At 49.8% G+C, this 60948-nt stretch overlaps 1 long non-coding RNA gene and 1 pseudogene across 1 annotated transcript; both read right to left on the bottom strand.

Annotated features, from left to right (window-relative positions):
• Positions 1–355: 355 nt before the first annotated feature.
• LOC123364033 lies at positions 356–4493 on the bottom strand. Its single transcript, XR_006576975.1, has 3 exons — positions 3266–4493; positions 1694–2241; positions 356–895 (listed from the first exon to the last, which is right to left on the bottom strand). It is a non-coding gene; the product is annotated as an uncharacterized LOC123364033 (long non-coding RNA).
• Positions 4494–17704: 13211 nt separating this feature from the next.
• Positions 17705–19129, bottom strand: LOC123363295 (annotated as a pseudogene).
• Positions 19130–60948: the final 41819 nt, after the last annotated feature.

Below are 60948 nucleotides of genomic sequence, written 5' to 3'. Positions count from 1 at the left end.
AGTTCTTTTGCTCTGTCTCCTGATGTTGCTCCAAGCTCTGCTCCTTTCTTCTGCGATTTCAGCTCTTCGGAGCTGAATAGAACAGGCATCTTCTGCGGAGATCTCCAGGAAGCTGTCCTGGAGGTAGTCGAAAAGCCTATGGAGGAGGTTCCTGGGGAAAGCTGGCTTATTGGGTGCTCCGAGGTAGCACACTTTTCCGCGCCACGCTCTCAGCTGGTACTCCGGGACCAGTGCCTTGACGAGCATCGCAGCATAGGGCCCTGGCTTGTGCTGGCTTTCATTCAGCATGCGCTCTCTCTCTCTCTCTGTGACACCCTCCTCAGGGTGATCTCGCGCGCAGACTCCTGCATGTAAGTAGAGTAATTTGTGTACTATTAGTATTGGTAGTGCTTCACCGTTCCTTAGAACAACAAGAAGCGTCACTTTAGAGCCACGTGCTGGAGGCTACAGAGTGGCAGCATACAGGGATCTTTTCCAAGGCATCGCAGATTCCTCAAAACTATTCCATTGTGCTGCCACAGACTCAGAGCGACTTCAGCAGCGTCACAGCTGTGCCTAAGTCCATTGTTTCAGACCGCAGAAGTTGACTTGTTTTGTTTACTCTTGTAAGAATACTACTCCAGACTGCGGACACAAATGCAGTCACCAACTGATCCATGGTTTCAACTAATGAGTTTGCTTCTGCTCGTTTTTTGCTGTTCTGCACAGTGTGTGCATCAAAAGCCTGAAGCACGGATTTACAGGGTTGGTAATTGCATGATAAACTGTGAAGTGCCTCCCCTCGAGCTGACCACCTTGTGTCACTGAGGCACTTCGGGAGAAGTTCTCTCTTACTGGCCTCAAGATGTCTCCTCTTTCAGAGAATCTCGCAACAGGCCCCAGCAATAAGTTGAACCTGAGGAAAAAACATAGTTTTTGGACAAATTGAAAAAATGTTATTGCATCAGTGCATGACTCTGCAGCAGCAACACCACATAGATGTAGTGAGTGGGTCATGCGTGGGATGTACACTGCTTTCTCGCCGACTGCAATTACCTGAGCTTGCCTACCAGAATAAATGCCAGACATGTTACTAGCATTGTCGTATGTTTGGCCTCTGCAGTCCTTTAGATTGATAATTACTTCTGTCCAGTAATTTCTTTCTTTAATATAGCCATCTGCTACATGTTTATCAAGGGATTGAGTTTTTGATCAACACATTACATAAGTGGTGAGAGCCTGTTGGTGCTCAGTAGAACTTTAATGTTCACTAAATCTGCCAATGTGAGCCCATGAATCAAATCCTCTCATAGCCAGTGCAGATGTGTTGTGTGTGCAAATTGTTTTTCCCCAAACAACAGAAAAGACAGCTAGTTGACCGTGAGTATATGAACCATGGGCTTTCAATAATTTCACCATTCAGGGACACTTGGTTGAAGGCTGGATCACAGAGTTTCCTAAAATAATAAACATGTTACTATTAATGCATCCTTTCCAACATTTGTGGGGCATTAAGAGAGTAAGGGGATCATAGTATGGGAGCAAGCAACTTAGAATGAACATTTGTACATTTAAATAGATACAACAAAAACCCATTTTTTTTCAGTTGTCTCACAAAATTAATAGTTAAGTCAACCCCTGCTGGAAAGAGTTGATCTCATAAAATGACTCAAGTAATGTATTTTTTTAAAAAGCATAAGAAATTTATAATTACCTTGTTCTGCCCTTGTGTTGTCTTGATGACATTGCGTATTTTCTATTACCAACACCGGTTTTGGCAGAAACCAGGGCCCAGGTCTATGCAGTACTGTTGGGTGAAAGCATCAACAGTCCAGAGGGCAGCATCAGAGGAGGGTAATTCTACTGATATGTTTTGTAGCAGCTGTTCTTTATTCGGTGAAATGATTTCATCAGAAGAAAGAGCCTGTTCTTGAGAGCCATGATCAATGTCGTCTCGACTCACCACTATACTAGTTTATTACACACTCACCATCATTACTAGTAGTATTAGCATCAGCGGGAGTCTCTATGCTGTACGATTATTAGTGAAGTATCTGCTTATATGACGCATTTTTGCATTCTTCAGCTTCTGCTTTATGCCTCCGTTTTTGAGCACCACTTAAATGTTTTTTCATTATTTTGTTTATCACTTGGATTTGTTCGTTCTATATTTATAAAATCCTGCTCTGCACGTCACCCGCACCTGCAGTAGCTTACAGTGCGTAGGTATGCCACTGACACCATGTGCCTTTCCATAAATGACTGCAGGGGCGAAAAATAAAACAAAAGGGTTGAGTGGGTGGAGGGCTCAGGACTGCAGATCAGGAGTGAGGGGCACTGGTAGAGTATGGGGAGGAGTCCAGGGCTTGGCCTATAGGAGACTGCCCAGGTTGGTCCTGTTACCGAAATATCGGGTCTGCCTAGCTGAGAGCCAATAACAGCCTGACAGGGATAAGGAAAAATGCTTTATTCTGCAGAAGAAAGGAGAGTTCTGTAATAGATACAGAAGACTCTGCCTGACACAAGGTTCAGAGATTTTTATACACATTTAGACAAAGACCATGCCGTGTTAACACTTCATTGGTGGTTACCGGACCCCGTGAAACCGTTATCTGGTCAGGGAAAACTGGCTTGGAGCAAGATTTTTCTGCTTTGTGGCAGCAGAAAAAAGCTAGTTGAAAAGTTCAGGGTACTGTGTACGTGAGGTTTTTGGAGGCTTCTGCCTCCACCTACTGGCCGTTTGCAAAACTATTAAAAGGGCGGGGGGGGGGCACCAAATAGCTTTCACAGTCCCCCCTTCGGGCCTGATAAGCTCAGATTGTCAGGCCCGTTACTTAACTTACGATCAAGCTGAAGAGACAGGTATTGGGTTGTCTTACGGACAGCAGAGCTTTTGGTTACAGTATTACACAGACATTTTGCACATTGAATCATTATCCAAATAACACATAGGAAGAAGAGACAGAAAACAATCCATTTAACAATTGTACGGAAAAGGCCAGTGAACCAAGACCCAAGGTCTGGGAGGAGGTCCTCAAAACTAAAGGTGTGATCAAGAGATACAGCATGAAATACAACAGCCGCATTCTTGATAGCTTGTAAATCCTTTTCAATTAAGCCAGAGTGATTAACATAAAAGCAACATTTTTCTCCAATCCGAGCACAAGCCCCCCCCCTTAGCTGCCCAGTAATAATGCCAAACTTCAGATACCGTCCTGTATTTATTATACTGATATTCCCCTACCCATGCCCATTCGGTTTTTCGTGCTACCTGCAAGGAGCGTACCTCGGAAAGATTCGCAGGAACAGCCCACAATCCTATTCCTTCTTCAGAACGAGTTTGGTGGCACAGCCAGCAATCAGATAGGTGTCCCAATGTGGCCAGTGAGGTTTCAACCGCTGGGTGGGGGTTGGCATGTACAAAGGGCAAACTAAAAGCAAGGAACCATTATCCCACCACCCAGAAATTCATAGTCAGTAAAAGTCTTAGGGCTTATTCCGTCGGAACAGGAGCTTTAGTCCCTCGAGAGGCTCAGCCTTCCAGGTATCTTCTGCTTCAGGCTCTTCCGGGTCGCGGTGGGAAGAGCTGGCGGGGCTCCCTCGAGGTCCGGAGTCGTCTGCTTCTGGCCCCGGCCTAGGGGCTAGCTTGACTCGGGTGTAATGAATCCAAGTGTTACGCTCTCGCACTCGAACATATCCCTGTGGTAGCCGAGTCCAGGTCAGTTGTTTTGCTCTCCCGGTCTCTGGGTCCGTCTATGTAAATGCGAAGATATCCCAGCTGTCTTGATCTAGAGGAATACTAAAAAGGCATTACACAGATCTATTACTGAATAACAAGCAGTACCTGCTGGAATGTCAGTCAGAATTGCGTGAGGATTAGGTACCACATTGTGTCTAGCCTGAACAACTTTATTCACTGCACGCAAGTCCTGCACAAATCGGTATGCCGGTTTTCCTTCTGGATCCAGGTCAGGTTTTCTAACAGGCAGAATGGGGGTGTTGAAAGGGGATGAAGTACGAATAAGCACCCCCAACCGTAGGAATGTGTTGATAAGATTCCAGAGGCCCAGCAGAGCTTCTTGGGGAATGTCAATGTCTGGCTTCAGGGTTATTCGCACAGGCTCTGTCCGGAGAGTGCCAAGGTTTGTTTTGGAAGTGCCCCAGAGGGAGGCGTGTACCTCTCGTCTGAGTCGTTCAGGCAGGTTCATCGGGCTCGCAGGCAGGATCGGGTCCTCGGTAGCCTGGGTTAAGGCGGCACATAGCTGGGGGAGTTGATTCTGAGGCAACCAAAGAATGATTATATCAGCTGAAAAGAAAATCTGAGCGCGTAATTTACACAGCAAGTCTCTGCCTAGAAGATTAACTGGGCTGTCAGGAGCTAACAAAAATGCATGGGAGGCTGAGACACCAGAGATTTCTACAGCAGCCTCCTGCAATACAGAACACTCAGATGGCTTTCCGCCTATACCCATTACCAGAATGCTTTTATCTGTGAGGTTTCCTTCCTTTGGCTTGGCAACAGTGGAAAGGGCAGCCCCCGAGTCCAAAAGACACGGTTCCTCCCAGAGTTAAACGGACCTGGGGGTCTGTGGAGGAACAAACATAAGTGGTAAAGTCATTTGAGTAGTGTAACGGGTCGGACTCACCCCTGCGGCGCCTCCTGCTGGTGCTTCTGGGAATTAGCTCAGTCCAGTGTTCGGAGCACCCTCTGCAGGCTGGTGATCCACCTGTCTTCAGGCCCCCGTGTCCCTCCCTGGACCCGGTGCCCTTTTACATGGGGTGCTGCCCCCTAGCAGTAACCCCTTTCTCTCTGGGTCTCCCCTTCTGTCTCAGGGAACCCCCACCCTCTATCCCCACCTTGCCTCAGTATTTGGCTACTGCCAGTCATGGTCTAGCCCCACACTCTGGGGCAGACTGCAGTATCAGCCAACTCATCACTGGCAAGGAGGGTTTGGACCTGCTGCCTTGGCCTACCCCTGGGCTGCCCTCTGCAACCCCCAGTACCTGTTGGCCCTCTGCAAGGCCGCAGCCTGGGGCTTTCTAGGCTGGAGCTTCCTCAGCCTTCCCCAGCCCTGCTTCACCCTAGGTACCTTGTCTCAGCTCCTAAGCAGCCAGGCCCTTCTTCCTCTTCAGGCAGAGGAAGACTGTCTTGCTTCTGGCTTCCCTGGCCTTCTTATAAGGCCCTATTCAGTTTGGGGCGTGGCCCCAGCTGCAGCCACTTCCCCAATCAGCCCAGCTTTGAGAGCAGCCGCTCTCAAGCCCTGCCAGGCCACTTTTAAACCCCTCAGGGCAGGAGCAGGGTCCACCCTGCTACAAGTAGGTAACAAGTGGACCCCCGGGTCGCCGTCATTCCTCACTATTGACAGCGTCTGTTCTTTCCACTTCCATCTGATATCGAGGTCGGGGCTGTCGTCCGGTACGTCGGTTTGGGCACTCACTTTTCCAGTGACCAAGTTGCTTACAGTAATGGCAAACATCATTTGCACGGCTTGGGGGGCCCCCCCATTATCTGCCTTCGGTTGCCACTTGGTGGGGTCCCCACCTCCCTCCTTGTCTTTCGCTCCCCGCGTTCACAAGGGCTGCTAGCATTCTCATCTGTTTGGTCTCTTGAATTTTATCTCTTGTGTGATACACACGGGTGGCTACGCTTACCAGTTCCTCCAGGGATTTTCCCTCAGCGCCTTCGAGCTGCTGCAACCGCTGCTTAATGTCCGGAGCTGACTGAGAGATAAAAATAAGCCTGACCATGGATTGTGTGTCCGCAGCCTCAGGGTCTATATTAGTAAAAGTACAAAATGCTTTACAAAGTCTCTCATAAAAGTTGGAAGGGTGTTCTTCTTTCCCTTGCACAGTATTATGGACTTTTGACCAATCTAGAGTTCTTTCTCCTGCTTGTTTTATACCTGTCAAAACATGGGTTAGGAATTTCTTTAAATTTGCCTGGTGGGTTGAATCATTCGGATTCCATTGGGTAGGGTTAGTGAGAGCTATCAAATCATGCCTGTCACCGGCAGCCTCCGCTGCCTCCCGGGCTCCCCTTAGGACCCGCTCTTTCTCCTCCGTGCACAGTAGGCAATCTAAAAGTTGACCCACGTCTTGCCAATCAGGATTATGAGACTGAAAAATAGCACGGAATCGCCTGTGAACGACGTCCGGGTCGTCTCTGAGGCGAGGCGTAGTGATTTGCCAGTTCATAAGATCTGCTGTAGTAAAAGGGACATGTACATAACGGTCTACAACCTCTCCATCCGTAGTGGGTACTGGGATGGTCCGAAGGGGTGCCTGGGTTTTAACTGCATCCTCCCCATAGACTACTCCCTTTCTTGTACGAGATGGACTAATGGCGGTAGACAGAACAGAAATGTACCCACTACCCGTCGCTCCACTAGTTGATTCATTAACTTGAATTGTGGTTTGCCTCAGTCTTCGGTGGGGGGGCCACTGTCTTGGGCCCCGTAGACAAGGAAACCTGGTCCGCCACAACCTGTGATATTGCTGCCGAGGGTGGCCGCGGTCTAGGACAATACATGGGGGGGAGGGGTATCTTCCCAACAATCGGCTTCACTTGGGGCAGAAGCTTTCGGGAATAGAGGGGTCTGGATTTTTATCTTCTTTAAACGACGATGAGCCTCATCGTCCCACAAAAACCAATAGTCCATTTGACCAGGCGCTTGATTCTCTAATATCAGGCGCAAAGGAATATCAAAGGAGCCAAATTCGGGCCATGCAGTCCCCAGGGTTGGCCAGTCCTGGGTGCAAAGTTGTACAAAGCGCTTCCTTGATATACCTTTCTGAACACCGGGTAAAGGCCATTTACTTAACATATAATCTAAAGGGCTATCCTTAGAGGGTTTTTCCAGAGACCCACCCATCTGTCTACTGACACTCAACCTGAAAAGAGAATTACTCAGAGATCAGTGGGAATTACGGTCTAATCCAGGTTTTCCTACTTCTATTACACTGTCCGTTACAGGGGACGGGAAAGAAGGATCTCAATACAACCTCAGAGCTTCATCGCACACATGGCTTCCACTCTGAGGAATTATGAACGAGAAGTTCAGTTCCGCCCACACACCTAACGCCCAAATGAACAGAGCAGAAAAACAACAGTAACCGGTTAAACAGAACAGAACCAGAACCAGATAGTGTTTCCTTATCCTAGTAGGGCTCACCTTATCGGAACACGAACCCCAGGGGCCGCGGTGAAGCAGAGAAAGAGGGCCAAACACCCCGTCCCAGTTCGCCGCAACCATCCGGAGTCCAATGTCTAAGCTAGGAGAGTCCCGTCTGGAGTCGCCAGAAACTGTTACCTAAATATCGGGTCTGCCTAGCTGAGAGCCAGTAACAGCCTGACAGGGATAAGGAAAAATGCTTTATTCTGCAGAAGAAAGGAGAGCTCTGTAATAGATACAGAAGACTCTGCCTGACACAAGGTTTACAGATCTCTTATACACATTTAGACAAAGACCATGCTGTGTTAACACTTAATTACCGGACCCCATGAAACCGTTATCTGGTCAGGGAAAACTGGCTTGGAGCAAGATTTTTCTGCTTTGTGGCAGCAGAAAAAAGCTAGTTGAAAAGTTCAGGGTACTGTGTACGTGAGGTTTTTGGAGGCTTCTGCCTCCACCTACTGGCCGTTTGCAAAACTATTAAAAGGGCCGGGGGGGGGGGACGGGGACCAAATAGCTTTCACAATCCCCAGCCCAGAGCGAGGAAGGGGCCAGGGACAAGAGCACAACAGGGCATGCGTGGGAAGGATCGGTCCTCAGACAGCCACAGGAGCGAGGCAGGGGCCAGAGGGAAGAACACAGCGGGGCCTGCAGGTGGGGGAGGATTGGTCCCCAGCTGGAGCGAGCCCGGGGCAAGATGAGCACAGTAGGGCATGAGGGGGAGGATTAGTCCCTGCTGACTGGAGCAAGGCAGGGGCCGGGAGCTAAAAGCACAGCAGGGTGGGAACTAGGGTTGTCCCTGGAGGAAGGGAGGAGCCGGGGCTAAACTGCAAGTGCAGCGGGGCTGGGGGAGGGGTAAATGGGATCCCCCCTGCCCACATAGAACGAGTACCTACCTTCTCCCTGGTTCTAGCCCATTCTCGTCATCTCTTTCTGTGCTGAGCTGACCCTGCAGCAGCAGCAGGACAGGTGGGTGTTGGGCGTGGGAGGAGCAGAGGCTAATGTGGTTACTCCTATAACCGGATGTGGTGGGGCGCCTGCCCCACCCTATGAAGGATTGGGCTAGGGCAGGCCAGAGCGGCTGCACGAAGAGGCAGCCAATCAGGGAAGGCCTGTGGGAGAGCCAAGGAGGGCTGAACAAGTGACGGCCAATCAGGGCCAGGCTCAGCCCTATATAAAGACTGCCTAGGAGAGGAGCAGGCAGTCTCTCCCAGACCTCCAACGGGGAAGGTCTGTCTCCTGAGCTAGGAGACCAGCCCCTGGGACAGTGCAGTGCTGGGCAGGCTCGGGGGAGCCGAAGGGAACTCCAGCCTGCTACTTGCCAGGCTGCAGGCCCTGAGGGAAGTGTGTAAAGGGTCAGAGTGGAAGTGATCCAGGGAGTGCGGACAGCAAGCGAGGGGAGAGAAGGGGGGCAGGAAGGCTCCTGCTTAGAGGGTCCCTGGGTTGGGACCCAGAGTAGCGGGCGGGACTGGGTCCCCCCCTTCCCCCTTATATTGCAACTGGCTGTGGGAAGTGGCCATATTGGACTGCACCACACCCCTGAAGGAAGGGGTTAGACTTTGGGAGCGGCTGGCCAGTGCGGCAAGTGAAAGACCTGCTGTTAGCGCCCCCAGCCCCGCAAGGGGGTGAGAATGGGCTAGGGGGCACTGCTGGAGGACAATGTCCTGAAGGGGACGCCACGAGCGGAAGGGAGCGACGTGGGTCCAGGCGCCAATGGAGGGCTGGATGGGACACCACCAGGAGAGGGCGGTCCCCATGGACTGAGCTAATTCCCGGAGCGACCAGCGGGTGGTGCCAGTGGTGTTGAGTCCCAATACCATGACACCAGACTTTTAGTTTCCAGTCAGCACAGCTAACCGGACACTCAGGTCCCATTTTCTACTGGAGTTTCCAGTCTAAAACTGGATACCTGGCAACAGGACTGCCAGAAAAGCCTTTGGGGGGCAGGACGGGACAAGCACTCATTTTTAAAAGTGGGAGAACTAAGCCTTAAGTGAGCGGGGGTGAAGCAAGTAATGGGTGGGTTTTTGCGTAGTCTTTTAATAATTCAGTGAAATCTAAACTTTTTGAAATGGTACTTTCAATTGAAATTAATGCGAGTCCTGACAAACAATTTTGAGACATGGTGGACCTAAAATAATTTTTCAATAATTGCTGCCGGAATGACCTCCTCTGGGTAGCCGGTGTGTGCATACCCAAGGTGCGAATGGCAATTCGACCATCTTTGAGGGTCTGAATTCTGGAGTCCGTTTTCTCCGAGAAGAGACCCTGAGTGTCGAACGGGAGGTCTTGAAGGGTGTACTGCACCTCAGGCGGCAAGGTGGAGGACTGCAGCCAGGAGATACGCCGCATGGTCACACCAGAGGCCAGGGTGCGGGGGTCGGCCCGGAGATCTCTCCCGCTGCCCGCCTGAGAGGTGACTGAGGGCTGACGCAAAGGCCAAGGCGGGGCAGAGGCGCTGAAAGATTGCGCCGTGGATGCCGGCAGTAGGTCCCTGGACGGTGCTGAGGATTGGTGCCGGTCATCGCGGTGCCGGGATGGAGAGTGGGACCAGCAACTGTTGCGGTGCCGGGAGCTTGACCGGTGCCGGGAGCGGCTTCGGGAGTCGCGGTGCCGGGAACGGTACCGGGATGCGGACCTCCCTCGGTACCGACGGTCGGGCGACCGGGACCGGGAGCGTCTCCGGGAGTGCGACCGGTACCGCGATGTTGAGCGGTACCGGGACTGCGACCGGTGCCGAGACGGGGAGCGGTACCGCGATGGTGAACGGTGCTGAGATCTGGAACGGCGTGGCGGTGACCGTCTGCGGGAGCGGGACCGACGTCTCTCTCGTCCGTCAGGGGGAGGCGGCCGCATCATCGCCGGCTTGCCCGCTGACTGGACGGCCTGCACCGGCAGTGCCGGGGGTCGGAGGCTCAGTGCCTCTGTGAGCTCGATGAGTTCTCTCGCCGTCGAGAATGTCTCGGGCGTGGACGGGAGCTGCAGCTCAACCGCGGTTGGCACCGGGGAGCAGGGTGGTACCGGACTGAACGGCTCTTGCGGCGCCGGAGTCGACGGTACCGTGCACGGTTTGTGCACCGCTGCAGCCGGTACCGGAGGGGCCGGTGGTGGCTGGGCAAGCGGTCCCGTAGTATGCGGCTTAGAGGCCGTCTGCGCCGTCTTCCATTTCCTCGCTGGAGAGAGGGGCCGGTGCCGGCTGCGGAGCTCGAGCAGTCTCGGTACCGGAGCGGCTCTGGGCTGCTGGTGCGCTGCGCGCCGATGACGATTTCGGTGCTGCTGGGGTCGGCGCGGGAGGTTGAAGTGTCGCCTCCATAAGGAGCTGCTTTAGGCGAGTGTGCCGCTCCTTTCTAGTTCTCGGCTTAAACGCCGTGCAGATGGGACACTTATCTGGACGATGGGTCTCCCCGAGGCAGCGCAGGCAGGAGTCGTGCGGGTCCCCGACAGGCATGTGCCGCTGGCAAGCCGCACAGGGCTTAAACCCCGGTGCCTTGGGCATGAGCCCGCACCGGTTGTGGAAGAAGAGGGGCTAAACCCTAATTCCCTAACTGTACTATATCTAACTAAACTTATTCAACTAATCTAACTACTAAACTAACTTAACCAACTATGTACACGCAGTAAATGGAGAAAACGCTAGGGCTGTGGAGGTAAAGGAGCACTCCACTGTTCCAACTGGCCGTCACAGGTGGTAAGAAGGAACTGAGGAGCGGACGAGCCGGCTGGGGTAGCGGCGCCACTCCAGGGGGCGCCCAGCCGGCCCGCCGGAGTTGCTAGGGTAAAAATGTTCCGAAGAGCCGTGCACGCGCGGCGCGCACACCTACATGGAATGCATAGGAGCAATCACTCGAAGAAGAACAACAGTTACTACGGTGAGTAACCGTCTTTTTAAGAAACTGCTCACCAGGAGCCACTGATATTGGTAATGTTAAAAGAATGCGTAAGGCTATAGCAGTGTTTGGAGTGAAAGAATCATTTCTTGCTATAAATGCTAATACTTTTAGAGGAGAAGTTTTAGGACTTATTAGCTCAGATAAAGCTATTAATTCATCATACAATTCTACTCCATGAATGTCAGCAGCGTTATCAGTACTGAGCGCTAAGTGTAGGTCTTGGCAGTGCTTCATGAGATTGTCTTTGGAAAACTGATTTTTAATATTTCCAATATTGTATAAAAATTCAGAAGTTTCACAATGACCATGCAACGGATATAATCCGTTCTTCAGTGGAAGTTATAGCAACATCCAAAATATTATAGAAACATTCAACTTTAAACCTTTCTTATGGATCGAGAATAGGATCATCATGAGCCTCATAACAAAACTGTCTTTTTTATTTTTGAGGACGAACGAATTGTTCAGGTCCAAACGTTGGTTCAAAATCAAGATCTTCTGCTATTGTTGCTTCTTTGACAGTTTATTCAAATCCTTCATCTGAACGGTATTTTTTAAAATATTCCAGCGTTTTATTCAAAATCATCTTTGCCTTGGATATGTCTATGGTTATGTTCTGCATAACTTTCCTGGTCAAATTAATTTGATTTAGAATATGCCGAATAACTGTGCAACATGAAAATTGAAACTGCCTCATTTTCTGAGCCAATGTTTCAGCTTCATGTCAAAATGAAGGATCATACGACAAGTCCTGGCTTATTTCAAATAGTGCATCGTAAATATCTCCTGATGAATATCGGAATGGTCTAATAGCGTCTATCCTGCTTTTCCATTTAATTTGACTTAGAGGTTTAAATGTGAATTTTTGTTCAAGATGCTTCAAGACTGCCCAACGATGTGTGGAAGCACTAAAAAAAGTTACATTGCTTGTGCTGTGGTAAAATATGAAATGGCATCTTTAGATGATTCGGCGGCATCACTGACAACCAGATTGAGCGAATGTGCATGGCAAGGAACGAAAAAAGCTCGATTATGTAAATTCAGTATTCTTTCCTGTACACCTATATGTCATCTTCACATGTTTGAGATGTTATCGTACCCTTGGCCGCACATATTTTCTAAAGGTATTCCACAGTGTTCCAATCTCTGTAGAATTATATCTGTGAGGGCTTTCGCAGTAGTTTCGTTCACTGGTAAATTCTAGAAAGTATTCACAAATTTTCACTTCTGCATTTTCATCAGTTTTCACAAATTGTAAAACTATTGACATTTGCTCGCTTTTGCTCAGGTCTTGAGTACAATCAACTATAATTGAGTAATATTTGGCATGTTTCAAATCCGATAAAATTTCATTACGCACTCCATTAGAAATTAATTGTATTATCTCATTTTGTGTATTTTTACCCAAATAATGGGTGTGAATCTTTCACTCTTTGTACATGCTCAGCCATAACGCTAGCAAATTTTGCCAATAACTTAACCAATTTCAAGAAATGTCATTGTTCTCATATAAAATACCTGAGGATCCACGGAATGCGAGGCACTGTTTAGCTAGGAAATTAATGGCTGCCAGTAAACGTTCCAACACAGCTTGCCAATGTAGAATTTCTCAATTTAGTAGACGTTGTTGTACCGGAATGTAATCTGTTTGACAGCTCAATCCAATTTGTCAACCAGCATAAATTATTTTTTGATGTTTCATGTTCTTTCAAATGCTGATGCAAATTTCGCAAGTCATTAAAACCTGCAGTTACCAGAAGAATGTCCAAGTTACAGAACAGTTTGCAGCAAGACCAAAAAACTACATCTTCGCTCTGTGAATACACTAACCATGATCTATTAATTTGTTCCCCTGTGACAATGTGGTTTTGGCGGGACCCAACTGAGAGTGCCAATTCAGGACCAATTGCTTAAACAGGGCAGTTACAGCCCAAGGCTGGGGTTTTTCCACCTCTAAGGGAAACCAAACCAGCCAGACTAAGAGGACTTTGGTTTCACCCCACTGGCTAACCACAAGTCACACAAGCAATTTCCTTAGACACTGTAGTCTCCCAGTATCACCACCAGTGCCACTCATCCTGGGGATAAATGATTATGAAAACCAATACCCCAATAAAAGGAAACGGTTCTCTTGATCCCAAAGAATCAAGCCCCAGACCCAGGTCAATATACACATCAGATCTTACCCACAAATCACGCTGTTGCCAATCCTTTAGAATCTAAAATCTAAAGGTTTATTCATAAAAGGAAAAAAGATAGAGATGAGAGCTAGAATTAGTTAAATGGAATCAATTACATACAGTAATGGCAAAGTTCTTAGTTCAGGCTTGTAGCAGTGATGGAGCAAACTGCAGGTTTAAATCAAGTCTCTGGAGTACATCCCCTGCTGGGATGGGTCATCAGTCCTTTCTTCAGAGCTTCAGTTTGTAGCAAAGTCCCTCCAGAGGTAAGAAGCAGGTTTGAAGACAAGATGGAGATGAGGCATCAGCCTTTTATAGTTTTTTTTCCAGGTGTAAGAACCTCTTTGTCCTTACTGTGGAAAATTACTGCAAAATGGAGTCTGGAGTCACATGGGCAAGTCCCTGCATACTTTGAGTTACAATGCATATCTGCCTTCTCTCAATGGGTCAGTTGTGTATCTGATGGTCCTTAATGGGCCATCAAGCAGGCTAGGCAGAGCTAACACCAACTTGTCTGGGATGTCTCCCAGAAGCACAGCACAAATTTGAAATACAGACAGTATAGAGCCAATACTCATAACTTCAACTACAAAATGATATATACATATAGACTGCATAATCATAACCAGCAACCCATAACCTGGTCTTAGACACCTTATATGATCCCCTTTTCCATAAGATTTGATGCCACTATAGGACCTTGGTTGCAACCATGTTCTATATGGTCCAACTTACATCAATAACGTCACATCCCCGTTTTTCATTTTTTTTTCTTCATACTGGGTGGCATAAATCGACAATTTGACTCAAATGGATATTCAAATCTAGGATCTAGTTTTGAAGGACCTTTTTTCACAGTAATTATTGTCAGCCATGTACTTGGATCCGATCCTATGTCAGTCTCTCCATCTTCCAATAATTGTTCTTCAGTTTTAGATTTGGATAACAGTTCTTCATTTCTGGACTCTTTAGCTGAAGACGTAACTCTTTGGATGGATTGTCATTGTTCGCCTTTATCAACTGATAAAGATGAACACTCCGACCAAAGATTATCTTCCCTAACTGATAAAGATAATCTCTGGTTTGACTGGTCTTCATCAGTAGATGAATAATCATTTTCAATGCATTGCTTAGCGCTTTCTCCTTGTCGACTTTTTAAAAATTCTTATTTGAAATACACGAGAGTTTTTCTAATTCTTTTTGCCGTTTCCCTTTGTTGCCAGAAGGCAGAACCGGAAAGTCATTTTCATTTTTGTCCCGGCATTTTAGCCCTATAACCACTGGCACCAACGCGACACGGAAATTAGCATGAATGGCGCCGATAGGGTGGCAGAGTACACACAAGTAATTGTGATTCCAGATTAATCAATAACTGTTAATGTTTACACATTTACACACGTTCACATTATGAGTGATCATGTCATGATGTGACACGATTTTTTTCACGTCACGCTCCTATTGCACTACTGGAGATTTGACAGGCCACTTGAAGCTACAGGGGTGAAATGGCAATGTAGTGGATCTCCACAGCAGTGTCACTTCATTTCAAAACAAACTGAGTCTCTTCAAAAGTGGATTAAATGCTCATAAGTGTGATGCAACCAGTGGAGCACAGATTATGGGCCATAAAACAAACCTCTGTATGGAAAACTGGAACTTGCAGCTTTTATGGAAGATAGTATTGGATATGTTTGCAGTCGTGATGTCGTGCAACCATATGATATGTGTTTAAATTGAGAAAAGGGAAAGTGTCACTACCAACTAGATCCTTTTCCTTTTAATGGATCTGTAGTTGTGTATATAGGGAACAAATGTGTATGTATTAGAAGTTGGTGTAAATTGTTTGAAGTTAATCATTTGTTTAATATAACACATAATCCTCATGAAAAAAGACGGTTACCCACCTTCTTGTAACTGTTCTTCGAGATGTGTTGTTCATGTCCATTCCAATCAGGTGCGTGTGTGCTGCCTGCATGGTCATCAGAAACTTTTCCCCGCAGCAGCTCCTGTCGGGTCGGTCAGGGAGCCCCCTGGAGTGGTGCCCTCGTGGCGCTTAATATATGTGGCCCTGCTGACCCGACCCCCCCGTTCAGTTCCTTCTTGCCAGCAACTCCGAAGGAGGGGATGGAGGGTGGGTATTGAAATGGACGTGTGCGACATTCTGTACTTTGGGGGAGTGTATTGTAACCCCCATATTCTTAATTCTGATCTGCTGAAAGTCATTTTTCTACCCATATATGTGTACCATTAACGCATATGAAGTTATGAGAATTGTGTAACTAAGGTCATGGATGGTTGAGGGGTGCTGAAATTCCATTTATGACAAACTGCTGTCATGTGTTTATCACGGACTGTCAAAATAAATTGCACCACAATTTTGCCTTAAAAGATGCAGATTTTTTTGTAATGATTATAAAAAGTAAGTTCTAAAAACTGGAATTTTTTAAACCATTTCACCGTTTTTAGAACTTGGAAAGATATAATTCAAGTTATTTTTATGTCAGGATTATTACTGCTTTTTGAAAAACATTTAACAGAAAAACTGCTCGTAGCACTAGGTGTTTGATAGAAGAAAATTTTAAAAAGAGGCTCAAACTAAGTGATAGATGATGACAACTTAAACAGTAGGTGCCGCTAAACTTGCATTGTGTTTTCCCGCAAACTACTGCAGTCTGTGTGTTCCCCTCCCCCCCTCCAATCCTGCCTGCAGCAAAGTACATTTTACCTGCTCCCACTATTATGGCACGGATCCCACTCTCACTGCTGCACTCTAGCGAACAGGGCCGGCTCCAGGCACCAGCGCAGCAAGCAGGTGCTTGGGGCGGCCAATGGGAAGGGGCGGCATGTCCGGCTCTTCAGCGTCGAATCCCTCAGTCCCTCTCAGAAGGAAGGACCTGCTGCCGAAGAATGAAGGGGCGGCGGTAGAAGTGCCGATTGCGGCTCCTCCCCCCGCCCCCCGGAGCTGGCCCTGCTAGCGAACATCACTATTCCCTGTAGATCCTGTTTGCAATCCACATAGAATTGCATGATGATATCTTTAATGTGCCAAGCAATGCATGCACTTAACTGGATAATGCCAGCAACTGCATTGTGGCTGAAAACGTTCTGAGATTGAAACAATGTAGAAGATTAAACTTTTTTTTCCCCTTCCATGTCGGTGCTCTTGCTGACTATCAGTGTATGAAATCATGACTTGGGTACACCTGCCATGATCTCACTCTGGACTACTGCATTAATAGACTGTGCACATTCAAATACACAGTCCTTGCTTCTCTAGCTGGTAGGAAGAGCAACATCTGGCTACGTGGCCATGAATGTGCTGTACAGAGAACTCGGATGAATTTATTTTTGTAGTAATGAGTACATTGTCAATTGCTCACTAGTGTTCCCTCTTTTCAACGTATTCTGTTTTCTTTTAGTGATCTCTGCTAGTAAATGCTGAATTCCAAAGCCACGTTTCCAGTTGCATTGATTACTAAGTACATCAACATGAGCCTTCTGAACTAAATGGCATTTTAGATAGATTTCCATTCCATTTTTTACTGGGTGTAAATTCTCCCTTGACTTCAGCTTCAGAACACAATTTATACTCAACCCTGATACTAAATACAGGAAAAAATCTCCCAGTTTCAAGAGGCCTCTTCCTAGGGCATCCCATGTTTTGGGTGCCATGATTTCCAAAAGCCAGTTGTCCTTTAACGTTGAATTTCATTTTTCATGCCATTGTTGTCTGCACTCCTAGTTTACATGTGGACATGGTATTGTTTGAACATGGTACCTGTTGCACTCTAAACCAGTGGTTCTCAAACTTTTGTACTGGTGACCCTTTTTACGCAGCAAGCCTCTGATTGTGACCCCCCCCTTATAAATTAAAAACACTTTTATATTTAACACTATTATAAATGATGGCGGTGAAGTGGAGTTTGGCGTGGAGGCTGACAACTTGCAATCCCCCACATAATAACCTCATGACCCCCTGAGGGGTCACAACTGCCAGTTTTGAGAACCCCTGCTCTAAACTCTTTGAAACGGACACAACAAAATGTGTGCTACACGTACCGAGGAAGTTGTGAACGGCACAGTTTGTGACATGCGTTCTTACCCCAAAATTCAGACCTAAGGCACTGCATATTGGCCTTTCTACCCTAAACCCAGTTGTCAGTTTGGTCTGTTTTGGGAGGTAACAGGAGGTGGTCTGCCCTAGAGGAATTGCCCAGGCTTTACCAGGGAGTTTGTCTCTGACCAGCAGAGGACTCTCCAGAACAGACTAGTTGTGTTAACCCTTGGGAGGATACTGATACAGCTTTCTGCTCAAAGGATTTACACTCCAGCAGTAATTTATTTGAAAACAAATTAACCTTTAATTAGCACACACAAAATCCTTAATACAATTTGTCTAATAGGTATACCAAAAGAATAAACCATAAACCTTAACATAACAGGCATATATTAGAATACATACTCTATCAACATATATGCATATTTAAATATCCAGTACTGAGATACTAATTGGGTCAGTTATCAGTGGAGGTTCCTTGTTGTCAATTTCCTGGGTAGGAGGGTCTAATAGATCACACGTGTCTTCCAATGTGGCCATGAGCTCGCCTGGAGAGACGGTGGCTTCCAAGTCATCCATTCCTAACAGGGCATCAAAGTCAAATTCCTTCAGATCCATCTTCTCCACCATCCAATCCATGCCTGAGAAGGCATCCTCTGCAACACAAGGAAACTTAATTACCACAAAAGTACAACAGTCTCACACACACAATCAACTCAAGCCTTCTGAAAAAACTCCAGATACAAAATATTTTGCCTATTTTTTTTCCTCCATCCATTCCCTCGTTGCTAAACTTTTTCATATGCCAATTTGACAAATCTAGTACTTGCAGCAGATTCTGCCGCCATCACTTTCACACGTTCTGCACAGAAGAGGCCTGCTCAGGCCTAATTTTTAGGTCTGACCCAGACTGGACGCAAGCCCACATAACCCTGAAAGGGTCAAATTGTTTTCTAACCTAACCTCAATCCAGCACCGCCACTGCTTCATGCCCAAGGGGTCAGCTCTCCTTTATCTGCCTCTTGTGGCATGAAGAGGCTGCCTGCATCAGCAGCTTCGTGGCTCTAATCCTGCCACCCACTAGCATGTGACATGCACACTCACTGTACTGTGGAATGAGGTTTCTGGCAGAACCAAGAAGCTGCACCAACCTGACTCCAAGGGGGTTGGGTTGTTTTTCTACTTGATACTTGTCATTTGTCTGGGATGGGTTACAGGGCTCTACTATACAGGACAAAATAACCCTGAGAGTGACTTATGACATTCCATTTCTCTCTGGCTCCTCCGATCTCTACACTGGAATTGAAGTGTTCAAGGAGAGACTTCTAAGAGATAAGTGAAAGCAAATGACAGCAACATTCCCACATCTTGTGGGATCCTTCCCCAAAGTATAGGCTTCTGAACCGTATGTGGAACATGGAGGAAGATGCTCTTGATTCTAAACAGACACAGCTGTTTCATCCACTTAAAGAGCTCATTGGTTAATTACAACAATGGCAGAATGTTAAGTGATATGCAAATACTTCCTGACAGGACACCTGATGTGAACATCTAGTCTAAACTGATCCAAGCCGATATATTTCCTGTGTGAATAAAGTAATGCCTTACCCTGGCTGTTATCTATGTTTTTGCCCAAACTATCCACAGCCAGCCAGTTTGGAGGAGACTGCCTTAGCCTTGTCGCTGGAGAACCCATGCGAACAGTGGGGGTTGGCCACCTCCAGGTAGTCATCTAGAAGTCCTAGGCTTTCCTCAGCCACCAAAGACGACTGGTTGAAGGGGGATAGTAAACCCCCCAACAGCATCTCGTTGTTCAAGAGGTTCATCTTGGTCAAGTTTTAATGCTTTTTTGTCAGAGTGTAGATGAGTAGGTGTCTTTGTCAATTAACAGTTTTAACTGGTTACATCCTGCATGGAGTGGCCAGTAATAACCAGAATACTAATAGGAAGGCATTAAAACATTAAACATATAGTCACACAGACACTTAGCTTCATTAACTCATACATATTTAAATGAGAGTCTTCTATTAAAATCATCATGCTTGCTTTCTCCGATGTCTTCTCTTCCCTCTGAGCAGTACTTCTGCTCTGTCTTCTGATGTTGCTCCAAGCTCTGCTCCTCTCTCCTATCTTCTGCGATTTCAGCTCTTATGATGTTCTCCTTCTTGGCCTTGATCTTAATAATTTTGCTGCTGCTGGCTCCACTCACACCGGTGCTGCCTTCTCAGGCACACAGTTGAACACAGGCTGCCTGAGGCCTGTCAGCTCTCTGCCTTATATGCAGTTAACCCACCAATCAGCTTTAAGCCCTTTGGAACATGGGCCTGATTGAAATGGATGCCTTTAGAGCTGGACCTGTTTGAAGACCTGTGTTCTACCTGACTGGCTCCTCTTTTCAGGTGTTTGGAGTGACCTTTATTTCACCCCAGTCTACCTGCTCGCCATTGGCTGAACATTCTAACGAGTTGCCAAGTCTCACAAGATAACAAAGCTTTCACAGCAAGCCTAGACCAAGCCAATCCAATTTCGGAGGCATTGCCCACTGTCGTCAACCCAGCCGAAAACAAGCCAAACATTTCAGAGGGGGTGTTTTTAATGAAAATTCCGTATTTTATTTTTAGTAATAATGTAGGTACACAGAAAAAGGTATGTTGTAACCATTCTGCCAGATAGTCTGCAGCAAACAGGGCCAGGTTCAATATCTAGGGTTTTTTTCTTCAACAATATATAAGGCCTGGTCTACACTATGCGTTTATACCGAATTTAGCAGCGTAAAACCGAATTAACCCTGAACCCATCCACACAATGAAGCCCTTTATATTGATATAAAGGGCTCTTAATACCGATATCTGTGCTCCTCCCCGATGAGGGGAGTAGCGCTGAAATCGGTATTGCCATGTCGGATTAGGGTTAGTGTGGCCGCAATTCAACGGTATTGGCCCCTGGGCGCTATCCCACGGTGCACCATTGTGACCACTCTGGACAGCAATCTGAACTCGGATGCACTGGCCAGGTAGACAGGAAAAGCCCCGCGAACTTTTGAATTTCATTTCCTGCTTGCCTAGCATGGAGCGCTGATCAGCACGGGTGGCCATGCAGTCCTAAATCCAAAAAGAGCTCCAGCATGGACCGTACGGGAGATACTGGATCTGATCGCTGTATGAGGAGACAAATCTGTTCTTATGAGAGCTCCGTTACAGAAGACGAAATGCCAAAGCATTTGAAAAAATCTCCAGGCTATGATAGACAGAGGCCACAGCAGGGACTCAGCACATTGCTGTGTGACAAGTGTAACGGAAAGCCAAAGAATCAAATGGACGCTCATGGAGGGAGGGAGGGGAGACTGATGACTCCAGCTATCCCACAGTCTCTGCAGTCTCCGAAAAGCATTTGCATTCTTGGCTGAGCTCCCAATGCCTGAAAGGTCAAAAACATTGTCCCGGGTGGTTCAGGGTATAGCTCGTCAATTTACCCCCTTTCCCTCCCACCCCCGAAAGAAAAGGGAAAAAAATCGTTTCTCGCCTTTTTTCAATGTCACCGTATGTCTACTGCATGCTGCTGGTAGACGGGGTGTGCAGCGCTGAACAGCAGCATCCCCTCCCCTTCCTTTCCTGATGGCAGACGATACAAAAGGGTTGAAAACCGTCCTCATCATCCCGTGAGTGCTCCTGGCTGGCCTCGGTGAGGGTGGCCGGGGGCGCCTGGGCAAAAATGGGAATGACTCCCGGTCATTCCTGGCAGACGGTGCAAAAGGCTTGAAATCTGTCCTCATCTCATAGCAGCTGGATGCTGAGCTCCTCCAGCCTCCCCCCTTTCATGTCTAATGAAGATTCTGTACTGCCTGGACTATCATAGCAGCGGGAGGCTGCCTCCCCCTCATTTTATCTCACTAAAAAGTCAGTGTTTCTTATTCCTGCATTCTTTATTACTTCATCACACAAATGGGGGGGGACACTGCAACGGTAGCCCAGGAGGGTTGGGGGAGGAGGGAAGCAATGGGTGGGGTTGTTGCAGGGGCACCCCCCAGAATGGCATGCAGCTCATCATTTCTGCAGGATCTCTGGGGCTCTGACCCGGAGCGGCTGTGCTCTCTGGTTCTCTAGTAGACTTGCCCCATATTCTAGGCAGGACTGACTCTATTTTTAGACAAAACATAAAGAAGGGAATGACCTGGGGAGTCATTCCCATTTTTGTCCATGCGCCCCCGGCCGACCTCAGCGAGGCCAGCCAGGAGCACCCATCACAGCAGCAGACAGTACAAAAGGACTGATAACCGTCATCTCATCGCCAATTTCCAATTGCAGATGGTGCTATAGCTGGTAACCGTCTCTGCCACCTTCCACAGGCAAATGAATGCTGCTGTGTAGCACTGCAGTACCGTGTCTGTCAGCAGCATCCAGTACACATACGGTGACAGTGACAAAAGGCTAAACGGGCTCCATGGTTGCCATGCTATGGCGTCTGCCAGGGCAATCCAGGGAAAAAGGGCGTGAAATGATTGTCTGCCATTGCTTTCACGGAGGAAGGATTGAGTGAAGACATTTACCCAGAATCACCTGCGACACTGTTTTGGCCCCATCATGCATTGGGATCTCAACCCAGAATTCCAATGGGCGGGGGAGACTGCGGGAACTATGGGATAGCTACCCACAGTGCAACGCTCCGGAAATCGATGCTAGCCTCGGTACATGGACGCACACCGCCGAATTAATGTTCTTAGTGTGGCCGCGTGCACTCGACTTTATACAATCTGCTTTAAAAAACTGGTTTCTGAAAAATTGGAATAATCCCGTAGTGTAGACATACCCTAACACAAAACTGACTCAAGCCTTCCCCAACCAGCATAACCTGTTTTCTGCATTTCTTTTGTTACACTGAACATTGATTATTTTTTTTTGCTTCTTGTCTCTTTTAATTTGTATTTTTCCAATACCTATATAGAGTAATCTTGTGGAAAATTATAAATATATATATATATAAAATACATTTTTTAGATTTTCAGTGCATTTGAAGGATTTAAGAGAGACAGAGGAAAAAACCCCAACCTTTAAGACACTGGCGTATTTTACAGATTGCTTTGGCTTTTCCACAACCTCCACCACTGTTACCCTAAATTTTAGGGTATTATATTATAAAATTATATTACCTACAGACTTGTCTAATGTTAACAAAAGGGTAAACAAGGTTGTGGCCCGCCCTAAAAGAATTGCCAGAGTATTACTGGGGGGCTTGTCTCTGACCTGCATAGGGCTCCGCATTGCAAGCTAATCTTGCTAACCCTGAAAGGACCTGGATATAGCCTTCCGCTCAAGGATAGACACACCAGCTGAAATTCTTCGAAAACAGAAATAATTGTTTTTTTAAGGAATTTGGTAGTTCCAGAAAAAAACAGAAGAAATGATCAAAGCGTGATAGGATATAATGGAATCAGTTTATATTAAAGTGGCATAGAAAATAACAGACACAGACTATATAACAATGTAATCATTCACTTAGCACTAATATTAACTTTTTAACATTTGCTATTGTGACAAAGTTCCTCTTCTGCCTTGGTGGGTCCTGCGCTTATTGGCGGATTTGCTCGCCTCGGAGATCTTCCCCTCTGGTGGAACCCACAGTCCGGGTCAACTCCTCCTGTGTCTGATCAGGAGTTGGGAGGTTTGGGGGGAACCCGGGCCCACCCTCTACTCGGGTTCCAGCCCAGGACCCTGTGGATTGCAGCTGTCTATAGTGCCTCCTGTAACAGCTGCATGACAGCTACAACTCCCTGGGCTACTTCCCCATGGCCTCCTCCAAACATCATCTTTATCCTCACCACAGGACCTTCCTCCTGGTGTCTGACAACGCTTGTACTCCTCAGTCCTCCAGCAGCGCATCCTCTCGCTCTCAGCTCCTTGTGCCTCTTGCTCCCAGCTCCTCACACGCACACCACAAACTGAAGTGAGCTCCTTTTTAAACCCAGGTGCCCTGATTAGCCTGCCTTAACTGATTCTAGCAGCTTCTTGATTGGCGGCAGGTGTTCTAATCAGCCTGTCTGCCTTAATTGTTTCCAGAAAGTTCCTGATTGTTCTGGAACCTTCCCTGTTACCTTACCCAGGGAAAGGGGACCTACTTAACCTGGGGCTAATATATCCTGTAGCCATCTGGCCTGACCCTGTCACATATCCCCCCTTTCTGCTCAACGCCACGGGGTTGGGCAACTTGGGACGTTAGGCAGTGTACCCGTGACAAGCCATCTGCATTGCCATGGTGCCATCCAGCCAGGTGTTGTATGGTGAATTGGAAAGGTTGTAGGGACAGGAACCATCTGGTCACCCTTGCGTTCTTCTCTTTATTTTGCTGCATCCACTGGAGGGATGTATGGTCGGTCACAAGGGTAAACCGTTGTCCCAGAAGGTAATAACGTAGTGTTTCCATGGCCCATTTCACAGCTAGGCACTCTCTCTCAACCACGGCATACTTCTGCTCTCTCGGGAGGGGTTTCCTGCTGAGGTAGAGGATTGGGTGTTCTTCATCTCTGACCATCTGTGATAGGACAGCTCCCAATCCTACTTCAGATGCATCTGTTTGTAAAATGAATTGTTTGTTGAAGTCTGGGGCTATAAGCACGGGGTTACTGCAGAGGACTGTCCGTAGATCCGTGAATGCTTTCTCTGCGGCCTCTGTCCATTTCACCATGTCTGGACCCCGGGCTTTTATCAGGTCTGTCAGGGGACTCGCTCAGCTAGCAAAATAGACAATAAATCGTCGGTCGTACCTCATCAAATCCAGGTTGGGTTGTCCTCCAGCGGCAGTTACAGAGCTGCTGCTGGCAAAGACTGCTGGCTTGGTTGCAATAGCAGCTGTTGTCAGGGCAACCTTAGGATTCTCTTGCTGCTGCTTGAGGCTTCTTGCAGGCAGTTGCTCTTCAGAACCCCAAAGCAACCCCCACCCTAAACCTCACAAAACTCCAGCCAAAGCCTGGCTAAAACCCTTTTCATTTCAGGTAGATGTTCTTCAGATGGCTTCTTTTCTTCAGAGGAGTCTTGCAGCTTCTGTTGTTATGCTGATAAAAATACACAGGTTCTTTTCAGGGGACAAGGCAATATGCCACGTTTATTATGAGAACACAATTTTGATTTATAACCAATAGCTAATACCTACATACACATACATCAAATGTTCTGCAGCTGCTGTATAGTTACCAGTCCTGGACATAGCTTGAGTCTGTAGCTTGGGTTCGCAGCTCGTGGCGGCTAACTGGCCAGGAAAGCTGGGCACGAGGAAGAGCTGGGTCTCTGTCGGGCATGCACCGATGCCCTTCAATATCGTCAGCAGAATGTTAACCAAAATCTTCCATCTCACTCATCCTTTTTATAGGCTTTAGTTTGAACAAGAGTCTATGAGGCTTGCTGTGTCACGCTGCCTCTGGGTTCGGTGTGATAGATCACCCGTCAATTGCAGACATGACTTTCAGCCTGGGACCTGACTTTGATCTTGTTTCAATTGCATCTTTGTTCTTTTCTTTTAGGGTGGACTCTTCTCACTCTGTCAGGGCTGTTGTCTGCGTCTTCAGCCGCTGGTGTTTGCATTTAACTTTATCAGGACAGTCTGGGGCTGGAGGCTGATTCCATTGTCCATGCATACCTCATTCACACATCTGAACTAAGTTAATAAGGTTACAGCAGGGTTTTGCAAAATGGAGTAAACATTTCAAAATGGAGTTTGTTATAATATGGAGTCTTAATGAGCAGCTTTATTGCCATTTATCCGGTTATTGCAATAACCAGTTTTATGAATGAACTGTGTTTCATTCTTAAAACTTTATTCATGAAGTCATATTAATAAAGTCTTAATAGTATTAAATAAAAAAAATCTCATTCTTCAGCTTTACGGTTGTGTGCACCAGTCGGTGTCCTCACTGCACATGTGCAAGTGAGTGACAGCCAATCACACCCTCTGGTGGGAAATTCTAAAAAAAAAAAAAAAAGCAGACACCCCCCCTACACCCTCCAAACCCTGCAACCCACTACTATAACACATTAAAAGCAACTTTTAAAAAACCCAACCCAAATTGGCTTATTGTAAGCGGACTGGGCAATGTCCTCCTTGAAGCTTTTGCAAGTGCACCAATATAATCAACCTGCAACCTGGCCCAGGACCTTCTACTCTTTGATGTCCCAAGGGTCCCTTTACTATTTTGGTATGGCACTTGTTTATATATTGCTCCACATACTTGGCCACCATCCTGTCATCTGTAGCCTACTAAGAGTTTTTTCTATTCCTAAATGTCCATTATTAAGAACTAAGGCAACCTTTTTAAGCACAAGATCACTTGTTGAATTTAAGTGAAACCCAGGATCTACCTCAAAGAAAATGTAGAAATAACAGTTTGTTATATAAAGCTGAGATCAAGCGCTTAATACTATATATATAATTATACATTTCCTTACTTACTGAGTCTGTGTGACACTTGTGACTGCACATGACCTGCCAGTGTCTTGAAATTCGGGTTGTAATTTGAAATAGCTAGTCGGATGCAGTCCTGCCGATGAGCATCTCCTGAGGCGGGTGCGATACTTGGACTTGATCATCTTCGTTTGTGAGAACGCTGTCTCACAAAGATAGGTGGAACCAAAGTAAACGTTCACCTTTAAAGCACAGGACAATAGAAGGGGGGGATACTTTTCTCAGTTTAGGAGCCCGCCCCCCAAATTGCTGTCCCTTGATCTGGCTTTCAGCTCAATGTCACTTTGCATGGTAATTATCTCCATATCAATTCCACTACTTTGTAAATCAACCCCCTGATGGAATGTCGCAGCCCAGCCCACCAATGTCTGCTGGAAGGAACGAATTTGAGATCACATGATGATTGGCTCCATCACATCTAATTCTTGAAATCACGTATTGAATTCCTCTGCTAATTTGGCCAGCTGTGCACAGAACTTTTCTGGGTGGAAAATTTTTTCTTTGTCTTCAATTTTTTCTAGTATTTTCTCCAGACTCGGGAAGTGCTGCAGCATTTTATCCTTTAACTGGGAGGACCACAGACCCAGTTTCAAGTTGAGTGCATTCACCGCACTGATCATATGTGATCAGTCTCTGTCCTTTCCAAGGTGTGCAAAGCACATTTCATTAGAGTGTGCACCCAGGGAATTTTATTTATTTTTTAAAAGGCGAACATTTATTGAATAATCATAAAGGACATTATTTTTATTCATCAAACAAACAACTAAAGAAACTAAAACTTAACTAAAGTTAATTTTTTTACATTAACAACTAAACTTAACTTAAAAATACAAACTTAAAAAATGAGACACACAATACCAAAGTTTTGGTGTAGTGATAACCAGGTGTTATACAGTCAACTTTCATGATCTTTATCTTTAACCAGATAATGAGCTAATCCAAATCGACCAAAACAGATTAAAGTTTCTTCATCTTCCTGTCCTAGAGAATGGGACGTCGCTCACCAGGTGTTATGGATTTATATTCCTCAATCACATCATTGTAATTAACTGATGAAGCCAATTCCTGTTCAATGTATAAAATCATGAATGAGTCGAGGTGTTGTTGGGACATTGTACTTCTTAATTTGTTTTTTACATGTGCTAGTTTTGAAAAGGCTCTTTCAAATGAGCAACTTGTAACAGGTAAGACTGCAAAGCATTTAATAGATTTGTAAAAGGCTTGGAACATGGAAGATTGATCCAATTCCTTTAGCCAGTCACTCTCTGCTGGTGTTTGTAGTGCTACCTTTAGGAAGAGATCCATCATAACCCCCAAGCAATCTGATTTCAGCTTCCAAATCATCCAAGGACACTTTAAATTTGTTGGCAATGTCTAAGCTCAGCAGTTTTCCCATTGCAGTCACAATTTTACAAGTCTTCTGTTCAAATCGCTGGTCAATGCCAGTAATCACTGAGTCTAGGAGTGGGTAAAATGAAGTTATTCTCTCCTGCTCAGTAGCGTAGCTGGCGGGATTCAGCGGAAGCAGCCGCTTCCCATCAGGCCGGCAGGCACGGAAGCGGCGGCGCCTGCCAGCCGGCGCTGCCACCCACATGGCCAGAGGAGCCGTGGGGTGGCAGTGGCAGCCCAGCGTGGAAGCGGCGCCTGCCGGCCGGCGCTGCTCACCACACAGCCAGAGGAGCCGCGGGGTGGCAGCCCGGCGTGGAAGCAGTGCCTGCCGGCCGGTGCAGGCACAGCCAAGCACTGGGACAGGAGCCGGGGACAGGCGGCAGCGCAGGAGGGAAGGTGAGCGGGGGAGGGGAATGGTGTGTCTGGTCTGGGGCGTGGCCAGGGGGGGAGCCAAGGGGGCGTGGCCAGAGGGGGAGCCAAGGGGGGACGCCTTTTTTATGTTTTTTGCTCCCCCTACGCTGAAAACCTGGCTACGCCACTGCTCCTGTTCCTCTTTGTATCAAAGTGATGCTGGGACTCAAATGCGTCATCAATACGAGTGGACGTTTTTCTCTTCTTAACTGGGGGAATCGATATATCATTCTCTACACACATTTTCACACTGTCATTGAAAATAGATGGAAAATATTCTGGGCCACTTCTCATCGCAGCCAAAGAGTTACGTAAGCTTTTGACCCCTGTCATTGCAGTAAGTAAGTTGAGATCTGGAGCTTGCAGAGCCTTACTCGCTATTACCACCATCTGGAGAATAGGGTGCATCATGTGAAGGGCAAAGATGAACTTGAATGAATTTAGTTCATGGATAAGGCCCCTGGCTTTTATTTTAGCGTCAGCAAAGCGAGTTGTTTCGATAATCTCTTGTAAAGCTTGTAAAATGATGGAGTAGTTTTGTTTTACAGCAGCCCCTGCTTCTGCTCTGCATGCCCATCTTGTGTTTGACAGTGACTTCAAAGTCTTCAACAGGGATCCTACTTCTTGTGAAATCTTCTCCATTACTGCATGTCGCACAGGACTCCCCTCCGTAAAGGCATAAAGAGTCTGAATAACACCAAAAAAATCAGACAGTTCTGTTTTGTTTACTTGAAGTGCATGCAACTACTAGGACGAGGTTCAAACAATGCACATAGCAGTGTACATAGAGTATTTCACTGTTTCTTTCTTTACGTTTCATTTGAACTCCCACAGTACATCCAGACGTAGTAGCTGTGCCATCAAAACAGACAGACATCACTGATGACCAGTCAATTTTAAGAATGCCAAGGAAGTCATTCAACTGGTCAAAAATAGACTGAGCATCAACTGGTAATAGTCTCTAAACAGACACAAAATGTTAAACTGGACTATGTTTTTCATTGTCAAAATACCGCACCACAATGGTGTCTCTTGTTGCACGACGTTGTGTAAGGCCACAATTAAATCATTTTGGATGCGATTACTCAGGTAGCGTTTCGAGAAGATTGTTGCACATGCTTTGCCTTTACAGGATCATATTTTTGGAGCATAGACAAGTTTTAGACATAAACCTTTCTTAACTGTCAGCTTTTTCATTGTGACCCCTGAATGGTCTCCCACCTTTCGCCAAACACAGAACTGTGTCAATCAGATGCTCCATTACACTTCGGTTATGGCACTCGTTGTTCTTGTTCAGACAGATAAGCCTGCTTGCCCTCATCCAACAATACATCAGTAGATTTCCCTTCATTAAAACTTGGCCATGAAGAACAGCTCAACACATGAGATTTTGACAGTTGGTGGTTTTTAAAACATTCGTTAGCCCTATGCCAGTTTCTGAATCCCTTATCGATAAATGCTGGATCAGTGTGACCTTTGTTTGTTGCATCATTAGAGGAGAAGAAATGGCAGTAAAAGCAAAATGCAGTGTCCATTGATGGGCTATATTCTAACCACCTATACTTTTCATACCAATCGGACTTGACCACGACAAATGAGGTTCAAGTGGCTGTTTAATGGGAGAGGAACGATGGAACACGGCAGAGTATGATTTAAAGTCAAATGGCTGTTTTTATTATCAGTAACGAGGGATGAGTTACAACTTGGGCCGGGGAAGGGTAATTTGTCAACTAGAAATATTCTTGGAATAAAACGTGCAAAACCTTGAATTGGAAAGGACGGGGAAAAAGTGAAAGATTAGGTGAAAGTATCTACAGAAATTAGAATTCACGTACCGCACTCCAGATGCAACTGACCAGCAGTATGGACACTGAGTACATGACAGCTCTATGGGACGTGATTTTGACACAACACGAGACGCGCCGGTGAAATCCGGAGGGGGCCCTGGCTGGTAGGGTGATCAGTCCATACAGCTAACACGCGGGCACTCCTCCCGATTTCGGCGCGCGATGTAGTTTTGTTTGGGGACCCTTAACTCGTGTCAGTGTCAGATTGGTTCTTAGCTCCTTCACCTTTCGGGTTCCGGGCTAGTGCTCTTTACGTCGGCAGGGGGCTGCACCCAGCACGCTATTCCTTTTGCTCCCGGCACGCTGGCATTGTTGCACACGGTTCAGTACTGACTGACAATCGGCCAGACCCGAGATTTGAGCTTTAGGTTTAGGGTTGCGATATGCCCCCGTGGCCGATTGTCGGGCCATTACGAAAGGGACAGCCCATGCCCAGAAAGGGGTGTGAGCCTTGAGGAGGTAGAAATTTAGATCGGGGACTCGGTGCCCGACTGGTTGTCAGTTGGCTGGAGGGGGGAGTATTTAACTTGAGTGGGGAACGCAGACACAGTTTTTACAATTAAAGCTTCGGTAATTGCAAGACCTAAACAAAATACAACAATTACAATTGCTGCAATAATTAACCATTGCTTAAGAGATTGTGCCCATGATTCCAGTCCCCAGCCTGACAGAGTGGTCTGCCACCAGTCCCAGGATTGGCGTTCATTGCGGATGCGGATAGCCAGGGATGATAGTTGCTGGGAAATAGCGGAGACGTTGTTCCATCCGGGACGTAGGTGAAGGCAACACTGGCCCTTAAAGCGAGGATCAAGGTTCTCTAGGGCTTCACAAAAGTCCTGGTGTAGCAGGGTCTGTAGCATGAGGCGATTTTGTTTGGCATACTCGGCCAACACGGTGAGGGAGTCATCAGCCTGAAGGAATCCGAGTGCTGTAAGATTAGTAAGCATCTCTAAACTTATTGAAAGACTACAAAGTTGTTCAAGAGTAAAGGCATAACTGAGGGGATTAAACTGTACAAAACCCCAGAAGAGGGTCTCAGTAGTGGATTTTAGCCGGGTCCACCAAGAGAACTCGCGCTTCTGTGGGCCGAACGCGGGGGGAGGTCTGTGAAAGATGCCCCCTCTCTTGATAAAAATTTGACCGAGGGCACAAATACCCTTGGGGGAGTGGAGTTGATTGCGAGCGACACCGTCCCCGCACAACCAATAGATTCCGGGGGGGTGGGGGCATACAAGGAGGATGTATTGAGCCACTTGGAGATATAGCCAGAAGTTAAAGCTGAAGCCCAGCGATTATCTAACAGAAGGGCAGCTGTAAACCAGTATCGGCGTGCCCAATCAATGGCCCTAAGGCCGACTGTTCGATTAGTAGGATTAGTTGAAAAACGGGGGGAGGACCACCATAAAGAGGAATTAAAAATGGTAATAGGCACAGGTAATTGTTTGAGGGCAGATAGAGTAGAGTTAAACTGTTGTCCGTACCAGTTGGGGGAGTTGATGGTAGAGTCTGGGGACCCTGTTGAGTAAGGGGGCGGAGGCATATAAAAGTGAGAGCAGTTAGGATACGATCCCCAGGAACGAACAGAATTGGGGCCCAAAAACACAAAACGGGCTGGCCAGTGGCTCGAGGTTAATAATGGAGATAGGGGCGCTAGGAGTTACAAATCGGTCCGAATCAGAGGAGTTGCAGGTGAACAAATATCACCAGGGCCAATTAGTTTCATTACACCGCAAGGTGGATTCTTCAAGAGATACGTTATTAATGGGAAAAAACCCGAAGAAAAAGGGGGGCCCCCCAAGGATAGACTGTGGGCTAGAACATACGATACAGTGGTGAGTTGAGGGAATGAGAGAAATGTCACTTGAATTAGTGGCCAGGATTTCTTGACGGGCGTAAGCAAGAGTCCATTCTACCCAGGGGATCTTGAGGCGGGTGATGCGGTCGCGAATAGACCTGGAATGAAAGAATTGGAGATAGGACGAGCCCTAGGGCGGGTCCCGTTATGATTGCCGGCTGAGCCAGTTGTGATGGACCAGCTGGGTTTCTGATCGACCGGTGCATACAACGTGATATGTATCGGGGAAGTGGCCGGGGCTGGATATAACAGCCGGGAGGGGTTGTGAGCACCCGGACGCTTCTGGGGCACGTAGCCACACTGGCTCCTGGGGGGCGAAAACTGGTTTCCAGGGTGGGGGTGGCTCTGGGTCGAGCTGTGGCCATCGACTATAGGCCGCGTTCAGAGTGATCAGTGCCTGGGGTAGGGCCAGGTGCCAGCCTTTGTAATCTGGTTTTCCAATAATGGTACGGAGTTGCGTTTTGAGAATTCCAATGCGGCGCTCTACAACACCATTGCTATGGGGTTGATAGGGGAGATGAACGTGCAGCCGGACACCCCATTTGGTGACTAAGGCCTCAAAGCTGCGGCTAGTAAATGGGGGACCTCCATCAGTTTGGATTTCAGAGGGGACGCCCCATGCCGCAAGAACTTGAAGTAATGCCTTATTGACCGCCGGGGCCATAGATCGTCTCAGAGGCGAGCAATGAAGCTGGCGAGAGCCTAGATCCACGGCTACTAGACCCTTTGGGAATAATTTGGCTCCGGCGAGGGGGCCAATTAGATGTAATTGCCAATGGTACCCAGGTTTGAAGAGCTGGGGTCGTAGGGCCCCGTGAGCTATGGCAGGCCGGGACGTTTGGCGACTTGCCTGGCACTGCTTACAGGCGTGAATGGCCTCATCGCAGTGTCGACGGATCAGATCCGCTTTACAGCGCCCGTGAGATGTGAGAACTTGGTGGAGGGCTCGTCCAGGCAGGCGTCCCCATTCTTCGTGCAGCCATGTTAAGAAAGGATCCCGAGGGCCAGTGAGGGCAATGGAGGACACTTTGGGGTTACTGGGGGTTTCAGCTTTAAAGCCCCGGAGGCGTTGGTCAAGGGCGGTATGGAGGGGGTTGCTGTCAGGTCGGTGGGAGGGGCAATGGGTGATGAACCAGGGCAACTTGGTCTTATACATGAGGGTGAGGATTTGATCCCATAGGTCCTCATGTGCCCGCGGCTGTCCCTCGCGAGTGAGGATGGATACCCCGTAAGCGGAGTCGATACCGAGGACGACCCGAGTGCGAGGATGGGCACGGGCAAGGTGGGAGGCGGCCAAAAATATACCTTGGACCTCGGCCAGTTGGGCTGAAACATGGCTCGGGAGGAGTTTGGCCTGGAACACCTTACACCGTTGGCAAAAAATACCAGCACGGGGGGAGGGGGCTGTGCCCCCGTCGGATACGATCCATGGGTCAAACGCGCTAAGCTCGGCTAGGCTGGGGTTCTCCTCAGCTGTGGAATTTGAGCATAATACCCATTGACTAAAAGCCTCTTGAGCCGTAAACACCAGTTTCTCCCAAGTGGCTGATGAACTGTGGGGCTGGAGTAAATGACAGCCAGGGAATGAGCTGCACATGGGGGCCTTGGGGTTTTCCATGAGCCAACCGAGCCGAAGGGGCGACAAGCATGACTCCGAGGAGCATGTGTCCCACTGATCCATACCGATACTCCGGACCGTTAAAGGTGTGAGCGCTATGGTATTCTGGGTGGCCTTCTTGAGTGATGGTGGCACTTACGCCGTGAGTTGTGACTGATAACACGATAAGAATTGGGTCCTTGGGTTCCCATCGATATAAGGTTGGGTTAGAGTGAAGCCATACTGTTAAACTATCCACGGCCTGATCGGCTTCCTCAGTCCAGAGCAGCCTTTTGCTTTTTGCGAATTGCTGGATGATGGAGAGAGCATTGAGCAAGTCGACCGGGAGGAAAGCCCGGTGGTAGTGAAGTATTCCAAGCACTCTTTGAATCTGTTTTTAGGGGGGGGGTGAACCCCCACCTTAAATTGCGGCTGTAGTAAATGGTACGAGGAGTGCTGGAGGATCTCCTCTTCAACTTTGAACCCCAAAAACTGAAACGAGGTCGATGGCAGTAGGCAACTCTTTGCCCTGTTAACCTCCCACCCATCATTATCTAGGGCCTGGAGGACCTGATCGGTGAGAGTTTGAACAGGGCTAGAATCGGGGCCGCAGATGAGAATGTCGTCTACGTAATGGACGACCTTGACCCCAGGCTGGGGTGAAACAGCTTGAAGGGTTCAATTCAGGGCCTTGGTAGCGCAGGCGGGTGAATTTCGGTACCCTTGGGGGCAGACCCGCCACTGATACTGGGCGCCCTCGTATGCGAAATTGAGGAGCCCTTGAGGGTCGTAGAGGGGTATCTGATAGAACAGGTCTTTGAGGTCGAGGGTGCACGATTAAGTAGGACGTGTTCAATTGTGGGTAGATCCCACCAACTTGCGAATGCAAGTGCCTCAATATGTTGATTAGCTGAACGGTAGTCAATAACCATACGGAACTCATGAGGCTTATGGGGCTTCGGAATGCCCCATGCGCTGGATAGATATCGGTTGGTGGTAACGCGACAGATACACTGGGTATTCTCGAGCTGGGCTAGGAGTTGACTGATGGAGGCTTTCCCCTGGGGGGGTGGGGATAGGCTGATATTTCCACGGGGTTGGGTTACTTGCACGGGGTTCGTGGGGATTGGTGACCAAGGCGGCCGGTAGGGCGTGGACAACGGCCGGGGCTAGTTTGAAGGCTTTTAGCTCGCCCACCCCAAGGAGGGCCTGGTCTCCCAGGAGAGCGGTAAACTGGACGGGGGTGCCCCGGAGGGTAGCTTTGACTTTGACCTCAGGTCGGGACTCGATACTGTTGAGCCCTTGAACGTGGATGGTGCGACCCGTACGTTTATGGGGTATAGACGGGGGAATGATGGATACTTGGGCGCCTGTGTCTAACAGAAACTGGACCTCCTGGTTATCGAGGGTAACTAGGGGGAAATACGGCCTGAGGTCACAAGACCGGGTGTTGGCTGCCATTACGCACCCGGTCTCGTGCCGTTTTCCTGATGTGGGCCTTCTGGACGATCTTCCCATCCCAGGGTATGACAAGCTCTTTTTGTTGCACGGGAGTCAACTTGCAGGCAGCGTCCTTGCTAAGGCCCCCCTTATTTAACAGGAACCCAAAGATTTTTCGCTCTATATAAGACCTCTCGGGGTACTTGGGTTTGGTTCCGGACGCAACTGTTCCTGCCGCTACTGTGGGATGAGGGGTGGGCCACTTTAGGCGGTCCATAGCCTGGAATAGCGAAGTGACCGGCCACCCCTGGAACCCCCGCATCCATAACAGCCCTAGGGGGCTACTGTCAAGCACCATATCTACCCCTTGCTCATGTATGAGGATGGCGGCTGGGTCGGTAACGTAGCAATAGGCCTGGAACGGACGAAGTTGCTGCTGTGCATGCGTTAAATTCAAAGGAGTTTGCGTAGGGTCCTACCAGATGAGGGATGCCCCTGCAATAGTGAAAATTAAATTGCGGGGGGTGGAGATTCCACCGGGAGGAAGTTGAAATGTCGCGGGGCTATTCTGTATCTGTAAATAAGCTGCTGCCGGTACTGCGATTGGCCATGTAGGGGCCATTAGAAGCAGTCCGCGGCCCGTTCCCCTGGACCAGGCAGCGCTCCGAGCTATAAGGGTTGCCTCCTCCGGGTCGACTAATTCCTGGCTGTATTCCAGAATGAGCCGTCCCAACCAGGTAAATACCGGCTCATTTGGCTCTCGCCCCATATCACTGATAAATTCCTTCATTTCTGCCTTACTACGGGTGCGCCACTCGTAGGTAATGTTTTGCGCCCCGGTCTGATCTATCTTAGTACGGGTTACTTGCACTGGTAGGGCCTCCATAGAGCCAGGCTCTGGGTCCTCTGGGTTTACTCCGGAGGGGGGTGGTGGTAGGGCCGGATATAAACTGGGAGCCGATGGGTACGATGGAGGGGAGGGCTCGGGAGGTTCAGGTGATGGAATGGGGCATTATCGAAGGTTTTGGGGGTCTCGGCTATCTCCCGTGCGGTGGAAGTCAAAGCCGCCATGACTATAGTTAGTTTATCCAGGGCCAGACCTAGGATTTTATGATAGGTGCTGGCAACGGCTTCTAGTTTATACTGGTCGGGGCGGAGTTTTTTAGATATTTTCCCGTCCTCTAGCTCCTGGATGAGTTGAATTACTAGCTCATGTGCGGGGCCCCCACTTGGGACCCTCGGAGGGTTGATGGTGTGTGGACAGGTGCCCAGTGATGAGCTGCCAAAATCATAACAACCGGTTCCCTCCTCACCCCAGGAGGGATCATGCCCCCCCCCACACCCAGGGACCCCTGCCCCATCCACCCCCCTTCCCTGTACCTTGACAGCCCCTGGAACCCTTGCCCCTGACTGCCTCCCACCGCCCCCATCCAACCCCTGATCCTTTCTGACTGCCTCCCCCCCAGGACCCTTGCCCCTATTCAATCCCCCTGTTCCCTGCCCTCTGACTACCCCCCGCCCTCTATCCAACACCCTCTCCCTGCTCCCTGTCCCCCTTACCCTGCTGCTTGGAGATGGGGGCCGTGCCACCCAGAGTCGGGGCTGGGAGCCACTGGCGCTGGGTTGCAGTCGGGGTCCAGATCGGCGTCTGGGTCCGGCCCGGAGCCTCACCGCCCGGCCGTAGTCGGGGTCCGGCGCGGAGATGCGCCGCCCGGCCGGCCAGAGTCAGAGCCGGGGGCCAGCGCGGAGCCGCGCTGCCCAGAGTCGAGGCCGGGGTCAGAGCTGCGCCGCCCCCCTGGAGCCGCGCCGCCAGCCCGGCCAGAGTCGGGGCCGGGGTCCGAGCCGGCGTCAGGGGCCGGAGCCGCGCCGCCTGCCCGCCCGGGGTCCGAGCCGCGCCGCCCGCCCGGCCAGAGTCGGCGTCGGGGTCTGGCCCAGAGCCGCCCGGCCGGAGTCAGAGCCGGGGGCCGGCCCGGAGCCACGCTGCCCGCCTGGCCAGAGGCCGGCCGGGGTCAGGGTCAGAGCCGGGGGCCGGCCCGGAGCTGCGCCGCCTGGCCGGGGACGCGCGGCGCTTAGAGCCCTCCTTGTGGCCCCCCCCAGCTTACCTGCAGGAAGCTGCTGCTTCCTTCTCAGCCCTCCCAGGCTTCCTGCGCTAACAGCTGATTGGTGGGAAGCCTGGAGGGAGAGCCTTCAGAGGAGGAGGCAAAGCTGGAGCCAGGTTTGCTGGGACTGGGGGCAGGGCAGGGAGCTGCTGGAACCTTTGTTAAATTTAAAAGCCCTTTACAACCGGTTCTAAAAGGGTTTCTAAATTTAACATCCGGTTCGTGTGAACCGGTGCGAACCAGCTGCAGCTCACCACTGCAGGTGCCACCGGCCACCTTTAGGACCTTTTGGGCATCCCTCCACAAGCGTGCTGGGTTAGTTCCAGCACCAGTCTCCCCAGACTTGGTGCAGGTTGGCCGATAGTTGGGCTTTGTGGGGGTTAACCGAAGGCCCATGTGACACATTAGAAGACAGCTCGTGGCACCGATAGACTAACGGTGTAGGTTTGGCTTGGGTAGCCAACCCCAATAATACAGTTCCAACTAATTGTTTGTAGGTGCTCTCAGTCGAGTAAAACATGATATTGGAGATGATTAAACTCATCGTCAGGGGTCTTGTCGGTAGCCTTGGTTTGCCACGGACAATCAGCATGGGTGGGTGGGGGTGATGGAGAGCAACTTTCCTCACCCAATCCTGTTCGTGACGCCATGACCACGACAAATGAGGTTCGAGTGGCTGTTTAATGGGAGAGGAACAATGGAACATGGCAGAGTATGATTTAAAGTCAAATGGCTGTTTTTATTATCAGTAACGAGGGATGAGTTACAACTTGGGCCTGGGAAGGGTAATTTATCAACTAGAAATATTCTCGGAATAAAACATGCAAAACCTTGAATTGGAAAGGACGGGGAAAAAGTGAAAGATTAGGCGAAAGTATCTACAGAAATTAGAATTCACGTACCGCACTCCAGATGCAACTGACCAGCAGTATGGACACCGAGTACATGACAGCTCTATGGGACGTGATTTTGACACAACACGACACGCGCTGGCGAAATCCGGAGGGGGCCCTGGCTGGTAGGGTGATCAGTCCGTACAGCTAACACGCGGGCACTCCTCCTGATTTCGGCACGCGATGTAGTTTTGTTTGGGCACCCTTAACTCGTGTCAGTGTCAGATTGGTTCTTAGCTCCTTCACCTTTCGGGTTCCGGGCTGGTGCTCTTTACGTCGGCAGGGGGCTGCACCCAGCACGCTATTCCTTTTGCTCCCGGCACGCTGGCATTGTTGCACACGGTTCAGTACTGACCGACAATCGGCCAGACCCGAGATTTGAGCTTTAGGTTTAGCGTTGCGACAGGACTGAAAACTTTTGTTTATTCTCTATTTTACTTCTAGGAAACATGCTCAGTCTAGGCTGATAAGGACCTCTAGGTAATTGAGACTGGCGTTGTAATCTATTTTTTGGAATATCACAGATTGGGTCATCAGATGGAATGCTTCAGAGCCGGAACTAGCTATTTTTGTGCCCGAGGCAAGAATATAAAATTGCGCCGCCCCCCCGCCATTGGCTCCTCCAACCACGCCCCCACGGCTCCTCCGGGCGCGCTGCCGCCATGCTGCGCCCCCCCCCATGCTCCTCCAGCCGTGCCCCCCCTTGGCTCCTCTGGCCACACTGCGGCCATGCTGTGCCCCCCCTCGCTCCTCTGGTCTCGCCGCCCCCCCGGCTCCTCTGGCCATGCCCACCCCTTGACTCCTCCAGGCACGCCGTGCCCATGCTGTACCCCCCCCCCCATGCTCCTCTGGCCGCGCCGCCATCCCCCTTGGCTCCTCCGGGTGCGCCACGGCCATGATGCACCCCCCCATGCTCCTCTGGCCAAGCCCCACCTCGCGCCTCGCTCCTCTGGCCGCCCCGCCACCCCCCTCATGCCTCGCTCCTCCAGCTATACTGCGGCAGTGCCGCCCCCCCCTCGCTTTTTTTTTTTGCTTGGGGCAGTGGCAGAAAAGTTAGAGCCAGCCCTGCGCTCCCCGCCCCAGCTCATCTCTGCTCTGCCTCCACCTCCCTGGGCCTGAGCGCGCCGCCGGTTGCTTCTCCGTGCTCCGGGGCAGAGCGTGTGGAGGCGGAGTGGAGGCGAGCCTTTGTGCGCCTGAGGCAAGTGCCTCACTCGCCTCGCCCTTGTTACGGCTCTGGAATGTTTGATGGCTTCGAATAGGAACTACACTGACCTGAACTAAGAGACCAAGTCTGTTTCTGCTGGTTATTATTCAGTTTGTTGCATGCACTGGAACTGGTGGCGGCATTACCTTCATGTAAGTTCTTAACCAAGGAGTCCGAGGTATTTGAACTACTGTCAGCATATTCATTATCATTCGGTTTGTCTGCTCCTTTTCTTATCTAACAATGAACCAATCCATATTTTAAAATTAAAAGGGGGTATCATGCGATTGAATTAAAACGTAAAGCCACAGGCTTGTTGTGCTATTTCAGTAGAGTACATGCGACAAAGATTGTAAACACTGTAGACACTGCGCTGGGCATGCCTGACACGGCTGCTTATATAGGTCAAAGAATTTTCTAGAATAGTAGTTGGAGGGGGAGGGGAGGGCCAGTGGTGATGTGGCACCGCAGCAGTGGGGGATGCATGCTGCGAGCGAACACGGGCTTTCCATACATTTCTACAACATCTATATTACACAATTCGGCACTTATTGCATAATACAACAATTTATACTTTAAAACTAAAAGAGCGTATCATGCGATTAAATTAAAACACAAAACCACTTTTTTTTTTGAGACATTAGGGTGTGCCTGTCACGTTGAGGGGGTCAACTCATCAGGCCTAGCTAGCAACGTGACTGGTTTCGAAAGGGTCTGGTCTGATGTGATCATGCAGGCCACTTTATTTGATGCCCACCTTTAGCTTAAAAAAAACCCAACAAGATGGGGGAGTGAAATCGACTGTCAGAGGCTTCACGCTCGACCAGTCAATCACGATCTACCACTGCTCTACTGCAAGAGTCTTTCATGCCCAATAACTCATAACACACAAACTGGTCCTTAAGTGCCACTGGATTCTAAAGGCCCTACCTACGTACAGCTGTCTGTAAGAAAGACACATTCAATTCAGACTTCAGACCAAAATCCTGCCATGTGAGCTTCTCTAGCCAAACTGTGCAAATCTCACAATGATACAGTTTCACACCGTGAATGCAATTCTAGCACTCCTAACATCAATTCTCAAGAATTATGGTCAATGGAAAATAAAACAAAGGGGGAAGATTCCAGGATTTTGACACGTATACAACTTTTTGTCCTATCACAGTTTAAAGCGATTATCAAATTCAATTAAAAAAGACACTTGCTCTGGGGATGGCCACACGCTCTCAGGCTCTAGGTGGCAGGACTCTTCTTCCCAGCGTCGCCCCCGCCCTGTCAGGGTTACGATCCCCCTCTAAGTCTGCCCTGCGGAGCCTCTTGGCTGAGGCATCTCCCTGTGCTGGGCCCACTGCCCGGGGTCCCCCTCGCTCTCCCCAGCTGCTCCCCATACCCAGCTCTGGACTGCTCCAGCTCCGCTCTGCCTCAGCACGGCTGCTGCTGCTGCTCTGCCTCCAGCTCCCTGGGCTGCTTGTCTGGCCCCTCTGTCTCTGGTCGCTGCAGCTCTGCTCCCTGGGCTGTGCTCTGGCTTTGGGGCTGCAGCTCTGCTCCCAGCAGCTCAGCTTGGGCCCCTGCTCTCTTCTTAGCTCGGCCCCACTCTGTCTGACCCAGGCAATTCCAGCTCAGACAGAGGACGGGACCCCCCTGCCCTCCTGACTCCTTGATTAGCCGGCCTGCCCTGTCAATCAGGCTGACCTGGAGCGTTGGCCTCTCCCCATTGCCCCCGGGGACTGTCAGTCTCAGGGTCCTGATTTCCCATCGACCCTTCCCCTTTTGGTACTGGGAGCTAGCAACCAAAACCCCCCCACTGAATGTTAGTAAGGGGGCAACAGTCCCCATACACTTGCAAGTACTTTCCCAAACAAGAGTGGGGGTTACGGTTCGTTCACTGCAGGCCCACCTCGGTCAGCTCTAGGCACAGCAGCTGTCTCTGCCCTGGCTCCAGTGAAGCCACCAACAGCCTCGGAGGCTCCCTGCTCAATCAAAGCCCCTGCAGCAGCTCCTGGTATGGAGAGAGCTCCACAGCAGCAATATCACTCCTTTTCCCAAAATGGAGTCCACCGCCTGCTCCCCCTGCACGAGGACGTCTCCCCCTCTTTCCCCAAGGCATCATGGGAGTTGTTGTCTCTCAGGGTAGATTACAGCACACAGGCTTTTCCCCTGGAACACTCCCAGTAAAACTCAGAGGCCCCTCTAGTAAAGGGTGCCTACATGGTATTTGACTCAGGTACTCGATTTGCTTTTGTTTCCCCTTGCACTGGGAATCCATTTTAGCAAATGAGTTACAGTACCAGTCTCTAACATTAGCTAAAGATTAGTTCCGTCTTCTCATCCCGCATGTCCAGAGCCAAACACTGAGTGCTCATCCAGCAACTGGAGGAGCCAATGGGGGCCAGGCCTGCCTGCCTGTCCGGCTGGGGAGGCAGAGGGCACACGGGAGGAAAAAGAATATCACTGAGGCTGGGAACGCATTGCAGTGGGATTTGTCGTGTTCAGAAATTCAAGATTTCCTGAATGACCAGCTAATGGCCATTCGGAGTGATCTCGAGCACCAGGCGTGGCCCACTGCCCTTACGGGAGGATCATCTCATCTGTGGCCATAGAGACATACTTGGAGATTTTCTGGGTGGAAGTGCGGACGTTCACAGTGCTTCTTCCAAGCATACGGACCGGTTGGAGGGGTGTGGGCTCCCACATACCAAATCCTGCCAGGACCCTGGGGAGGATGCATGTGGGATTGGGTAACTCACCGAGACTCTCTCACACACACACACACATACCCCAAATGTTCTGCAGCTGCTGGATAATTACCAGTCCTGATTGTAGCTTGAGTTCGTGGCTTGAGTTCGCAGCTCGGGATTGTAGCTCGTAGCAGCTAACTGGCCAGGAAAGCTGAGCACGAGGAGGAGCCGGGTCTCTGTCGGGCGCGCACCGATGCCCCTCGATGTTGATAGCAGAATGTTACCCAAAGTCTCTCTTCTTACCCATCTTTTTTATAGGCTTTTGGTTTGGATTCAAAGTCTATAGGTTTTGCTGTGTCACGCTGCCTCTGGGTTTGGTGATTGATCACCTGTCAGTTGCAGACTGTGATTTTCAGCCTTGAACCTGGCTTTGATCTTCCTTCTGTTGTTCTTTTGTCCTTTTCTTTTTAGGGTGGATGTTTTTTACTTTGTTTAGGGCTGTTGTCTGCCTCTTCAGCCGTTGGTATTTGAACTTTATCTCATCAGGACAGGTTGATTCTATCACCCATACATACCTCATTCACACATCTAAACTAAACTAATAAAATTACAGCAGGGCTTGCAAAAATGAAGGCTGCAGCAACAAGCCTTCCACAAACTGGAGTAAGCATTTTCAAATGGGGTTTGAATTACAATAGTGAACAGAAGTTACAATGTAGGCAAAATGGAGTAATGAACTGGTGAACAGGAGTTACAATGATACAGTGAATAACTAAAAACAATTTTATTCACATCAGTTCTACATTGTCCCCCTTTTGACCCTTCAATCCAGGGGTATTGAATGGGTCACACTTTATGGAATTGTTTTAAGGCTATGTATTGGGAAACAATGTGAGCTTGTGGTTTTAGCTTAAAGCACAGCCTTTTCATCCAGCAGCACATGCCACACATTACAATTAACATTAAACTTATCAGAATAAAGATGACAACAATTGGATGTAACATAATTTTAAAAGTTGAAGACCAAGAGGGGGACCATCCCTTTAAAATATCATACCAATGGTGCGTCATGATTTGTTCTGCTTGTGCAGATACTCATAATATTTCAGATCCCTGATGTAAAATGGCCAAACTGCGTGTCTGAACCTGGGTCCATGTGGTTCCAGTCAGTTGGCTAATTTGTTTATTTTCCTGCATTAGTTTGTACAGACTTGTCCAATTGACCCCCAAAGAGAAGTTAAAGTCTAGAATATTACTGGTATCCAGCGTATTAGTTCTTTTATCCTCATGAGTTGGGAAGTAATAGGTTAGGGTGGGAGTTTTTAACAGAGTTATATTACACATACACTGTTCTACTGGCGGTTCTGAGATGTATTTGTCTTGCCATACAAGCTTTTCTAATCCAATGGCTCAGACACAACTTTGACTATCAAAATATACTTTTGTGGTACTGTTATTTAGTTTATCCCAGTAACAAGTTGCCAAACTTTTATGTTGTAAGGAGCAGGGCACTTCTAATTTTGGTAAGGTAGGACATACCCATTGTTGTGCAGTCCACCTTGTCTGGTGCACAAGCGATGGACTATGATTTCCCCTTGTTCGTTCAGATATGTTCCCACCAATCGAGGGGCCCAAGGATGTCTGCCCTGGAGAACTGGGAGGGCTATGAAGGGCCACAGAGTAACTTTATATTTGTGGGGTTGGACCCGTATTACTTGTATAATGATATGCCCCATGAGGGTCGATGTGTATACATTTGATTCCAGGGCCTTGTACCATCCAGAAACATAAGGAAGGAAAAGGTTATTTTTATGTTTTGTCAGCAGAGGAGTTAAGACTGTCATATCTTTAGATCGTACCCAGTCCATTTCCCTTTCCGTCAGCAAAATAGCTAATATTTGTTGTTCAGAACACCACAAAGCTAACGCTGTTTTGTTCATTATGTCCCTCATGGTGGCATATTGAGCCCAGAATGCCTGGTTAACATGTTTCCAAGGGGGTTGGACTAGATGACCTCCTGAGGTCCCTTCCAACCCTGAGATTCTATGATTCTATGCCATTGCAAGTTCATTGTGTCTGCCCCAGTTGGTACCAATTCAGTGATCTGGTGCTCTTGCCCTTGTACAATAGTATGATGCAATGTTTCTACCATACTGGCCTTATTTTTCAGTGCTTCTAGATCTACCAAATTTAGAATTCCGGTCCCTGTTTCTATACCTCCTAACAAAGTATCTGTTATGCCTCGTCGCTGACGAGGGAAGGGATGTTCTGGTTGTAAGGATTTGAACCATGCTTCAAATAGGGGGGAGCTATAGTGTGCACATTCTGGCCGAGTTAGAGTCAAATGATTCCTGGTCCAGTTTATTGAAAGGTGTAAGGTTACAATTAATGGCGCCACTTGTGCCTCTATGGGAGGCTGCATCTTAAGCAAATGAGGACAGGGTACTTTTATGGGTTGTGGGCCATTTAAAAACAGTACTGTTGTACTTCCTACTAATTTGGTTTCATTCACCCATACTGTTATTGTCTGAGTCTCTAGGGGTCCTGGTTTAAAGGGTGGGAATGTATGGTATCCAGGGAAGACGGGGTAACAATGATGATTGTAATCTATTATAGGCTGGGCAGGTGAACTAACCTCAAATATACAATCATGGTCATAGGGTGTGATATTTACCCAGACATGTAATGTAAGTAATTCAAAGGGTCCATGTAACGTATGGTTAGATATTGGTAAAATTTGGGTCTGGTTTCCAGTGGTAAAATTAAACCACTGGATCCCCCAATGCGCATTGGATGTTCCCAAGGTGAATAATTGTGCCAGGAATCCCCAAAATGGTAACATTTCTGTTATGTCCTTCAATCAGCTTCCACTGGTGTTCCCCTGTAAACTCTTGCGCAGGTTGTGAGAGGGAAACAAAATTGTTGATTAGTTTGTGATACCATTATTCCGGTTGGAGGCAATCAGCTGAAGCTCTCCAGATTCTTTATATGGGATTTGATGACAGTGATACCTAAAAGGGATGAAGCACATGCTATTAAGAAAACAGTTTTATCTGGGATACATGGACCCATTTAAGTTTACCATCTTTTTTAATGCGGTATACCGGGGGCCGAGATGGTCAACTATGGAATATGGACCTACCCATTTAGATTTTAAGGTGTGATCCTTCTTACCCAATTTTAAATACATTACCTGATCTCCAACTTCCCATAAAGTGGATTCATTGGTTCTTTGTTTTTGCATTTTCTCATTCATATATTCAATAGCCTGATTGATCCTGTACTGTAATGTGGTTTTATCCTCTTGTAATTGTTTTAGCCATTGGGAATAATCATTCTGGGTGGCTGTAGGATGATCCTCTGGGTGTATAGTAAAATGTTCAGGATCAATCATTAACTTCATTGGTTGTCCAAAAAGAATATGGTATGGCTGGATTTTAGTTCTCAGCCTGTCACTACTGCGAATGGCAGCTAAGATTAGAGGTAGTTTCTCAAGCCAGTCCTTACCAGTATGGTTTACTACTTTTCGCAGTGCCTCTTTAATAGTGCGATTCATCCTTTCCACCTGGCTAGAGGACTGAGGTCGGTATGGAGTGTGGAATTTCTGGGTGATCCCTAAGGCTTGTAACATCATTGTGAAAATTTGCCCCACAAATGCACTTCCATTATCTGAGTCTATAACCTCAGGGGTTCCATATCTGCACACCACTTCAGTGAAGAGCTTTTTAGCTGCAGTTCTAGCACTATTATCCCTAGTGGGGAATGCTTCCACCAATCCTGAAAATGAATCTATAATAACCAACAAATATTGGAATCCTTCTTTACTTCTAGGCAACTTCTCAATAAAATCCATCTGTATTCTGTGCCATGGTCCCAACCGTCTCTGGTGCATCATTGGTTGCCAGTGCAGGGGACGAGCTTTGTCCTTTGCACAGCGCACACAATTTTGCACCCATGTTTTTACATCATCCTTATACCTTCCCAGTCTGCTACCTGCCTTAGCCTTCTTAAGGTCCCTTCTGTCCCCTCATGCATGAACTGATGTGCCACGCTAATTAGCTCCTGCAGTTCGGTTTTTCCTGGAGTTCGGCTGCAATTATTACTCACATTGCTAGATGGCAGCAGAGTATCAGAAATGAGCTCCTAGCATGTTTCTGGCTTCTAGTTTCAACTGCTAAATTATGCTGCCGGGCAATAGCATCGGCTCGGCTGTTCCACATGGCTTCAATACTTAGCTCTCTGCTGTGGGCTTTAATGTGCCGAATTTTTACCTGATTGGGGTTCCTTGTCACCCAAGCATGGATCCATCTCCATTCGTCTAGGTACGCTATCTCCTTCCCATCTGCTCCCTCCCAATTATTTCGTTGCCAGTCAAACATCTAGTACTGTATGCCTTTCACACAAAAATCACTGTCTGCGTAGATATAGATTGGTCTGGGAGAGGTTTCATATAACTTTAAAACTTGATATATGGCATGTTGCGCTGAGCCATGATCCGAACACCCTTAAATCACTTCCTCCTCTGGGTTTATGGCAGCATACTTAATACACCGTTTCCCTTTAATTACTACCGAGCTGCCATCAGTAAACCAGATATGCTTCTGCCCTGCTGTGTCTAAATCCCTTAAGGGGGGTGCCTCCACCAGTGCAATTCTCTGTTCTAAAGTAACCTTGGGATATTCATGCTTGGTCCCTTTTTCAATTAAAGCATGAGTCAATAAATCAGGTTTAGATACTGTTTTGGTAACGACCCCTCTATTGACCAGGATGAGGGTCCATTGAGCCATGCGTGTATTGGAGACCTTACTCCCGATAAGTTTGCCAGATAAGATATATTTGAGGGGAGTCTGAGTACTTTGAATTGTGATAGGTGCTGTGCTCGTGAGAAGTTCAAAGGACTGGATTGCCCAAACGGCTGCTAAACATTCACGCTCACAAGGATCAAAATTTAACTCAGCACCTTGAAGTTTTTTAGAATCTTATGCTACCGGCACTAGTTTGCCTTCCTCGTTGTTCTGCAAGAGAGTAGCTGCTAATGCAACCTCATTTGCTGCTAGTCTGATAACGAAGGGCTTTGATTAATCAGGGAAGCGTAAAGCCGGGGCTGTGACAGCCTTTTGCTTTAAGGTATTTAAGGCGGACTCTTGTTCTGGTCCCCATTCCCATTGGGTCTTTTTCTTTAATAACTTCCATAAGGGAAGTGTGATCTCTGCATATTTATAGATATGTGGCTGCAGGAAATTGAACCCACCCAGCAAAGAGTGCACATCTGTAGGGGCGGACATATCCAGTAATGCTTTCACCTTGCGCTGATCCACTTGCCTCCCCTCCTTCCCGATCACCGTACCTAAGTAAGTGACCTGTGGTTGCACCAGTTGTGCTTTCTCTAAATCTACCTTAAACCCTTTTTCTTGGATTAATGCCAAAACATTTTTTGTACTTGTTCCCTGGTTTCCCCAAAAATCAGAATATCATCGATATAGGAGAAGACAAACGGTCTTTCCTGCTGGTTTAGACGATCCAACATATCTACTACATGTCGGTGTGCAATAGTGGGGGAATCTTGAAAACCCTGCGGTAGACGGCAAAATGCAAACTGTTGGTGGTTTATGGTGAATGCAAACCTATCCTGGGACTCTGGGTGTAGGGGTATGGCAAAAAAGCAGTTAGCCAAATCGATCACTGAGAAGTATTTGGAGGTGGCTTGTACTTTCTGTGTAACCTGTGTCATATCTGATACAATTGGGGCCATGGGTACAGACCCTTTATTAATCCTTCTATAGTCTATAGTTAACCGCCAGGACTTCCCGTCTGCCTTTAAAACTGGAGAGTTATAAGGAGAGTTCGTTTTCCTAATAACTCCCTGTTGTTCCAACTCCTGTACAGTCTGTATCAGTTGGGCTTCTGCTTCCTGTGGGGAGGGATATTGTTTTTGAGGGGGTACCAGTTCACCTACAATTTTAACACAGGCATTGATCTTTCCACAGTCTGTTTTGCTTTGTGTCCAGACCGTGGGGAATTTTGAGCGCTTGCTCTGCAGTGAGAGCAGCAGCCAGTTTACCTCCCCCTTTGGTTACAGTGAGATCCCGCTTCCCCTGTTCGGAGCAGTCAGAGGGGATTTCTAGTTTCCATAATATGCTCCCAGGTAAATCGATTATTATGTTATGATACAGCCAATCTGCTCCTAAAATAATCTCGTCAGTCATGTCAGGGGTCTGAATTAAGTTCCCTTTTGTTTTAAACCCTCGTATTGAAAATGGGACCTGTGCCCATTCCCAGCCTATACTTGGCTTTCCCTGAAAAGATTTCAAAGTGACTCGCTTCACTTTCTCCCCTGCCTGTGGAGCGGTTTTAATGAAAGAGACAGCGGCTCAGGTATCAGAGCTAGCATAGGAGCGTGATTCTCCTGCTGGACATAAACGTACGGTCTCCCTCCAGAGTCCCAGGACATTTTACCGATGAGCCCCCATTGCTGCGCTCCTGTATTATGTGGGGTGCTCGTGTCCAGCAGGCCCCCCTAGTTCGGATTGCTCGGGGGGGCACTTGTGGCTATGCTAGTTACACGCCCCCGATTCTCTTGTGCTTGTAGGGCTTCTTGGACTAAATCTTGGGTTGGGGCTCCATCCCAGTGCTCCCAATCACCTCCCTGGCACATTACCGCCCGCCAGGCCAATCAGCGGATCTGGGAGTCATAGGAATTCTGTCCCTCACCTTCATGCCTTTGGAAATCATCATTTTTTACAGAAGGGCGGGGGGTTGAACATGAATAATGTCCACATGGCATCTGATTCCCTCATCCGCGGTAGCGACCTCGGGAGCCCCCTATTCCCATACTGCCGCTCTCATTGGAATAAGTTATTTGCTCAAGCGCAGCCACGAAGGGAGCTCTTTCCTTTTTTATTTGGAGTGCGGGGCCAGAATGAGTGGTGATCTGTGTGATCAGATCTCCGAGCTCAGTCATGCTCACGGGCTGGTTAGGTGCCCAGACGCTGAGCTTATTGGCATAGTAAGGGAGAAGAGTCGCAGCACAGTCCCTTAGGGCATCTGTGCCGTATGCTACAGTGTCGGGGTTATTTGCAGGGGCTCCTTGGACATTTTCAGGGCGGGTGATGCCTGCCATGACCTGCATTAGTCCCTAGTGGGATAGGTACCCTTCAGGGTCTTCATTAGGTTCCTGCATCATGCTGTATCATTAGATGTCGGTGACCCATTTGTTCCCCTAGGCTTACAAACAGGGGTAGGAAAGTATTGTTCTCCCTGTTTTCTCTTATCACTCGATCAATGACTCCCTGTAATTCGGGTGCTGCACAGGTAGCCATGAGGCAATTAAGCTCAGAGACTGTTAAATCTTCTCTGCTTGCCAATTGTAGCACACGCAGAGTCCATTTTGAGACATTTTCCCGGGTAAGGGGTCCAAGCATTTTTGCCATCGCTTGGCGATCTGCTGCTGATACGGGGATGGTTGTAGTAGCTGTGCTTGTCCCTGCAGCTGTGTTTGTTTCTGTTACAGTAATTCTGTTAATGGCTGCAATCGGCCCCTGGGGCACAGGATTGCTGCTCTGAATCTCTCTCTCCCACACCTTGCTAGATTCCCACGGGGCATCTTCCCAGTCAGGGACATTATTTTGGGGATCAAAGTCCCACTCTCCTGCCGTCACCACTGCTATCTGGCGGTTTGTGAATCCAGGCCTTTGTTTAAGGTGCTGGATAAGGGACTCGCATCGGCTGTGATTAGCGGGGAGAGCTTTACTTTGATCTATGGTTAACCTCTTTACCATGCCCTGCAATACTTGATTTTCTATTTTTTCCTTTCCCCAACCTGTTCCTCTAACCTCTTCTCTCTTTGTTTGCCCTCCCTGACTGCCTCCCTGAGAGGGTCTAGCTGGCTTTGCACCCCTGTCGCTATCACTTTCTATCTTTCTGCCTCTTTTTCCATATGAGTGAGTTTTTCATGCAGAGAGGTATTCTCCTCCTGGCAGGATGCCAAGCGGGAGTATAAATCCCTGCATGCATCCCACAAAAGCCAGATTGCTGCTGAATCCCTTTTAGTCGGAGTAGGCGTGTCATAAATAAACAGATCAGGGTTAAGGTCTCTTTTACCTGTAAAGGGTTAACATGCAGTACCTGATGAACACCTGACCAGAGGACCAATCAAGGAACAGATTATTTTCAAATCTCTGTGGAGGGAAGCCTTTGTCTGTGTTCCCTATTTTGCTCAGTGAGCTCTCTTTGGATCTAAGAGAGGACAGTCATGTCTCCAAGTTCTCCTGGAGTAGTTTCTACTATTTAATAGTGAGTATTAATTAGAAAGGCGAATTAGTCTTTTGAGTTGCTTTCTACATTTGCAATTGTGTGTTTGCTAAAGGAAATTCTTTATTCCTGTTTGCTGTTATATTGCTTTTACTGAGAAAGAAAGGAGGTCCAGAGATTGATAAGTTTAGACCCTGTATTGTTTCATTTGGTTACAGAGATAGTGACTTTTCTTTTTATTCTTTAATAAATTCTTTTCTTTTCTTTGGACTTGGTTAATTCCTTCTCTTGTGGAAATTCAGGGGAAGGGGAGGGGGGAAGGGACAGTTCTTCCTGGGTTTGATTCAAGCAGTTTGAATCAGGTATCTCTTTCCAGGACTAGGGAAGGGGAGGGGGGAAGTGAGTCCCTCTTTGTGTTGAGTCAAGGATTTGACTCGGTGTATATCTCTCCAGAGTGGCTAGGAGAGAGGGAGGGGGGAAGTGGGCTGCTTCCCTGTGTGGAGAGATTCAGGGACATTGAATCTGTGTTCCCCAGGGAAAGTTGGGGGAACAGGCAGTGTGTCAGACACTTAGAAAACTGACTGGTGGCAGCGTAGTAGATCTAAACTAGGATTTTAGTTTAGAGGGAAACTAAGGCAGGTCCCCACATTGGAACCCAACAGCTCCAAGTGGGGGTGAGACCTATGACAAGGCGTGTACAGGATTATATACCGCGCCAGCCTATCCTCCAAATCTGAAATAGTACCCACATCTCCCAGCCCCCCTTCAGTCCACGGGCTGTGTCCAAACCTCTGTAGTACTTGTTTAAAGGGTGTGGGTTCTTGGACAAAAGACAGAGTTCCCTGTTTTTCTCTAAAGGTGTCTTTAGACTGTGTCTTCTTAAACATTTTCCCCAACAAGGATTGCAGAGCACCTCCAGGAAAGTTTCCTGGAGATCTCTATGGAGGATTCTCAGGACATGCCTCTGCACCCTTTGCTTAGCTGGTGTGGCCACTGGGAAGGCGATAGCCACTCTACCTCAACTGGTTTTTAAAAAAATAAATAAAGAATTGCATATTAAAAAAAAAAAGTGTGTAACAACCAATTACAACACAAGAACCCAAACTGATAAATATCAAAACACTATAACCCCTAATACCTAAAGAAGGGATTGACAATTAGCAATTTTCCCTTTTTAACTCCTGGTAGAGCAATTTACAACTAATATCCAAACCTACACTCCTATTTCCTTCAGAGTTTATGTGGTTCCTATAATGTCAGGCTTACTAAAGCTGGCGGGGTGCACACCAGTTTTTATAATAACTGTGGATTCCATGCTTGCTCCCCCTTGGCATTCTCCACCAATAATGTTATTCAGACAAAACTACACAAGATAGTTTTCGGGGTCAAGACAAAGATGCCACATTTATTATTGATCTATAATTTCTAGCAAATACCTAAATCCTTATACACATACACACTCTCACACCCCCCCCCCCAAATGTTCTGCAGCTGCTGGATAATTACCAGTCCTGATTGTAGCTTGAGTTCGTGGCTTGAGTTCGCAGCTCGGGATTGTAGCTCGTGGCAGCTAACTGGCCAGGAAAGCTGGGCACGAGGAGGAGCTGGGTCTCTGTCGGGCGCGCACCGATGCCCCTCGATGTTGATATCAGAACGTTACCCAAAGTCTCTCTTCTTACCCATCTTTTTTATAGGCTTTTGGTTTGGATTCAAAGTCTATAGGTTTTGCTGTGTCACGCTGCCTCTGGGTTTGGTGATTGATCACCCATCAATTGCAGACCTGATTTTCAGCCTTGAACCTGGCTTTGATCTTCCTTCTGTTGTTCTTTTGTCCTTTTCTTTTTAGGGTGGATGTTTTTTTACTTTGTTTAGGTCTGTTTGCATCTTCAGCCGTTGGTATTTGAACTTTATCTCATCAGGACAGGCTGGCGCTGGAGGTTGATTTTATCACCCGTACATACCTCATTCACACATCTAAACTAAACTAATAAAATTACAGCAGGGCTTGCAAAAATGAAGGCTGCAGCAACAAGCCTTCCACAAAATGGAGTAAGCATTTTCAAATGGGGTTTGAATTACAATAGTGAACAGAAGTTAAAATGTAGGCAAAATGGCAAGTGTAATGAACTGGTGAACAGGAGTTACAATGATACAGTGAATAACTAAAAACAATTTTATTCACATCAGTTCTACACCGTGAGGGGGGTGCCGTCCTCTGCCAGGAGGCAGGTGACGTGCTTTTTGGCCCCCTCCTTCTCTCCAGAGCGTAGAAGAAGCGGGAGCCACGATCCATCTCCCGAAGGAGGCGGATGCGGGATCGAGCAAAAGCACCCCGGGCTCGATGGTCCTTGAGGGCCCGGAGCTCCTCCCGCTTCTCCTGGCACGCTCCGCAGAGGGATGGATCCTCAGGGCTGGCGGCCAGACCCCTCTCCAGCTCTAAGACCTCCCGTTCCAACTGCTCTATCGCCGCATCCCTCCGTCGGCTGGCGCCCCGGGTGTAGTCACGGCAGAAGAGCCGGGCGTGCACCTTTCCCACGTCCCACCACCGCTGCGCCGAGGGAAAGGCACACCGCTGCCCTCGCCAGGCCAGCCAGAACTCCTGGAAGGACGCCACGAAGCCCCCATCCTCCAGCAAGCTGTTGTTAAAATGCCAATGGGCCGGCCCCAGCCTCTCCGCACAGAGAGAGGCCGTCACAGTGACAAGATGGTGATCCAAAAAAGAGGTCGGATGGACGTTGGAGGAGTGGGCCTGTGAAAGATGGAAGCGTGACAAATAGATGCGGTCCAACTGGGAGTGGCACGACCTATGGGCTTCCACCCGGACATAGGTGAACGTGGAGACATCGTCCGGGTGGTGGTCGCGCCAGACATTCACCAGGGAGTGATGGGTGACAATCTCCCGGAGGATGTCTGTGGTGGCCGGGCTCTGCTCGGTCCCCGAGCGGTCCCGCTCCTCGAGGGTGGTGTTAAAGTCCCCGCCAAGGACCAGGCATTCACGAAGATCCAAGGAGCCGAGGAAGGCGGACGCCTGCTGATAGAATCGCAGCCGCTCCAGGCCCGATGTTGGGGCATAGACGTTAATGAGGTTGACCACGAGCCCCTCCATGCAGACCCGGAGGTGCAGCAGGCGGCCCGGCACAGCCTCGGCGACCCCCAGCACCTCGGGCTGTAGGTCGGGGGAGAACAGGGTCGCCACTCCAGCTGTACGAACTATGAGGTGGCTAAAGTAGACCCCGTCCCCCCACTCCAGCCGCCAGCTGTCTTCCGCGGTCAGATCCGTATGGGTCTCCTGCAGGAAAACCACAGAGTACCCCCCCTCCTGAAGGAAGGAGAGCACCTGGCTCCTGCGGAGACCCAACCTACAGCTCCGGGCGTTCAATGTTGCAAAGGTGACTAGTGCCATGAGAAGGGCTGGGGGGGATCCTCGCCAGCAGGGACGGTCATAGACCCCATTGGGCTGTGCAGCAAACCATGACCCACCCCAAAGGTGAGCAAGGAGTCACGGAAGCTGCGGACCCGCTGGTAAGTCACGGCACCCTGCTTCCCGGTCCTTTTGCCCTCCCCCATGAGGGCCCTCGTGGCCCGGAGGATTTGATGAAAATCCCCCCATCGCTGGAGAGCGAGCGGCACCTTATTGCAGGTGCCATGGACCTCTTCTAAAAACTCCTGCAGCTCCTCCTGCAGCGTATGGGGGGGTGGGGTCACTGGCTTCCGGTGATCCACCGGTGGGGCCTCTGCCACAGCCCCGTGGCCTACTGAGACGGGCAGGCATCGGGCGGACCCTCGACGTGGCGCCCGATGGGCCGGCGCCACATGGTCCGCCTCAGCCCCCGGCTCAATGGGGGGCGGCGGAGGGAAGAGTGCAGCCCCTAGTGGGTCGGGACTGGGAAACTCAAAGGCCGCTCCCTGGGGGTCATCCTCCGGGACAGGGAAGGAGACGGCCCCAGGGGCACCAATAGCATTGCGGGAGTTGGATGGGATAAGGGCAGGGCCGGGGTCAGGAATAGGGTCGGGGAGAGGGACAGAGATGGGATCCTGGGCCACAGGAGCTGGGCCGCCGGGAGGTGGTTCCTCAGTCGGGCTCAGGGGTTTGAGGGGTAGGGAGGGGGTCCCCGGTGAGGCTGGGCTCAGGCTCAATGGCAGGTGTGACAGCCCCAGCATCAGGAGGTGGAAAATCTTCTAGCGGGGCCCCCGCCTAGGAAGGAACTCGGTTGCCCCATGCCAACGAGGGATACCCCTGGTAGCTCGGGTCCCGGCCGCGAGGCACTGGCCGTTGTCTCAACAGGCTCGGCGGCCGTCAGCGGGGTGCCACCCGTGGCTGGGTAGGTCGAAGAGTTCAGGGGACCCTCGGAGGCGGGAGCGGAAGCAGCAGTTAGGGGGATGGAACACGGGGAAGGGGGAGCTGGGGTGAGGTTGGCCAGGTCGAGGCCTGCTGGCAGAGGGTCATCCTCCCCCTGGGTGACCTGGGTCAGACCCAAGGCCTCGATCTCCTCGTAGATGGAAGGGGAGCTCACTTCCCACTGCCCTGGGGTCCTCCCTGCTAGCGCCCGAGGCAACGCTTGCCTTGGGCATTGCAGGAGGTGTAGGTGGCGAGGGGGCAGGAGGGGCTTCCGCGAGGAGGGACTGCTTAGGGTGGATGTTGGTACCCTCCAGCGCTGCCACGTCTTCCCCAGCCGGCACTGGCGGATGGAACGTACCCGTGGGCAAGGCGGAAGGCTCGGTGTCTGTGGCTCCCTTCCTGGTCTTCCGGGGGGGCCTCCGCATCGGATGGTAGGAGCGGAGCTCGAGCCTTCTGGTTGCCCCACTTTCCCTGTACCCGGGTCCAGCCCTCCATGGCATCGCCTGCGGGCCGATTGACAGGGGTTGGGTGGGGGAGGCAGGGATGACGGCTCGGGGATTTGAGGCAGTAACAGTAGGGCAGCATGAGGGGGTGCGGATTCCCCCTGGGGCGGGCCCTCTCCCAAGCCCGGTGATACCCCCGCCGCACCCTCCTCCACAGGCCCTGGCAGATTGCAGGCAGTGAAGGCGGAGCTCTCCTGCTCGTCTGGGCGAGCCTAGGGCCCAAGAGGGAGCAGTGATGGGCTGAGGAGGAGGAGGGGCGGCTCTGGGCACCGGGCAGCCAGGGGCGCCAGCGATGACGGGGTCAGCATCCTGCCGGAGCTCGGGGGTCCCGGGTGCGCCTCTGTGCCGGGCCGAGAGACAGTCTCTCCGGACGTGCCCCATCACTCAGCAGAGGTAGCACTGGCCTCCCGCGTGGAGTAGTGCACCCGGTAATGGGCCCCCTGACAGGGGACCAGGAAAGACCCCTCGAGCGCCTCTCCGCCACGCTCTGCCGGCGGCAGTTGAAGCTGCACCTGCCGGCGGAACGAGAGGACGTGACGGAGGGCGGGGTCTTTTCAGCCCAATGGGAGAGGGCTCACCACGGAGATGGGCTTCCCTAGGGTAGAGAGGATGGGTAACAGGGCGGCATTGGGGAGGAAGGGAGGGATGGAGGTCAGGACCACACGGACACCCAGGTCCTCCAGCGGCTCCAGGAGGACGAACACGCCCCCCCACCGCCAGGCCCTTCTCCACCGCATCCTGGGCGGCGACCTCTGAGGCAAGGAAGAAAACCACCTTGCCATACATCTTGGAGGCCGCCACGACGGCCGTGGGCCCCACCATCCTCGCCAGCGCCCGCACGTAGGTCTCCACGTGGGGCAAGGCAGGCACCAGGAGGCAACGGACACCGTGCTTCCTGGTCAAGGTGGGGAAGGGGCCCCGGACGCTGTAGACAGTGGTGAGCTGCAGCCGGTTCGCACCGGTTTGCGTGAACCGGTTGTTAAATTTAGAAGCCCTTTTAGAACCGGTTGTCCCATGTGGGACAACCGGTGGGGACAACCGGTACAAAAAGGGCATTTAAATGTAACAAGCGCTCCCTGCTGCGGCCCCACCTTACCTCAGCTCTGCCTCCACCTCCTCCCATGAATGCTCCCCCCCGCTTCCCCTCCCCCCCTGCTTCCCGCGAATCAGCTGTTCGCAGGGGAAGCCTGGGAGGGCTGAGAAGCAACCAGGCTTCCCGCTCAGGGTCAGGAAGACGGAGCTGAGGTAGGAGGAGCCGGAGGGCCGTGCGCCCGGCGGCGTCCCTCCCCGGCCCTGCATCCCCGGCCGCCGGGCTCCGGCCGCGTCCCTCCCCAGCCCTGCGTCCCCGGCCGCCCGGCTCCGGCCGCATCCCTCCCCGGCCCTGCGTCCCCGGCCGCCGGGCTCCGGCGGCGTCCCTCCCCGGCCCTGCGTCCCCGGCCGCCGGGCTCCGGCCGCGTCCCTCCCCGGCCCGGCGGCGTCCCCCACTGCCCGGCCCGGCGGCGTCCCTCCCCGGCCCTGCATCCCCGGCTGCCCGGCTCCGGCCGCGTCCCTTCCCGGCCCCGCGTCTCCGACCGCCTGGCCCCGCGTCTCCGACCGCCCGGCCCCGCGTCTCCGACCGCCCGGCTCCGGCCCCGCATCCTTCCCTGGCCGCCCGGGTCCCCGGCCCCGCGTCCCTCCCCGGCCGCCCGGCCCCGGCCCCGCGTCCCCACGCCGCCCGGCTCCGGCCCCGCATCCCCCGCCGCCCGGCTCCGGCCGCGGCCCCGCGTCCCTTCCCGGCCGCCCTACTCCGGCCGGCCAGCTACCTGGCTCCAGCCATCCGGCTCCCACCACATCCTCCGGCTCCGGGCTCCGGCCGCGTGACTCCTGCTTCGGCCCCGCATCCCCGGGCTCCCGGCTCTAGCCGCGGCCGGACTGTAGTGCCGCTAGCCACGTCCAGGCAGCGCAGTAAGGGGACAGGGAGGGGGTGTTGGAGAGAGAGCAGGGGAGTTCGGGGGTGGGGGAGTGGATAGGGGTTGGGGGGGTCAGAGGGCAGGGAACAGGGGCAAAGGTCCTGGTGGGGCAGTCAGAAAGGATCAGGGGTTGGATGGGGCAGTGGGAGGCAGTCAGGGGCAAGGGTTCCAGGGGCTGTCAGGGGACAGAGAGAAGGGGTGGTTGGATGGGGCAGGGGTCCCTGGGGTGGGGGGGAGGTGTCAAGGAACGGGGGGGTTGTATGGGGCAGGAGTCCGGGGCGAGGTCATGATCCCTCCTGGGGTGAGGAGGGAACCGGTTGTTATGATTTTGGCAGCTCATCACTGGCTGTAGATGGTAACAGGCGGCAGCTGGGAGAGATGACATAGTAGTTGGCGGGGCTGGGGGGGGAGTGCCGCCACCTGGGCATAAGTTCTGGGTGCTGGGGGGGGGCATCCGCGGTGCTGGTAGAGGGAACAGCAGGGAGGAACGACGCGGCCGATGGGGACGCCACGGTGGGGACAGCCCCTGCCATGGAGGGCCCAGTCTTCTTGGCAGGACTCTTTCCCTTCTTGCCGGCTGGGGGGGCTCCCCCAGAATCAGAGGGGGCGAGGGACGTGGCAGCAGCGAAGGTCACCCCGGCGCCCCAGCGGGGGCGATTGCAGGTAGTTCGGCAGCGGCGGTTGAAGTAGAGGCTGGGGGGGTGTCGAAGGGGGGTGGGGTCTCCCCCAGGGATCCCACCCGCCGTGTCTCCCGCCATGATGAGCAGGGAGGGAGGGGGAAAAACACTGGAGAAAGGGTGGGGGGGAAGCTTCTTCTGGCTTCTCACTGCAGAAGTGGGCGGGGGGAGCAGGCCAGCAAGGCCCCCCCACCCCTCGCTCAGCAGTGGTAGCAGCAGCCCAAGGAGGGAACTCCCGCCAGCAGGGCAGCCCAGGGATGCTAAGCACTCCCTGGAGCGGGGTGGTCACCCGCTCCTGCCCCGAAGGGGTTAAAACAGCCCTACGGAGGGGCTGGGGCTGGGGCTGGGGCAAGCAGCTGAACTAAGGCTGACTGGGGAAGCAGCCACGGCTGTGGCCAGCTCAGTTAGGGCCCAGCTGGCCCTTATAAAAGGGCCGTGGGCTAGAAGCTGAGTCTTCCGTCGAGCTGAGGAGGGAGAAGGACCTGGCTGCTGGGAAGCTCAGGGTACCTAGAGTGAGGCAGGGCTGGGGAATGGCCAGAAGGGCTGGGGAGCCGCAGGCCGGCAACTCCCCAGGCTGCAGGGCCTTGTTCCAGGCCCCCTAGAGGTACTGGGTTGCAGGGAAAGGCAGCAGGTCCAAACCTCCCTTGCCTGTGATGACTGGCTTGTACAGACTGCAGTCGGCCCCAGTGAAAGGGGGCTAGATGGTGACTGGCAGTAGCCCATAGGCTGAGGCAAGGTGGGGATAAAGGGTGGGGGTTCCCCTGTGAGGAGAGACCCAGAGCGTGTAGGGGTATTGCCAGGGGGCAGCACCCTAGATAAAAGGGCACTTTAAGGTCAAAGGGACCATTATGATCATCTAGTCTGACCTCCTGCACAACGCAGGCCACTGAAACTCACCCACCCACTCCTGTATCAAACCTGTGTCTGAGCCACTGAAGCCCTCAAATCATGGTTTAAAGACTTCAAGGTGCAGAGAATCTTCCAGCAAGTGCCCTGTGCCCCACGCTGCAGAGGAAGGTGAAAACATGAACAGCACAGAGTGACCATCACACCAGGGCACTGTTTTCAGGATTCATCTTAGCATAATGTCATCATTACACCAAGGAAGTAGCACTACCAGCACCATGAGATCAATACAGCCACGCGCGCATGCCAAAAATTGGCAGTTCACGCACGCTGGGATCCACACAGCAGGAGAGTAGTGTCAGTTTAGCTCTCAGTTTAGTGGGGAGACACTCAGGGACTGAGTCCAAGGGTTCAACTAAACACAAGGGCACCTGCAAACAGCTGTACTGGCCGCAGGATCTACACTGGCCCAAGAGGAGGAGTTGCACATCAGGGCACTAATTCCCAATCCCAGTGCAAGGCAATATGGGATCCAGGCACCAGGTCTTTAGTACCAGAATTTCTACTCCCAGGAGAGTGGGCTGGAATTATAGAAGTTACAGGGGAAAAGCCCCCTGTGACCATCCTGGCTCAGTCCATCTCCCTGCCAATGCCAGGCTGATCCTCACTGCACATTTTGTCCAATCTCCTTTTAAAAGTCCCAAGTCTTGGAGTTTCTAGCTGGGACACTCGATACCAGGGGTTCTCAAACGGGGGGTTGGGACCTCTCAGGGAGTCATGAGGTTATTACATGGGGAAGTCGCCAGCTGTCAGCCTCCACCCCCAACCCCGCTTTGCCTCCAGCATTTATAATGGTGTTAAATATTTTGTGACAGGGTCACGCCAGATGGCTACAGGGAGTGATCCTGTTGGTATCCAGGAAGTGGCGTCCTGCGAAAGGACGTCCCCCCAGCCTGAGGGGAGGATCCACAGGTCCATGATACCAAATAAATACGTGAGACAACTAATGAAAAAAACCAGGATTGGGAGTGAGGTCATAGGGCTAAACGAAAGGAACCCGACGGGGACACTGAGCAGAGAACCCCGGACAGCGCCCACTGCTCCTCGAAGGTGTCAAGGGAGCCAGTGGACGCCGCCCGGAGGAACTCTGCCCGGATGCGTGAATGGACAGACGAGCGGAAATAGGCCCCACCATCGCAGGAAAACCCGTCGGCCAACCTCCTCTCCCTGGTTTTGTAGATGGCTAGTTTGGCCAGGGCTAAGAGGAGGCTGATAAGGAGATCCCATGACTTTGTGGGGCCACGGATGGGGAGTGCATAGATAAACAGGTGAGGGGAAAAGTGCAGCCAAAAACATAATAAGAGATCTAAGAGGAGCCGGAATAAGGGCTGCAACCTGGGGCTCTCTAGATTAGTGTGCACCAGGGTTTCCTTCATGCCGCAAAAGGGGCAGGCAGGGCCGGCTTTAGGAAGTGTGGGGCCCAATTTGAACAGTTTCGACGGGGCCCCGGCAGGGATGACTAAAAAAAAAAACCACTTTAAAAAAACACCTTTCATTTCTTTCATGTCTTATTTACTTTCCATGACTATTTAAATAACAAAATTATATATTACATACATTACATCATATATTATAAATATCAAGTTCATTAAGAGGAACTTTATTGTACACCTCACCTATATGTTGTTAAAACTTTATCTTCCTTGCTTTTTGTTTGACAAAATCTTTCAGTGTATTGCCTAACTCTAAGCTCTTCATTACTTCGCATTCAATTGACATGGTTGCCAAATTGTTTAATCGGTCTTCCTGCATTGTTGATATGTTTTAATTAGATTTAGCTTCGAGAAACTCCTCTCTCCTGAGGCTACAGTTACTGGAATAGTCAGGAAGATTCGAATTGCTATAAATAAATTTGGGAATGCTGTTGATTGGTTATTATATGCAAGAAATTGAAGGATTTTTAGGGGTTTCTACAATCAGACGAAATAATTGGCTTTAATGCTTCCAGTTCTTCACAAAGCATGTAGCCATTTATGTCAACTGATTTTACAGTTGAAACGCGTTCATTTTCCTGCACTAGTTTCACATCTGTCAATGCAAGTTCCAGATCTGCAGCAGCTTTTCGTATGGTGTCCTTGGGAAGATTTTTGAATTTGCATAAAAATCCAGATAAAGTCTCATGCTTTTGTAACTGTTCAAACCTTGGTTCAAGTGACTGTAAAGCTTTGTCTAACATGATTGGAGCATTGCACTGTGTAAGCTTCTTTTGGATCAGAAAAAGGCTCATCTGCAGACTCGTACTCAAATTGTTTTTTCCGTTTGCGCAAACGTTTAGTCTGGAATACTGGAGTCACATCTAGATCTTTGGCAAGTTCATTGGCACCAGTTAACACTTCTTGAAAACCCTTCTCTCCGTACGTTTTTAACCAGTTACAAAGCTTTTCAAATGAAGAAATTCCTGCAGAATTATCCATTGTATCACTCTGCAGCTCTTTGCTCACAAAATTCACTTGAAAAAGTAAATCATGCCAGAAAACTAGCGAAACCAAAAACTTATAATCCTTTATTTGAATAGCCAGCGATTCAGCTTCATTTTTTGCTTGAGCATCATCAGTTGTTTCTGCTACCTCTACGAGTGCATCACAAAACTCCCCTGCTTGGTACCGCAGAGCTTGGATGCTTTGCATTCTACATTCCCATCGTGTTTCACAAAGAGGCTTTACCGAAAGGCCAGTAACATGTTTTCTAAAAATAATCCATCTTTTAGTAGATGCAGAAAAAAGGACGTAAATATGCTGCAAGGCTCCAAAGAAACTCACCGCATCTGGACATGTTTTGGCCATGTCTCCCAAAATAAGATTATAGTTGTGACATGCACATGGTGTAAAAAAAGCTCTTGGGTTTGTTTTCAAAAGTTGTGCTTGTACACCTGATATGTTTCCCTTCATATTTGCACCGTTGTCATAGCCCTGCCCACAGATATTTGCAATGTCCAATCCGAGGTCTTTGAGTTCACTTAAAAGGATATTGTACAAATATTCACCTGTGCTGCTTTCCTGAACTTAATGAAATGTTCATATACTCCTGCTGGAATATTTGGTGATACACCATCAGCCACATATCTAATTGTCAATGACATTTGTTCTTGGTGACTAATGTCAGAAATGCAGTCGAGTATAATAGTAAAATATTTAGCAGCCTTAATTCGAGCTATTATTTCATGTTTAACAGCATTCCCTACAATA

The sequence above is a fragment of the Mauremys mutica genome, chromosome 2, assembly GCF_020497125.1.
Source record: "Mauremys mutica isolate MM-2020 ecotype Southern chromosome 2, ASM2049712v1, whole genome shotgun sequence".
In the NCBI taxonomy this organism is placed as follows: domain Eukaryota; kingdom Metazoa; phylum Chordata; order Testudines; family Geoemydidae; genus Mauremys; species Mauremys mutica.
Note: the sequence above shows the minus strand (reverse complement) of the source record. Positions and strands in the feature narration are given on the sequence as shown.